The sequence below is a fragment of the Zootoca vivipara genome, chromosome Z2 (assembly GCF_965207765.1).
Source record: "Zootoca vivipara chromosome Z2, rZooViv2.hap1.1, whole genome shotgun sequence".
Classification (NCBI taxonomy): domain Eukaryota; kingdom Metazoa; phylum Chordata; class Lepidosauria; order Squamata; family Lacertidae; genus Zootoca; species Zootoca vivipara.
The window spans coordinates 23,661,662-23,733,750 of NC_142585.1; the positions used below are offsets into that span (position 1 = coordinate 23,661,662).

A 72,089-nucleotide genomic window follows, 5' to 3' on the forward strand; every position below is an offset into this window, starting at 1 on the left:
ATTCTAAATGCTGTAATATATACACGTGTACCATCCCTGCCATGTAAATTTTAATGCTACACCATTGAGTTTTATGATTTTTGATTCTATATGTGAGCTGGTCTGTGACCGTAAATAAAATTGAATTGAATTGAACAAAGTTTGTTTAAAAAGGGGGGGGGAGGATAGATATGTCCCCCACTTTGTAAGTAACATTATTTTTACATTTTCATGTATGTTTCTTCTTTTTCTGTTTGCTTTTATAGGGTTGCTGCGACGTTCACACGCCACTATCGCCAAATATGCGACGTACCTCCCTTCTCTATTACTAGCAGTGTACAATAGGAATTAAGTTATTGTTTAAACAACCCACTATTTCTTCTTTCTCCCAAATAAACTCCCTGTTTTTATATGGGTTTGCTAGTACATAGAGTACAGTTCCAGCTTTCCAAATCACGTGGCTCAGTATCCTAAATAACTCCAGGCAAATGTTACAGGAATTTTATTGTGCCCTCAGTAAGGTTTCCCTTTCACCTCAGGTTCACCTCAGCAGCTGTTTGCCTCAGCACTCTACCTACTTTGTGGCACCCTTTCCCCTTCACTTGCCCCACTGTGCGTGACTTTGAGATGTAAACTAATCACCTACTCCTCAGGCTTAGTTTTACCTCCCCTCTTCAGTCACCACCCTTTTGAGTTTAGATACATTGCTGGAATAAGGAGGAACATCCGATTTAAAACAACATTGAAGAAAGCTTTATTTAACTGGAGGACATGTATAATTCTTTATGGTTTCATTTGTATAACCTCTTAGTTCATCATCTTCTTTACTTATAACGCAGACTAGTTAATACAGATTCAGTAAACCTCTCTAACACTCTACTCTCCACTACCACCCACACGCTCCCGCTCCCAAAACCCTCCTCAAATGAATTAACGGCTACCCATCCCCTTTAAACCAGTGGCTGTCCCGCCCCCATGGAATGGAATGCGTCAATCAACTAAGAGGCTGGGTTTAACACTTAACACCCTGGAGTTCTACCCATGCCAGCCCAATCCGTCACAGTTGCCATATTTTGAAGAGCAAAAAAGAGGACACATTTGCCAACTTTTACTTTTAACTATGGATCGCTATGACAACTCTACCCATGAAAAAGAAGGTGTGTCCTGGAAACAAAGGACATATGGCTACCCCAATAGAATCTATGTCATCTTTGTGTCTGTCTCTTTGTCTATTGAGGGTGGGAGTAATGCAGTGTAAAAGAAGTGTTGTAATGCAGGATAGAACCACTAGCATTATAATCAGGACAAGTAACACAATAATACTCACGAAAATGCTGCCAGGGCTGGACTTTGGTCTTTCAAATTTCAGTGGCACCCTGTGCAAGACCAAAATTTGGTGGCCCCCAGACTGTCATCTTCCATTTTGCTCAATTCACTAAGTTATAAGCTGTAACACCCTGCAGCAACCCTAGATTCGGTGCCCAGTGTGACAGAACCGGTTGCACTGCCCTAAATCCATCTGATTGTGCATTCAGAAGTTGGAATATTCTGTTACCATTTACAATTATAATGCTAGGGTTTCTGTCCCAGTTTTGAATGTTCTTTTTACATTGCATTGTGTTGTGGAATGGTGGCTTTTTGTCCTATGTGCAGCCATGTCTCACTAAATTTCATTCAGGCTAATGGGTGTGGTATGGCACAACAACGACATGGTGGGACAACGTCACTACTCCTTCACCCTTTCTGCACATATGTGCTTCTGCTTCTCTATGATTCCCCCATGAAAAAAGTGGAACTGGAAGAGTCCCAAATTTTGTCACTTTACTCCCCAATTTTCAGGGTTAAGAGGGCTGCAAAAAGCCCCCCCCCCAAGAACAAAGTAACACAGAAATGAGAGCTAAACATGCACTATGATCCTTTAGTTTTCCAGAAGTTGGTGCTTTATCATGTGAAAGCTCGAATGGAATGTGGAAATTAACAGTTAGGAAAACAGCGGGGAAATGAAATAAACTGCTTGTGAATGCAGCCCGAGTGTACTTGATGTCAGTTCTGCAGATATTTTGTGTTCTCCACCACCAGTGAGTTACAATCTGGAGACTCACTACCTCCTGAAGATTTACGCTATAACCATGGGGTTTGGAGGTTCAGGCTAAAAGTTATAATGGTCTTTTTAAAAAATAAAATAAAATAAAGACAGACTTCTTTTTTCCTTTTTAATAAACAACTTCTGGGCAAACAGTATTTTATTATGGAAGATAATAGATTTCTCAGAGGTATTTACTGATAACCTCCAACGCATGATTTACACCTTTATTATAAATATTCTTGCTTAGGTCAATGATGTGATGGAGGTCAACTTGTTCCTCATTTTCAAAAATCATGGGTTTGCTTCTTTGTACCTGACTTCACATGGCTGCCTACATACAAAACAAGTGTTCAGTGCATTATGGGCTGGCATCATAGATCGTTTATGTATTTTGACTGAAAGGTGGGGGAAATGAAAGCCCCCCCCCAATTATCTTATTGTGTATTCTCTACAATTAGGAACTGTTAGAGAGAGTTACTGTGGTAGTCATAGCAAACACAAAATGTGTGTTTCATTACTCATGCCCTGCACAAATCACAAAAACTTTATTTTATGGCATTCCAAGCTCTGGAAAGCAAAATGGGGAATAAAACCATTTAGCAGCTTGAACTGAATGAAGCTCCTTTCAATATTTCTTCAGAGGAATTCGACTTTCCACACTCCTTTCTTTTCTTTTGATAGAGTGCTGTTCTGGTGCAACTACTGGAGAATGCAAGAGGGAGAAAAGTAGAAATGATTCAACCTCTTCAGACATTACAGAGCGTTTCAGACAAAATGGGGAACACAAAATCATTACTTGGACCTTCAGCAGTGAATAAGGTTAACCAATAACACAATTTTCACGGGAGGCTTGCAAGGGAGAACTTTTACTGTGGTGTGTACATTTGTTTTTCAGTGGCTGCAGTCTAAATCCTGGGATGCTTCTCTTTGGGCTGGCTCTCCCTTCCCAGCCAAAGTATACTCTTTCCTGATCCTCTCCCTGGCAGCCATGCTTCTAAGTTATGCTGCCAGCTACATGCTTAAGTTCATTTGCATGGATTAGCTCACTATAAACAGTTTGCTCTGCAGTTAGCAAAAATCAAGGTCCCACAGAAAATCAATGGCACTTGGAAATAACTTAACCTTGGCTGTGTTCTGCCCTTGATTTACAGATGGGGTCTCTTAGTATGTGCTAATATGTACATTAGAGTATGAAGGGTCATTTCTGTGGTTATTAGAATCAACAAGTTAACTGTGGACATATGGAACCAGCTGAGGAACGCCTTTCCAGCCCTCTGAACCAGGGAGCGGAAGCATCCAGCCATGTTAGCAACAGAGCCACCAAAAGGAAGATACTGTACAATGAGGTACTGATCCACAAGGTAACTACTCCTTTCCTCCAATGACCTCAATGTGTCATACATTGTTCTTCTTTTCTTTTATCCTCACAACCAGGGCCGTCTCGTCGTAGACCCCCGGTGGTGCAGGGCACCATGGCGCCGGCCCGCCAGGAGGGCGACGCGAGCTGCGCCCGCCCGCTAGCTGGCCGGTCCGCCGGTCTGCTGTGCAGCTGTGCGCGGCGCCCACCTGCCCACTGCGCTGGGAAACGGGGCGGGAGGGCGGCGGAGAGATCGCGCTGTGCCTGCCCACCCGCCCGCCGCGCAGCAGCGCCGCGCCCGCCCGCCCACCGCGCCGGGAAACGGGACGGAAGGGCGTCGGAGAGATCCGGCGCACCATGGCGACAGGGGCGCTTAAGACGGCGCTGCTCACAACAACCCTGTTAGGTAGGTTAGGCCAAGAAACAGTGTTTGACCCTTATTTCCTATCATGTTTCTGCCTGTGCCCTCTGCTCTTCCAGCTCTAGCATTCTTCCGTTATCCTGCCCAATCTCTCCTTCTTCACCTCTGGATGTAATTTCCTCCTTGAACACGTATGTGGTAGCACCCCTCCTCTTCTCTCTCTCTCTCTCTCTTTCTCCTTCCTTTCTTTGTCTCCATTCAAAAACTATTTTTACTACACAATCTTCAGCTTATCCCTCATAATTTTCAAAGGTCTTGCCGAAACAATCTTAGGAATTAGTGCTGCATTTGATAATTGTGCTATTATGCTAAAATGCAGAAAGCATCGTTTATGTATGTAAGTGCAGGGCGGAGAACTAAAATTTCTGATTAGACAGGTGGTCAAAACTTACTAATTAAATCAAATTGAGGAAAGGAAGATAAAAATAAAACAGTTTTTTTCACAGCTGGATATCATATATTGAACATATGAAAAACCAAAGCATTCTTCAGTAGATCTTGCATGTATATTTAGCAGCGGTGTGCACCAGATTCATTTTGTATCCTGCTTTGGAAAAGAACAGATTCAGTCCAAAGCACTTTAGATGTTTCTGATTCAACATGAAGTCAGAATTGGAATCCCGAGTGAGAAAAACATGAAGTTTTGTGCCTTTCCATTCACTAGTTTGAGGGATTTTTTTAAAAAAGAAAGCTGTAACTTTTTCATGTTAGCATATGTGAATGTGAATGAAATCTGAAGGGACAATAACTCCACCAGAGAATAAACAAAGCCTTCCAAATTACAGACAATGAGCACTCACACTTTACATTGTGGGTGCCCTTTGCGGGATCGCGAGCGATGCTACAGTTCCCAGGGAACTTAATGGCAAACAGGGGCTGGCCTACCTCTCAGTGTTATTATTTGGAGGTTCACGTCCAGCCTCAGTAGTCAAGTTATACTGCTGGGAAGTGGGGCAAGTTCCATTAATATATAGGGGGTGGAGCCAACAGTAGCCAGGCAGTCTGCTCAGGAGATTCATGCACCCTTTGTTTAATGTTCTTTGTTTACAGGTTAACTTTTTTCTTCCTTTTTAGTGGGTGCTGCTAAGGTCTTTTGACTGGCTGCTGTTGAAGGACCGGGAAGAAATTTTTCCTGCATTGGCAGGTTTTGTCTTCCCCATAGCAATTCGTCACAACTTGGGCAGTTTATGGCCTTGGGTGGAATCCTTTAGTCTTTTCTTCCCTATAATGGTGTGTGTGTGTGTGTGTGTGTGTGTGTGTGTGTGTGTGTGTGTGTGAAGTGGTGACTCACCCCCCTGCGGCAGCAATTCCATGGTTCCCTCTTAAAAGGGGTTATATATATGGGTGTCACTGGCCATACACCGAAAGGTTGTCAGTGAACAACCCTGTGTGCGGGGATATGGGCTGGGCCACCTGCGTACACATACGTCACACAGTGTACCCCCATATCCCATTTACCCTGATGTGCCCCAGTTGTTCCCCCAGCTGGGGGCTGGGAGGGGTACACGCCCAAGGCCTAAGCCAAGGTCTTCCTACATTCAGAAGTTTAATAAAGTTGTGGCCTAATTTAATTCCATAACACATTGTCAGAGTCTTTATTCCTTTCCTAAGATCCCTGGGGGCTGGGGCTGTCGTGGCCTGGTTGCGCAAATAGATCCAGTTTGTCCATGTGTGCCCTGGACACCTTTAAAAAGAAATCCTCTAAAAGTAGCCATCTATTTTTCATTATTATTTTGGCAGAATTGCATGGTGTTTGTAGGCATGGCAGACCCTTCTGAGGGCATGAAACCTGTCAAATTTCAGAGTGCTAGTCAAAAATAATTTGTGGTAGTCAAAAATAATTCACTTAATCTCCTTTATTCATTATGGGCAATTTGTATGAAAACGGCATACTTCAGATAAGTACACAGTACAGAGTAAACCTGCCCAATTGCAGACAAATAGCTACAGGGGTTATTTATGCTAGGAGCAGTTTTTTGTTCGTAAAAAACAAATATGACTGACATTGTTTTTATGTTACTTTTGCCTGGGAACTTTTCATTCTAAAAAAAGAAAACTCTGTTTGGACACTTAAATCTGCATCACAGGAAACAGTGGGTGGAAGTGAGGGGAAAGCATACCAACAGCAAAAAGGAGTAGACTACTTGGGATACTGCTTGCCCCAGGTGCTTTCTGTGAATTTTTTTTTGTTCCTCAAAGAAAAAACAGTAACTTCCAAATAGTTGACTTTTGCAGCAATGGGGTGAGGATCAATTACTGCTGTGCCATTAGCAACACGCTAGAAAGACTGCATGCAGAATTACTCCTGTGTAAATTCTGCCATGAAATTCTGCAACCAACAAATGCACAAAGGGGCTTGGATAGTTACATGGGCTCTAAATTCATCCTTGTGTGCGCTTGGTGCCATTTTAGCAACATAAAGAAAACTGTGTATCAGGAATACAGTAAAAGGACTCTTAGCAGTGAGGATTCAGAAATACATGTCTGTTTGACCGCCCTGTCTGTTCGACCCAAGTTTTTCTTTCCTCCCAGCCAGCCATTAGCTTTATGCTATGAATGGAGTCAGTATCCCCCACCCCGTCACTTGGTTACCTTTGCAACAACCAACCGGCTGGATCCCAATGAAATTAATCATTCACCTCACAATGGAATTAATGGTTACTGTAGTTTAGCACACTCTCATACAGTAGTAGGCGGGAGGCTTGCCCAAAGTATGGTAACCATCAGTTCACCCGAGTCTCTCTAAAAATGACCTAATGACACAAGTATCCATCCATCTGGTGGCGGCAAAACTCGAAGAATTGCGGGTTCTAATCCCAGCCTTCTTGTTTCAGAAAGAATTCGTTTTAGAGATGTTAAAGATGCTTCTAAAGGATTTATGTAATGGATACTGCATTTGGGTAACACAGGAGTGGACAGCATTTATTTTTCCTGTTGAGGGCCACATTCCATTAGGGATAATATATTGAGGACTTCATATTTTCTCTCTTTTATGCAAGGAAGTACTAATGTGGTGTAGTGGTTAAGAGCGGTAGACTCGTAATCTGGGGAACCAGGTTCGCGTCTCTGCTCCTCCACGTGCAGCTGCTGGGTGACCTTGGGCTAGTCACACTTCTCTGAAGTCTCTCAGCCCCACCCACCTCACAGGGTGTCTGTTGTGGGGGAGGAGGGGAAAGGAGATTGTTAGCCGCTTTGAGACTCTTTCGGGTAGTGATAAAGCGGGATATCAAATCCAAACTCTTCTCCTTGAATGCACCCTCTAGAAAGTCACTATGATTTTCCAATACATACTTATTAAAAGCAGCCACCACTCACCAATTAAGCCTACCTTAATTATGAGTGAAAAGCAGCATGCTAAAAATTATTCCTTTTATATTCTAGGACTACTCTAAAGTATGGATAATATTTAACCTTAGACAAGTGGATTTTCTCATTAATGTTCCTGTGTGCTTATAAGAAATGTCAATTTTATTTATTTATTTAACCCTTTTTCTTTTTGCACTGCTCTTCAGTGAAGAGGCTCCCAGGACATCTTACAAATCAATAAGAAAATGAGATAGTCACTGATCTCAGATATACAATCGAAAGTACATGATGCAAAAGAGAGAGAAAAGGCTGAAGAACAAGGGGGAGGGCAGGGAATAAACTCAACCACCAGCTGTTATAACCACAAAGTTCTCAATAAAGATGAGCTGGTATGGAAACAATGCTGGAATAAAAGGAATCGAATTGAGCTGGCTCTCAACAGAGCTGATTTCAGTTTGCAAAAAGACAACATCAAGACAATTAATTTTCTAACCTATGTCTTCTGTACCATCCAGTCTAGTTCACAGTATGCACTATAATTTGATGGAAACATCATTGACTTGACATGGCAATCATGAATGCCTTTTAAAAAAGAAAGACTTGCAGTAAAATAAAAGAAAGGGCAGTATAAACCAGGGATGAGGGACCTTTGACCTTTCTGATGGTCTGGATTACAATTGGGGCTGCCTGAGAATTCTGAAGAAAACAAAAATTGGAGCAGAAACTGGCAGTGCTTGCTTATTCATTCCATGTCTGAAATAGAAATCATTTCAGTGAATATGATCAGTATTCACTGTTGCTGTTGTTGCTTTCAGTACACAAATAACATGTAACTGATTACATTCGCCCTCATTTGCATTGTTTTTCCTTAGCACTGAAATGAATGGGATTGCATAATGTAACAACTGCATGATTTTTAAATATAATTTAGCTACTTAATTACGTAAATTACATAAACTACACAATTTCACCACAGCAGAAGTCAAACTGCAGTGGAATAGAAACAGTGCTTCAGGAGACGAATACAGGGCAGAATAGAAAGTGATGCCTTCTTACATTTTGATACCATTCTCATAATCTCTGACCAGTGGCAATTACAGTTGAGGCTGATAGGAGTTGGATTCCAACAACATCTAGAAGGTCTTTGGCAGCAGCTGAGCAGGTGGTGCAGGTGGCATTGGCAGAAGCAGGTATGGTGGCACTGGTGTAACAGCAGGGTAGTGCCTCTACCTGTTTCATCTCAAGCGCCAAAACAGGATGCACCACCCCTAAACTAAGTCATACTCCTAGTAGAACCACTGAAATGAATAGATCCCTGTTAGTTATATCTATTAAGGTCAGTGGGTCTACTCTGAATAGGACATTGGATACAGTCCATTGCCTTAATATGTATATCTAAACACCTACATAGTGTCACCACAGGCTAAGTACATGTTATACCCAGACTCAAGTCAGACTGGTAAACTCAATTTCCAAATGGAACTGTGGCAAGCTGCAACCAAATGGTGTCATGAAAGTCTTTTTTTGTTTTTGTTGTTTAAAAACAACAACAAACCTCTATCAATTTGCAGTAAAAGTGCTATAATGTGACATCAAGGACAATACATAGCATGATTCAGACAGGGATGTATTGAAAAAAAAGAAAGGGATAGAGTTTTATTTGCATGATTTAGAAACATCTGACAGGCACTGTAATTATTTGAGGTACTTATGACAAAGTAGCCTAATTTGTCAGTATTGCAAACATCCCTGCAATTGTGGTAGTCAAAATAATTGTGATTAAGCCACTTCTCCATTAGTGTTTGGAAGAAGATGTAACGAGAAAGACAAGCACTCCAGAGGCTGACATTTGGAGCTCTTGGAAATACTTGTTCAAAAGCCCTCCGGGATAATTTGTATATGGGAAATTCTGATATTGAAAAGTTCTTTTCATACAGACAGTGTCATAATCTTACAGCAAAACCACATAAAACCATTTCCTGAAAACTGACAAAGAGGAAAGCAAGATGATAGCATCTACCTGGGAAGCCATTTTGTGGATTATTGGACTAAAATGTATGTTTCTTGCCTTGTACAAATTAATGAACTGATTGTATATTTTATTATAAACTCACATACTCTAATCCTGGAATGGATTTTGGAATGAATCCTTGAGGAGTAGAATTTAAGGTAAACTGAACCCATATATAGAACACTTCCCAACCTGGTGGCCTGTATATGTCTTAGACTACAATTCACATCATCCTTGATCATTGACAATGCTGGCTGGAACTGATGGGAGCTGTAGGACCAGATTTGGGAAAGCTACCATAGTACCAGTACATAGGCCGTGATGGCTTTAAAAGAGGATTGGGCAAATTCATGGTGGACAGGGCTATAAATGACCCCTAGCCATAATGGTTATGCCACTTCTATGGTTCAAGGTGCTATGCTTATGTATACCAGTTATTATTATTATTTGTTATTTATACCCCGCCCATCTGGCTGGGTTTCCCCGGCCACTCTGGGCAGCTTCCAACAAATAACAAAACACATTAAAATATCACAGATTAAAAACTTCCCTAAACAGGGCTGCCTTTAGGTGTTTTTAAATGTCAGCTAGTTGTTTATGTCCTTGACCTCTGATGGGAGGGCGTTCCACAGGGCGGGCGCCACTACTGAGAAGGCCCTCTGCCTGGTTCCCTGTAGCTTTGCTTCTCGCAGTGAGGGAACCGCCAGAAGGCCCTCGGCACTGGATCTCAGTGTCCAGGCAGAACAATTGGGGTGGAGACGCTCCTTCTGGTATACAGGACCGAGGCCGTTGCTTGAAACTGCAGGAGGGAGAGTGCTCTAGGGTTCAGAAATGGTTTCCTAATCTAGGGATAAACAGATATTCCTGGCTTGTTCTTTCCTCTATGGCACATTTCCCCAACTTGGTGCTACATCAGCCCCAGCCAGCATGGCCAAGAGTCAGGGAAGACTGAAATTATAGTTTACGACATCTACAGGGCACTAGATGGATGAATGCTGTTCTATTTGTGGTTTCCATCTGCCTTGCATTCTACTCTTCATGAATTCGTCTAACAAGGACAATTCCTAAAATTCATTCCAGAATTAAAACAGGTGCAGAGCTTCCCTCTCTTTGTGTGCAACCATTGTGTGTGTGTGCACATGAATAAAACACATATCAAAAAAGGAAATAGCAGTTCTAATGTCATTGTACCCAGTAGCCCCATTCATACTTTGGGGCCAATGTAAGCAGGCTTAAAGTGGGGGGGGGGGGGCAATGCCACAGCCCCACCCTAATGTTTCAGCATGTGCTAGCTCCACTGCAGGCCACTGTTCCCAGTTGCAAGGAGGTGTCTAAGCGCAGTCAGTTGAATGTACGAGCGATCCCCTTTCAGGTCATTGTGCACAAAACATGGAGGGTGGAAATGGAGTTGGTACTTGAGTGTGGGGTTGCAAGGACAGAGCTTATGCACATGTGTGTCCTCTCCCTCTGCCCCCTTGAAGTCCTCACTCATACATTTATCTGAGCATCTGCTTGCTTTACCGGTGCTTGTCCGTTTTTTAAAGAAAAAATAATGGGGTTTGATCTGCTTTCTTTATTATTGTTGTTGTTGTTGCTGCTGCTGCTGTTGCTGCTGCTGTTGTTGTTTGAGTCTTTGCTCATGTGCTGGAAGATTGGCCACCTGTCTGCCATAAAAGTGTCTCATATATTTTGCCTCCTTGACACACAAAAATTTTTCTTCAGTATTTCAGAAAGTGCTATATCCTAAATTACATTATACCATTTTGGTGCATTTTGCTGACATTAATAGTTAATTAATTAAAAGATTACTTAACAACCCTTGTTTGTCTCCACTTAATATACCCAACAACACTATTTTGGGAGTTTTATTGTGGTTTTTATTTTAAAATATTTAGGTAATGGATTTGCAACTTCATTACAAAACCCCAACATCTAATAAATAACAAAAACAACAACAATCCACATTTTAGAGCCACACACAATAATTAGAAAAGAACCTCTTAGGATCCAATATAAGCTAAAACTACTAATATATTGAGATCATATTACCAATAGCAGATCAAAAATACAGAAATGCAGAAGACAGAAGCAGACTCACCAAATATGCAAGCATGTGTTTATAGGCAACAGCAGCACTCTCACTTCACCTTCCATCTTCCCACCTTAAGCTCACATTTCAAGTTGGGGCAAAAAAAAACACTCCCCACCCTGGAGCTTCCCTGTTATCATGAGGGAACCCCACAATCATGCCTATCCACCACCTGCAACATTACACATTTCTCAGTGTTATCAACTTCTAAGCCATCCTGGAAATACCGTATATTCCCGCTTATTCCGGCTTATAAAACGACTGGGCGTATAAGATGACCCCCCAACTTTTCCAGTTAAAATATAGAGTTTGGGATATATTCGTCGTATAAGAAATACGACCCAGCGTATAAGGCAACCCCCGACTTTTGAGAAGATTTTCCTGGGTTAAAAAGTAGTCTTATATGCAGGAATATACAGTAAATGTTTTACACAGAAGAGCAGGTTATAACTTGAATTGATATATATATACAGTATATATTCAATCAATGGAATTTGATATATAAAATATTACGCAAAAAGAATTGTTATAAAATTCTTTTATCATCACATCAAGATTGCTTTCGTCATGATGTTGGATAGTGGAAAAATGCTGTTTGATCTGCAGTACAGCTGAACATTGTTAAGATACACAAATCTGTATTCCAAAGCAGCTCCTCTCTGAAATGCTAAGCCTTTATTCTTGCAGAAACACTTTTCGATCATTGTGAAGTATATGACCAGATCATCTGTCCAACATCCTTTCATTTGCTTAGAAGCTTCTCTGTATCGGTAAATTCTCCATAATTTCCTGGAAATGTTCTATGTGCTTGTCTCCCATTTGGATCTGAAACCACTACCTCCTCCTCCTCCTTTCTGGGTGTCTTTTTGTTTTGGAATGGATGAAGCTGGGTTGTCTTTTTAAACAGTTCCCCATCATGGCTAACAGTGGAAGCTAGGCGAGTGGGATGCTGTCCCAACAACTTCAGTCTGCCTTCATCCCACAAGCTGCTTGTCTTCTTACTTACAACCAAATTGTGGGTAGTAGCACTGCCTGACAGCTTCCTCTTTCTTGATCTCAATATTGCCATTGTAGAACTCTGCAGATATTATGGAGGCAAAACTAGAATTAGCTGCCTATACCTATCATTGCCTCTGGTTCAATTTACTGTCAACCTCTCTGCCTTCCACCCTACTAGTCTTAATGGGCACCAGTCACCAATGATTCCCAGGGGGCAGATGTACATGTGTAGGGCCATCAGTGATCATGCACCAACAGTCTTTGCCAGAAGACAAGTCTTAATAAGCAGGTAAGTGTTGCTATTTATTCTGATTACTCACAATTATTCCAATCAAGCTGAGGATAGTTTGCCTACTGCTGTTGATTTATGTTATCTTGCTTTTCAGCCAAAATGGCTGCCAGAGCATCTTGCAAATATAAGTAATAAGAAAGTCTCTGCTCCAAGTCCTATAACTGTCATGAAAGAAAAATGGATTGAGAGGGAAGAAGAAATGATTGACCTCTAGTACCACTACTCTAATAACCATCTGGAGTGGACACAATCCAAGCAGAGGACAAGCCAAAAGCTGTTGGTTCCTCAGTTGTGATGGTGAAGTAGCCCTGCATTTCATAGCTACCCTTCTCTCTGCTGTAGCCTGATGAAAAATTATTAAATTAGGGCAGGGATCTCTAAGAATTCTGATGAAAACAGAAACAAAAACAGAATTTGTTGAAGTTAACTTATTCAGACCATGTTTGAATGGAAATCCATCCAGCAAGTATAATTAATATTTGCTGCTGTTGTTGCTTTCGTTCCACAAATGATAAGAAATACGACCCGGCGTATTTACTTGTTTACGTTCCCCGCTATGTTTTCTTTCCACTGAAATGAAAGGGGGATGAATGTAATGCCAATTTGCACAATTAATTATGTAAATTGCATAAGTTACATAATTTTGCCACAGCAGACAGAAAGTCGAATAATGTAGTTTCTGGTAGAAGATAACTTGTAGCTGAATGGAAGCAGTACTTGCTGCATGTGACAAATACAAGGTGGAACAGAAAACGATGGCTTCTTACATCCACAAATAAGGGTATCTCCAAATGTGGTGTCTCCAGTTGCTGGTGAAGTACACTTGACTATTGACCATGGGGATAACTGGCATTGGAACCCAACAACATCTAGAGGGCCTGGCTTAGATTTTGCCATAGGCCAGATATGGGGTAGCTATGGCATTTCAGATGTTGGTGGATTCCAGCTCCCATCAGTCTGGGTCAGTATGGCCAATAGTAATGGATGATGGGAGTTGCAGTTCACCAGCATCTAGAGCACTCTGTGCTGGCTGTCCCTGGACCAACATTGTTTTGAACATGGAAGCATTGGGAAAGGGGGCAGAACTCACTAGTGCTTTCTCTCTTTTTACTTTATTTAGTCTGCAGTAGAGTTTTTAACGTTCATTGCTGCCTCTCATTGTGAATGTTGGTGCTTTTGTTGTATCTGTATCTCATAGGAATGGTCTGATCCATGCTCATTGTTCACAACACCATGGGATCCATTTAGAGGAAAAGCAATATTTAAAATAAATAAATAAAGTTATGTCAAGCGCATGATGTCGCTCTCAGTCTACCACTAAAAAAGCGAACAGAGGTGCCCTGGCACTCAGTTCATAACTATGGCCATTTTCATGTCGCTTACAATTGTGTTCAGAAGACTACAAAGAATTTTTTAAGCCAAAGGTTTCTTAATGCGCTTGAAACAAACAAACAACATGCACTTAAAGTTAAAAGGTGTGCTTTTTATTTATTTATAACTTAGCTGGAAATATGAGAGACAGGTGTTCATGGAAAAGATATTGGCTGGTGGTTCATTTTAGAAGGTCACGCCATCGTTTCAGCTCCATCTAAAGCATATATACAAATAGCCTGGTGGAAAGTGCATGCTACATTATCCAATTCCTAATGGAACTGCTGTGCTCACAAATCCTCAAATTCTAAGGAGAGCAGCAGAAGTCAGAAATGCATGTGCCATTTTAGGAACAGATATCTAGGCTCTTCAGCTCTAAATACCAGGCGGAGATACTATGAAGCTGTGTCAAAGGACTATGAGAGAGAGAGCGAGAGAGCGAGCGAGCTGTAATCACTCAGCTTTACACTAAGCTCAGACATCTTGGGTGCCTGCAATTTTTCAATAACTACATTGCCAGCACACTTTCAGAGCAGAATCATATTCAGAAAGAGATAATAACAAAACCCCGATAACAGATATAATGCTAGTTATTGAAATCCATCTGACATGATCCTTTCTGGCTCTGCCAAGAGCCTCTCACTAAACTTCCCATGTATATAGACATCATTAGCTATGTAATTTAACAGACATTGCTGAAACACATTTAAAAAAACACCAAAACAACACTTTGGTGTGTTTGTTTATTTTATTAAATATATTTGAACACCTACAGCAGAAATGGGGAACCTCTGGCCATGGGCAAATGTGGCCCTCCATGCTCCTGCATCTGGACCTCAGGACTTTCCTTAGGACCACCTCCATCAGTGGATTTGCTTTGCACCAGAAGTGTTTTTGCTTGACTGGGGTGTGTCCATGAGCTGGGATGTTTCCATTCAATGGAAACCACTTCTCTTTCCCAGGGCTACTCTTTGAAGCCATCCCACATGGCTCCTTTCCACCTCCAACATTGAAGGGGATCATGCAGAGGTCCCCTCTTTGCTTCCCTCCCCATTTCCTTTGTACCTCCAATATCAGGGAAGGGGGTAGGTAGCATTGGTAAGCAATGCAAACCAGTACACAGCTTCGAGTTGTTATATATTATCCTTGTCATGGGTACTTGGCTATACCCTGGAGAATGTGAGGACGGAGGACGAGGCCAAACTGAGTGTCCCCTTCTCATTTGCACTTCCCTTCCTGTGACCTTTCCGTTGTCACCAGGTGGAAGTCTTTATTTAGGTCCCATCCAGCTTCCTCCACCAAACAGCCTAAGTTCCCTGGGTCACCCTGAGGCAGGGCCATCTTAAGCATATCCCTTGGCATGGTGCAAAGATCCCTCCGGTGCCCCCCCCAGCAACTCCAAAACAAGGGAGGGGGTGGTGGAAAATGTCCTTTGCCTCCCCTGATCCCCAGTGTGGTGGCAGCAATCAAGCAGGAAAACATGCTGGTGGACATGCTCTCCTGCGTCGGGGCGCCCGAGAAGGCAGCCCGGGGAGGCTGCGTGCCGCCTTTCGCCAGGAAGCAGGAGGAGGACAATGACCCCATATTTAGCAGATGTAGAGGCTTGGGAGGGAAGCTGCGTGCAACTTCCATCCTAAGCCTCTGCGGGGATTGCTCTCCTCCTGCAGAGGCTTGGGAAGGAAGCTGCACACCAGCCAGCCATATAGTTGCTGGGTGCAGCTGGCGGGTGTGCAGGGAAAGGGGAGGCTGCCGTCAAAGCCGCACAGCTCCCCCACTTGCTAGGGCACCCCTGAGAGGCCGGCACCCTGGTGCAATGAACCACTAACACCAATGGGAAAGACGGCTCTGCCCTGAGGTACCCTTTTTGTAGTGTGGGCTCTTAAATGTGGGTGGGTAAAATCACAGACAAGGAGACCACAACGGATTGTGAACCAAATTTAAGTTCACTTAATAAATAAATAAAAACTTAAAGAAATGGTTTTAACTTCTGAATGGTTACACATCACAACAAAACAATCCCAAAAGAGAAAAGGGTAATGAAAATAGACCAGGATAAACCCATCCGGCTAATCCTACTGGCTAAAATTCTGCCAAGCCAAATTCATTCAGTGAGAATTTTTGGGAACTTGAAGTCAATTAGAAGCCCTTTCTTTCTCCTCTGTGCTCTTTAGTTCCTTCCAAGATCCTCAGTCCTTTGTCTCCACAAGTAGCCTTCTTCCTCTATATTCCATGGGTCACCATTTTTGTTATGTCCCAATCCACAAACAAACCAAACATCAAACAAGTACCCTTTTGTTACTTTCATGCTGTTAAATTTTGCTTTGCAATGGTCTGATGACTAGATGCAAAGAATCCTGATCTCTCACCTCCAGCACAGAACTAACTAGAGCAACATTTTGTAAGTATGCTCTTTTCTTATAAGGTGCAGGCCACATTATTATTCCTAAGCAAAAAGGCATGTGAATTGGTGGGTTAATAAAGTCAATCTGCCGCCTCCCACGTGGCAAGGCATTCTTGCTGCTGGTGATTTAACAAGCACAGTTCAAAAGTGTAGCATATATTATTCATATTCAAATTCCTAGTTTGCAATCTGAATGTTCTTACACAAAAGTGAAGGGTGATTTAGGAGTCTGTTTGCTATAAAGGATATTCTGTGTTTTCTCTAACAACATTGCGACAAATAATAAGGGGGGGGGGGGAATGATAGCTTCAATTCCTTTAGAACAGGGTTCATTGTGTTACCTGTGAGATTACATTGTCAGGACATAAATAGACCACTGTTGCTTTTGTCTTTGGTGTGTGTATTTTAAATTGAGAAAAGCAAAGACTTTAAGCTCTATTTGATGTGTTATAATCACTATGAATGGGTTGTTACACAACATCCTGAACAGCTGTGATAGCAGAGGCTATGAGAAGATAGACAACCTGCACCATGAATGGGAAGGAAGACAACTTAATCATCAGGACACACCTCTTTCTTGCTAATTTCACAGCTACCACCAAGTCAATATCTTTATTATTCTCTGGTTGCCTCCACTAAACAGCATAGCTGCCAAGTTTTCCCTTTTCTCACGAGGAAGCCTATTCAGCATAATGGAAAATCCCTGAAAAAAAGGGATAACTTGGCAGCTATGCTAAACAGCTCTTCAGACTTCTGAACTTTAACTGGCTCAACCTGTTGGAAGCTGCCCAGAGTGGCTGGGGAAACCCAGCCAGATGGGCAGGGTACAAATAATAAATTATTATTATTATTGTTATTAATGTTATTATTACCTATTCCTAATACTGGGTAATGTGGTATAGCAAGGCAGCAGACAAGTTTAAGAAATGAAAACAGGGACATTCTAGGCCTGGGAGAACCAGTATTCTGCCCTCCAGATATTATAACTATAATTCACATCATCCTTGACCATTCAGCATGCTGACTGAAGCACATAAGAGTTGTAGTTAAAAGATATTTAGAGGGTGCCATATTGCCTAAACCTATTCCAGACTGAGTTGTATTATCACATCAAGAACTGTTTGGCCATCTCCTTTTGCCCCATTTACACGTCTAGACTTGTCCCTGCCCAGGTGACATTATATTATGCTACTATTAAATAACTTGCCTTCACTGTACCCATTCTTGTTCAGACAAGCCTGCCCAGATGATTAGAAGTTGGGGTAATTTAATCTGTTTAAGTATTTTAACTTTTGTATGCTTCAAAGTATGCTTTGTATGCTTTGGCCACCTCATGAGAAGAGAAGAATCCTTGGAAAAGACCCTGATGTTGGGAAAGATTGAGGGCACTAGGAGAAGGGGACGACAGAGGATGAGATGGTTGGACAGTGTTCTCGAAGCTACGAACATGAGTTTGACCAAACTGCGGGAGGCAGTGCAAGACAGGAGTGCCTGGCGTGCTATGGTCCATGGGGTCACGAAGAGTCGGACACGACTAAACGACTAAACAACAACAACATGCTTCAAAGTATAGTTGTGGGTTATTTTATTTTAAAGTTTTAACTTTTGTCAACCACTTTGAGGTTTTACAATCAATTGGTGTGTAAATTTTATGAATCATAAATTGTAGAGTAGGAAGGGACCCTGAGGGTCTTCTAGTCCAACTCTCTGCAATGCAGGAATATGTAGATGGCCCATATAGGGATTGAACCCAAGACCTTGGGGATCCTTCATTTTTCTACAAGTGATCATGGATGTGCAGATAAACGTCCACAAACTACATTGGACCTTTGGTCCAGGCATAACTGACTCTTTGCAGAATTTACAGATGAAATTTCATCACTGGGATGTGTTTTCTGGTATCTGTCATTTGAAGTCATAAATCTCATACAATTCCAGGTTTTGCATATTGGATAACATTGTAGAAGCACATTTTTGTTCTTGTATGCATATTGCTGTGGGGAAAGGAGGAGGGAAGGTTTCCAGACTAGCAGTAAAACATGGATTTTCCCAGGGAAAGCACTGAATATGGAGCTTTAAAGTCCAGACTGGTACTCAGAAACATGACACAAAATAAAAGTCTTGATGAACTCATACTTTCTGAACCCAGCTGGGGGTAAGGGCCAAAGCACATTGGTAAAGAACTTGCTTTGAACTAAAAAAAAAAAAAAGCTCTATCCATGGTGTCCCTTGTTATCAATCTGGGGCCTGCCAAATGGATCAAAATAGATGACACTATCTGGGTCGTCAGAATAAGACTGATAGGGCTGGGAAAGACGCTTACCTGAAACCCTGGAGAGATGCTGTCCATTAATGTGGACAGTTCTGAGCTAGGTAGACTTCAGTAGAAGACAGCTTCCTGTGCCAGCACCCCTTGTTATGTTGTAACTGTTAAAGGAGCCTCAGTATGCAGAGTCATTTTGTAAAATTATAGCGGCCAACAGGTATTATAATTAAAAAGAGAGCGCGAGAGATACAAGATTGAAGTCAACCCACCTCCTGGGCTAAAGATTGAGGAAAATTTCCATAGCATATTTGCAGGCCACGTACTAATGAATGCTTACAATTTGATGCCTTCCTCTGCTGTTTTTATAACATGTTGTGGATTTATACTGCAATCACATTAACAAAAGGAGCCCATCACCATATTTGCTTATTACACTCCATTACAGTACCTGTGCTCCCTTGTTAAGGTAATCATTAACCTTTTCTGAGCTCAATAAGAAATCTGAACTAATGGAGGTGATAAACTGCATTCTGAAAATGAGAACAGTTGTCATGTATAGAAAGTTTAATACACTTACTAAATTGGCCTATTTTTTTAAAAAATGGAACAAGGTGCACCCCTTTTTAATCAGTGCTAGCTGTAGAAAACATAGATGTTTTCTGCTCATAAAGAACAATGAATATTTCTGAAGTTAAATGCCACAGAACATATTAAATCTTTCTAATGAAAGGTTTCTCATTTATTATTTTTATGTCTCATTGTTTCCCCCCACCACCACATGAATTCAAACTTGATTATTGCTGAGTTCTAAGTATGTATACTTAGAATTAACAACTACTGCAATAGATAATGTATATCCATCTAATAATATAAAAAGGTAAAGGGACCCCTGACCATTAGGTCCAGTTGCGGATGACTCTGGGGTTGCAGCGCTCATCTTGCTTTACTGGCAGAGGGAGCTGGTGTACAGCTTCCAGGTCATGTGGCCAGCATGACAAACCCGCTTCTGGCGAACCAGAGCAGCGCACGGAAACGCCGTTCACCTTCCCGCTGGAGTGGTACCTATTTATCTACTTGCACTTTGATGTGCTTTCGAACTGCTAGGTTGGCAGGAGCAGGGACCGAGCAACGGGAGCTCACCCCGTTGCAGGGATTTGAACCACCGACCTTCTGATCTGTAAGCCCTAGGCTCTGTAGTTTAGACCACTGCACCACCCACATCCCATCTAATAATATGGACATTGTCAAAGGAAAAGGGAAGAGAGGAAGGAGATAGATCTTGCAATCAGAGTATGAAATTTTGCCAACCATATATGACATCAAGTGTTGCGCCATGTAGAAACATGGCTGCTTCCATAGTAGAGAATTCACATACAGAGTCGGTCTCTGCAACTGATGGGCAGTGAGTTCAAGCCTACTTGATTTGGCTGTGTGAACCACCTCCCCAAGAGGTAGTAATGTATGCAGCTGATCACTGCAGAAACCAGCCTTGAACTCTCTGCCTACCTGCTGATGGGCAGAGCATTTAAGCCTGATGATCAGGAACTACAAAGAACTGTGCAGGGCTTCTTGCAAGCCTCGAGTGGTCTTGAAAGTGAAGTCACAATCTTCCGCGCACTTCCATGGACCACCTTTAAGAGGTAGGTAGTTTGTCTGATGTCAGATGATTGACATGTGGGTGGTCTCACCCATCTGTCTAAGTTGACCTATGAAGAGAGACAAGTATCTGGCCCACTGGGATAAAAATAGCACCCACCCTTAATGTAGGAGGTACCAGATTCAATCTCCAGGTAGGACTTGGAAAGCCTTCTATCTAAAACCCTGGAGAGCAACTGCCGGCCTTTATAGGCCAGGTATGAGGGACCTTGGACAAATGCAGCCATCCAGGCCTCTTTCCAACTATTACTTTCTCCATAGCCACCAGGATGCATCCTCCATGAACTCTGATAGTGCCCTTTGCTTACTTGTAATGGAGGGTATAGAAGGGTGTGTAAATGCATGTAGAAACTGGCCAACTGTACTAAGGTAATATTTGCATTTGTTGCTCCACCCACATTTGCTCAGTTCAGCAAGATTATAATTCAGACCTCTTTGTGACCCAGGAGAGGATTTGCATAGGAATCTTGTTAAATGAAAGGCTTTCTAATTTCCCAGATCTCCTGTTTGAACCTCCCATTCACCTGTCAAAATTGGTCTGCTAGGGGATATTTAAAAAACCTCCCCCCCCCTGCCGAAAAGCTTCCCCACCTCTACTCTAGACTCATCTCTATGACACATTTTCATGCATATTCTCACCATTTAGTGTGCATCCCACTATTAATAAAACCTTGATGGATATGTGAGAGGCCTACAAGATAGCAACTGGTTAACCATTGCTAATTATTCAACAGATAATCTCACATACATAATTACAGGTTTTTGGTCCACTGATTCTATGTAAAATATTGGCCAATAAAAGCCCCAGTTAATCTGACCTTGCTGTAAAAGGTATTATGAAGTGTCTAAAGCTATTAGCGAGGACCAGGATATGAAAGACAAGAACTACTTCTACGTTAAAATACTCCGATTATTTGATGACAGTGCATATGAAAGCAAGGTCAATTACTGGTTCCTGTTGGCAAATTCATTTTGAAACTCAGCTCCGGTTGAAAGATGCAGCAGAATGAGGAAGCAAGGACCTGAGGTGGTACAATGGACAGTTCCACCTTAAAGTGCAGGTGGGGATTATTATTTTTCTACTATCTTCCGTGGTCAAAGTTACTGTAGTTTTAACAACATGCACCAGCTTGTAATACAACAGGTAGGTTCTTGTTTAAGGCATTTCAGCCTATTCCACTATTGTAGGGGGTACAGAAGCTCCTTCCCCCCCCCACTCCGAAGACCACATTCCCTTCTGAACAAACTTTCCAGGGCCACATGTCAGAGGTTGGCAGGGCCAGAGGTAAAAGTGGGCAAAGCAACAGTAGGCTAGCTTCTACACACACTCACACAGCCCTCTCTGTCCTCCATCCAGGCAAATAAGAGGACACATTCAAGATAAGCAACAACACTCAAGGAGGATGCAAATTGCAGCCAGTGAAGGACATGGCTTGGGGCAGGGTGCATGACTGAGGTGTGGACTGAGGAGTGGGTCTGGTCTGGGGAGAGTTCTGAGGGCCAGATGGAAAGGTATAGAGGGCCACATTCAGGCCTACATATCCTCATTCCTACCCTATTGTCTCCTACACACACACACCCTCCCTCTCTACTCCTTTGCTCTTCAGTTTCCTGGCTACTTTCCCCTTCATGCATGCAAATTTCTCAAAACAAGCCCTGGCTTGCCACAGACTCTGTTTCCACAATTGACCTTCCTGGGTGTCTGTCCCAGCACTATATCTGGCTCTGATCCTAAACTCACTCTTTTGCTCTCATTGGTCATTAGGCAGCTTTTGTATGTATGCTGAAACTTCCTCTCCATAGGAAGGCATTATGAGCATTAGTATAGTCACAGAGAGTGGAGTTTAATTCCGCTGTTCCATCCTCCATCATTCTTAGAGGGGATAATGGCCATGGACACTTTTTATGTCTGAAAAGGAGCTCCATTAAAACTTAAAAGCTTGCATTTCCTTGCCAATGGCTGGTCCAACAAAGATATTGCCTTCTGTAGGATACTGAGCCCTCTCAAAACATCCTTCCCTGATTTCTGTCCAACCCATGGAAGGATATCAATTCCTCCCCCCTCCTCCACCATATGTCTCACTGTGAGCAATAACCCACTGTGTCCAAATTGGCAGTATCATCAGAAAGACGAGACCTTCTTCTCTCTTTCCAGTGTTTCCTATCTGTGGCCAAAAGCTCTGCCTTACCGAAATTGTCAATTCCATCTGCCAGTAGCCTCTCCGACTTGCATTGCCATCTGTCAGCTATTGACCTATTATTCCTCCTGGTTTTGATACCATTCTGCCTTGTATCCATGGCATTTCAAAACATTCCCTGCTGCCTAATTCTCCTCCCAAAAATAAAGGCTGACTGACAATGCCATGTTATACTCAAAAACTAAATCACAACAGTGCACTGTTGCCTCTTTTGTATATGCAAAGCTCCCCCATGTATTCCAAGAGTCTCATGCAGCTGGTTTAATGAAACATCCAAATTGCGGGCTTTCTTATGTATTCTATTTCAGAACTCCAAAGACCCACAGAGAAGAATACGTGAATCACATTCACCCATGGCTCTTTTCCCTCCTTGGTTTATGAAGTAGGTGAAGGTGCTCTTGGGACAATTAGAGTGGCTAAGCCACAGGCAAACTCAGCCCTCCAGATGTTTTGGGACTACAACTCCCATCATCCCTGACCACTGGTCCTGTTAGCTTTGGGTGATGGGAGTTCTAATCCCAAAACATCTGGAGGGCCAAGTTTGCCTATGCCTGGGCTAAGCCATTCAGGAGAGTTAGGTGATATTCAAAGTCAGATGTACTGATGCTGGTTTTGGTTGCATTAAAGCAGGGATCACCAATACAACACCCATAGGCACCAGTGTGACCACCAGTATGCTGCCCCTGAAGTTCTCTGTTTGCCTCATCAGTCAAGAAGCAAATAAAGGACAAATGCATACGGGGGATGTGCAAGAATATCAGTTTGTGCTCGGAACAATTAGTCATACCTTGGGTTACATTCGCTGCGGGTTGCGTATTTTCGGCTTAAGAATGTGGCAGACCCGGAAGTGTTTATTTCAGGGATTTGACGCGTGAGCATGCGCAGAAGCGCTCTATTGACACTTTGCGCATGTGCTAAAGCACCGCTCGGGTTAAGTACTTTTCGGGGTGCGAACGGCATCCTGGAATGGATTCTGTACTCAACCCGAGGTACCACTGTAATGATGGAGGCAGCATATTAAGAGGGGTCTTTTTCTTAATCGGAATGTGTTAAAGTAGAAGAAAAATATTAACCCTTTCCCCCAGCACCATTTTCCCTCCCTGAATTGCAATGGTGCAAACAGCAGCTCTTGAGGGAGTGTCTGGGAAATGGCAATCACACACTGTGTTCCCAACCTGCATCAAAGACCTATGCCATTGCTTTGTCTGGAAAAGAAAGAGAGGAAATGTTTGCTTCTGTTTTAACATACACCAGCAGACGTCACAGAAGTGATGGTAACAATACAAAGAAGGCCTAGTCCAGGGGTCAGCAACCTTTTTCAGTCGTGGGCCAGTCCACCGTCCCTCAGACCTTGTGGGGGCCCGGACTATATATTTTTTGGTGTGTGTGTGTGTGTAAATGAACGAATTCCTATGCCCCACAAATAACCCAGAGACCCATTTTAAATAAAAGCACACATTCTACTCATGTAAAAACACCAGGCAGGCCCCACAAATAACCCAGAGATGTATTTTAAATAAAAGGACACATTCTACTCATGTAAAAACACGCTGATTCCCAGACTGTGGGCCAGATTTAGAAGACAATTGGGCGGCATCCGGCCCACGGGCCTTAGGTTGCCTACCCCTGGCCTAGCCATAGGAGCTTTGTGGAGATCACAAGAAATATAAGGGTAACTCATTCAGTAATAGCCAAATGAATATTAAAAAACTGTGTAGGTACCACTGAATTAGGAAGTGAAAGGGCACTTGTGCTACTCCCAAATCCAAAAAAGCAGATAGATTTTTGAAGCTGTCTTGTAATGGTCTTGATAAGAAGCTCACAGGGCACAGCAGGACAATATACTTCTAAGTAAATAACCTGCTGCAATGAAGTCTAACTTGAGTGAAATCTTTTATGCTTCCAGGGCCCCATCACCCTTTCTGGGCTTCACTCTGTCCTTGAAGGCCTATTCACTCTGGAATTGAAGGCCTTAAAGGCATTTGAACTGGAGTCTATCACTCCTGCTTTCCCCCAGACAATCCCCTCTAGGTGGGCTGGAAGATGCTTTGCCCAGTTGACACAGAGGGATAGGTCCCTGGCATGGTGGTTAGGGTGGGGTCAGTTCCTTGGGGAGGATGGGAGGCACTGGCTCCAAGGATATGAACTACATGGATCTCAATTTAGGGACACCTGGATCAAAATCCTCTGACCCAAAGGGCTCAAGCTGTGCCTTGGGTCTGAACCTTACACTGGGGCCTGGGTATGCAAACTCAGAGCCCAGGCTAATGATTAGGGAAATGGCAGCTCATACAAGTAGCTATCTTAGCACGGACTCCCAACCCATCTTTCCTTCAATATTAGCATTTATAGTATTAGAGCATCACACTGCCTTTACCCTACCTTGTTCTGATGTACTTTCTTTTGCACATAATCTAAGTAACCATCAGAGCATTTCCACCTTTTAAAAGCGCCTTTCCTTTGAGGCCTATTTCTGCGCTCTAGCTGAAACAATTACTCCTCCTGTTGCCGAGATGAGTGTTCAAACGACTTTATTGTTGCCATTGATGAAGCATCCTCCAGATTTCATTAAAAATTAAATAAAGACCCAAGGGGACACAGGGAAATGGATTTTCCATTTTTCTCCCTTTTGCTCTTGAGAGTGATTTGTGAAGTACAAGTGCGTTCATAAACTGAGCTACTACACCCCAGAGAAAACAAACTAGGAATTATTCAGTTGTTAGTGGTTCAGGTTATGAAGTGGCCTCCACCAAAGCTGCATTGGGTGTTGAAACCATTTTTATCTGTCTAAGAATATTTCAGTCCCTAAGAAAGTGGGTGGTCAGGAGTACTCCAGTCATCATTTCAAGAACAAACTTCTGCAGACCAATTGAATTTATATATTCATTTTGAATTCCTATAGTGCAGTCATGTATGTCTGCTTAGAGAGCCAACTGAATTCAGTGGAACTTACACCCAGGTAAATGAGTTTAAATTTATACCCACTTATTTGTTACTGAGCCCAATTGATCTCAAAGGGAGTTATATCTGGATAGACATGTATAAACATTGCACAGAGCAGATATTGTGCTGTTACACTTGAATTTGTATCTCCTATATAGTTCTTTGTGCATAAAAGATGGTGCTTTCTCTCTCATTTTTATTTTTGTAAAAGTCATATTCCTTTTTCGGAAACCAAATATCTACCTTACCCAATAAAGATTCAGATGCACAGAAGTGGTGTAAGAAAATCTGTTGCATCCCCTACACCAAAAATGTTTTTTTTCTTAAGACCCCAGGAAAACATTTTCCAGCTTGAGGGACAAATTACTTCAATGGCAACCTTCTGTGGACCACATGTGGGTGCAGCCAGAGGCAAAGGTGCATGGAGCAACATGCATATGCAATAGGCAAAAGCCATAGGTTGCTGTTGTGGTGGGTTTTTTTTTTAACGTATTTCCCATATTACACACACATCTCTCCATCCTCATCAATTATAAATAATTCTTATTTAAGGACACATTCCAGTCAGGCAAAAACACCCAAGGACAATGTGAAGCATGGCCTGGACTTGAGAGGTGTAGCTTGGTAAAAGTCCCAAGGGCCAGACAGAGCAGCCTGAAGGATTACATTTGGCCCCCAGGGGCCCCCACTCCTGCCCTGTAATCCGCAAGACACTGATTTCCCTTCCTAGCTTGTTCTCAAATCCAAAACCTTTTAAAGTGTGGACCAGAAGTGGAATTTTACAGAAGGAAGTCCTCATGTGCAAAGTACGAGGAAGCTTTCTTCCAACATAATAAAATGTTAAAAGGGCTCAGCTGTTTGAGGCTCCATGTTTGCCATCAGCAGATATGCTAAGAATATGGATACAAGGTCCTCCAGAAAACAGCTAACTGCTGTGAAGAATAGTTATAGCATAATGAACAGCAAGAAAAAGGCTAGGAAGCCTACCATTTAGATCATTCCATTGATCCAGGTATTGACCATTTTATGAGAGAGTTCTGCATTTTAATACCCCCTACTGCAATCCAAGTGAAATCACATTACCAGTTTCTTTCTCCATTCGCATTACAAGCTATCCATCAACAGCTGCCATTTCTCACTCTCCTCCTACAGCATTATGGAGATCATTATGGACACACGGCATTCACAGTGTGTTTATGGACATATATATTCCTTTAACCTTAATAAATATAAAAAAGATAAGGAAACGGTGAGCCATCAGTGGCATATATCCCACTCCTAGTATGCTAGTAAGTTCTTTCCAGTTAATTTTTTAATGCACTGTTCCGTGTACTACACTTAAGACGTATGCTTAAGATGCTTAAAATGGTTGTTGTTAAAAAAAAAGCTGCAATTAAAGCTACCAAATATCAGATGTGGTGCCAATTTTCACTTCCCCTACCCCCCCACATACCCTAGTACCTTTAATAGAAGAGTGAAGGGCAAATACCTGTACCAGCCTGACCCCGGGGTCAGGGAGGCAATGCTGGATAGATACTGCTAGTGACTGTTAGTTACAGAGGCAAGCAATAATAAGAGATATTTTAATCAATCATTTTTTTGCCACTTTCCCCTTTATAAATCTCCAAGAGATTCCCAAAATACATAAAGCCATTAAAAAGAACAACTAGCAACCATTTAAAAATCCAAGTAGACACACAACAGCCAGAACCACCACTCCACCACAAAGAATTCAGTATCAACAGCCTGGAAACAGTGGGGAAGATGGACAGGATTTTAGTGGTCTGCAAAAGCAGCCCATTGTCAGTGGTTGCTGATCATTTCACAAAATGGGTGCCACAACAGATGAGGCCCTCCTTCAAACTCAGAAAACTGGACTTTTATGTTGTGGTAACTGTCAGGAGAGTCCACCATAGATTATAGCGGAAATTAGACCCGTCAGTTGTGAACTTAATGTAAGATGAGCTCTGCTGGATCAAACAAAGTGTCTATCTAGTCCAGCAATTTGTTTTTGTAGTGACCAACCAGATGCTCATCCTGGGAAGCCCACTATCAGAACATGAGTGCAAGAGCACTCATCCACCTGTGATCTCCAGACTTGCACGCAGTTCAATGAACTGGTATTCAATGAACTTGGGTGTGCTACCACAATAATTGATGATAGAGCAAAAGGGGGTGCCCCCCTTTCCATGTGTACCCCACCCTATCCCCAAAACTGCTCTGGAGGACTTGGGGAAACCCATATGCTTTACAGTGAAAGGCAGAAGAGAACATTCTGTTGCACAAGGATAAATTTTTGCACTGATGGCCTTAGCACTACTTTCAATGCTACCTACTACCTCTGATGCTGTGGGTAATATAGTCATTCTCAATAAATAATGACTGAGGGGGGTGCAGTGAAATCCCAAGGTCATGGTCAGTAACTGACACTACAGGGATGGTTAGATGTGATTCCTGCATTGCAGGGGGTTGGACTAGAGCAGGGGTGGGTAATTCCCAAGAATCTACTCACAGAGTTAAAAACTGACAGTGATCTAACTGCAGAGGGAAATGTTGAACTTTTTTTAGGGAAGCCAAAGTTGTTGAGCTTCTTTGGGGGGAGCCAGTGACCTACCACAGACGTCCAGTGATCTACCAGTAGATCACAATCTACCTGTTGGACCTGCTTGGATTAGAGGATACTTTGGGTGTCTTCCAACTCTACAAGGATTATTAGTCCCAGTAAACAGAAGCCTCCCATGGCCTGTCGTCACCACATAATCTAAAATGGCCCAGATAGGCAGCAATTCATGCATGTTTCTTTGCAATGCACTGATTATTAGCATTGATTGATAGATGCATCTGTGGATGGGATTGTGGTCTTGTTGTGAGCTGCTTGCAAGAAAGAAAAAGGTCAGCTTTTGTCCTCTCTTCATGTTGTAGTTTAAAGTTATTGGGAAATATTAGGTGTATTTGTCCCAAGCGCTCACTGTTTTGTTCTTTTCTTCCTTTCAGGATTGTGATGCACTTTAATAGACCATTTGGGTCTTCGAATTATTTTGTTCATTAGCTTCTCTGAGGAACACATGATGTATGAACAAAGGCCGCCACAATTCTGACATTAGCATTTCTTGCTAAATGCCTAGTGCACTAACACCCCCTTGATAGGCATGTAAGCAGCACCTACTCACTGGGGTAATGGGGAAAGTTTGTGATTATGTATACCAAAGTGATGGAAAGAACAACTGCTCTAATGGAGGGAGAAAGCTTGATTAACAGCAAGTGCCATGGAGAGAACTGATTGTTTTATGGGGCGAATGAATCACACAGAAGGAAGATAGCAATTCAATATGTCTCTGCCCATTGGCAAAAGATGTAGGGAAGGAGAGAAAGAGAGGAAATAAAATGAAGCTCTTCTGCAGCTACTAACTCAGAGATCTCAAAATATTAAGGTCCCATTGTAAATTATTGAGACCGGCCAAGGAAAATATTGAAAATCCTTGCTGGCTGAACAGATTACGGAGGCCAAAAAGATTAGGTGCGATTATTGTGCACTGTAATTTGTGCAGATCTTATACATTTTTATTTTATTTATTTATTATTTATTATTTATTATTAAATTTTATACTTCCCATCATTTGAAGGTGACCGGGTGGTTCACCACATAAAAATACAATATGAGATCTCAAACATACAACAAAAAAGCAGGTAAATATCTCCCCACAAACACATTTAAAAGGCCATAAATTGTTTAATTACCCAAAGTCCTGGGACAAGAGGAATGGTGAGCCTCCCTGAAGAGAGCATTCTACAAGTAGGGAGCCACCACAGCAAAGGTCAATTCTCAGGTTGCCACCCACTCATGGAGGGGACATATGAAAAAGAGCCTCAGATGATGATGATTCGTTTCATTTCTCTCAAAGTGGTTTAAACAGGGAACGGAACCCCAAGTAAAATGCTTGTCCCTTGTAGATAAATCAATCAATTTGGTAAAGTCTTCAGGGCTTTTCAGACTGAGGGCCAATTTTCCTCCACATACCTCTGTTAAGTGGGGATATATGTGAAAGTGGGCAGAGTTATAGATGTGAATGTCACCTTTGTACAGAAAAGTACTTTCCAACCATGCAATAGCTAAAAGTTTCCACACATGCATACCTCTCCTTTTCCCTTCCAAGCAAGCAAGAAGCACTTTCACAGTTTAATGATACATTTAAGTCAGGCAAAAACGCTCAAGGATAGTATATTATTATTATTATTATTAAACATTTCTATACCACTTTATATTTTTAAGAAAAAAAGTCTCAGTTTTACAACCTCTTAAATCATCAAAGAAAACAACTCAGAATAAAAGATTACTGAATAAAGTCAGGTATACATTCAAAGCAACATGATTAAGAGGAAACTAAAATATTATCTTTAAAATTTCAAAATAAAACATTTATTATTATTATTATTATTATTATTATTATTATTATTAATACCCCACCCATCCGGCTGGGTTTCCCCAGCCACTCTGGGTGGCTTATAGCATATACCGGTATAAAAATTGTAACACATTGATCAGACATTAAAAATTAATAAAGGAAGGTGAATATAAAATGTACATTTAAAACAATATAATTTGCAGGAGACTGAAAGCATAGGACATATCTGCAGTTGTTGCTGCTAATCCAGCCAGTTGTGGTTCATGGCAGGCAACGGCTGTGGAAACTCATGCTCCATGACCTAGGTCTGTAGTAAGAGATAGCCCAAATGGTCTCTGGCCATTTCAATAGGTTCAGCTTCTGTAACTGTTGTCAACCAGGGCCCTGCTCTCCCAGGCCAGGTGGGAAGAAAAGGCCTAACACGATGACTTCAGGCTCTGGGTCAGTTCATATGGAGAGAACTAGTCCTTGAGGTATTGCAGTCCTGAACCGTTAAAAATGTTATAGGTAAAAATCAGCACTTTGAATTAGGCCCTGAAACTGGTTGGCAGCCCATTGCAGTCAGGCCAGGATCAGTGTAATATGATCAAACCATCCGGTCCCAGTGAACGACCTGGCTATTGAATTCTGCACTAGCTGAAGTTTCTGAACTGTATTCAGAGGCAGCCCCATGTATAACCCCACAATCTACATACCTGCTCCTTCAAAGAACAAACCACTTCCCATCCATCCGATCTAGGGAGCCACCTCAGTTTTACCTGGATTGAGCTTCATTTTGTTGGCTCTCATCAAGTCCATTACTGAGGCAAGGAATGGAATAATAGATCTATTCCAAATTCATTTTAAATATACTAATGCTCACCCTAATATTTCAGATTAAAAAACAAAAGAGCATTTTTTCAAAGAGCCACACACAATTATAATTGCCTTGTCTAATATTTTTGAAAGTTACCATTCATTACCACTTTTTTAAAAAAAAGTTAGTTCCATTGTTTTTCAATACCAGTTAAGTAATTTGTTTTTGTAATTACTGTATATTCCTGCGTATAAGACTACTTTTTAACCCAGGAAAATAGTAAAATGAATTTATTTTCTCTTTGTCCATCTCTTTCTCTGCCTTTTCTAGTTTCCTTTTCTTTCTCCCTTCCTTAGAACCCTTCTGCAGTTAAACATTCCATTGACATCATACATTAAAGTAGGGGTTGAAACAGTCTGTAACTGAAGTGTTTAAAACAGAGTAGAATTATAAAGTCACAGTGTCATGTGCAATCCCATTGTGTTCAGCATAAATTGAGAGCATAGCTGCCAAGTCTCCCGTATTCCCCGGGAAATCCCTGTTTTTCCAGCTGTTCCTAGCTGAAACAACGGATTTTTTTTTGTTTTTTCCCGGTTTATTCTGGAGCGGCGGCCATTTTGGAACTGGGCGGAGCATGCTCAGAAGCGACTTTTGATGCTGTTCTGCCCAGTTCCAAAATGGCTGCAGTGCGACTTCTGGTGCGGTGGCCATTTTGGAACTGGACAAAGCAGCATCAAAAGTCACTTCTGAGCATGCTCCTCTCAGTTCCAAAATGGCGGCAGCGCTACTTCCGGTCTGCTACCTCTGCCCGGTCCCTTATTTCTCTGACAGCAACTTGGCAGGTATGATTGAGAGGGGACATTTCATGAAACTTTTTCTTCTTAAACTACTGGGTCAACCCCCCCCCCCCTTTTACTTTAATCACGGTTTCTTGCTTGCTCTAACTCAAGTTAAACTTATGTTTTAGTTCCTCCAGTATTGAGTCTAACCTGATAGGCCATTCATCAGAGAATTTCACTGAGGATCAACAGCATTCCTTATAAGAATGTAACCCGTTTATGAATTCATGAACTGCACTCATGATTTCTCTTGTGTTTACTGTATTCTTCCAGGTATGCCTGCTGTTAATAACGTCAAGATAACATTGTAGACTGGGATCTGCCACATTAACACATAACCTCTAAAACATTTTGTCATTTTAAATGAATACCCAGTTGTTAGGAAACAAATGTACTTCAGCAAACAACAGGGCCATAGAATAGACATAATTATGGAACAGCCTAGTCCTTTGAATGACTGAAATCTGCACCTCTAATTTTATGCCCATTATTCCCATATAATACGGAAATTCTCTCTCTCTCTCTCTCTCTCTCTCTCTCTCTCTCACACACACACACACACACACACACACACACCATTTTAATATATAAAAAGGAGGAATAGGAGAAACCAAAATAAAATCAAAGTATTAAAAAGTTTGCTTCATTCACTCCTTTCAGAAATATTCAGTCACATAGGTTAGGTAGATAATGCTTGGCCTGTGATGCTCTATGCAATTGTGACCTCAAATCTCTGCTTACCCCTCTGCTGATAAATATCATTTCTAGGATATCTGCACCATTGCTTCCATCAGGATTTCATTCAAAGCCCATTAACTGGCTCACTGAGAGTGATTGTGGTGAGTGTGTTGGACTTACTAAATCACACTGAGAGTGGACCCACTCTTAAATGGGTGAGATTTGGATTTAAAACCCTGCTCAGCTACAAAGCTTACTTGGGCTAGTAACTAGTTACTTATCTGGGCTAGTACATATCGACCCAACCAATCCATTTCATAGAATCATAGAATAATAGAGTTGGAAGAGACCACAAGGGCCATCCAGTCCAACCCCCTGCCAAGCAGGAAACACCATCAAAGCATTCCTGACAGATGGCTGTCAAGCCTCTGCTTAAAGACCTCCAAAGAAGGAGACTCCACCACACTCCTTGGCAAGGGCGTACCCACCACGGGGCAAGTTAGGGCAGCTGCCCTACTCTAGAAGCAGGGCTGGTGGGCAGAGGCGGAGCACAGCCCGGCGGAGCGCGAGTTCGCAATTCCCGCCGCGCCGCGCCGCACCCTCCCTCCAGCTCCCCGGCGATCCCTCAGGCAAGGCCAAGTGCGGCGGGGAACCAGGGAGCGAGGCGCGGTGGGCGGGAACGCCAAACTCGCGCTCCGCTGGGCTGGGCTCCGCCTCCGCCCACCAGCCCTGCTTCTAGGGAGGGGCACAGCCCGGCGGAGCGCGAGTTCGCCGTTCCCGCCCGCCGCGCTGCGCCCTCCCTCCAGCTCCCCGTCGCGCCCTCTGGCAAGGCCAAGCGCGGCGGGGAACCAGAGAGCGCGGCGCGGTGGGCGGGAACGCTGAACTCGCGCTCCGCTGGGCTGGGTTCCGCCTCCGCCCACCAGCCCTGCTTCTAGGGAGGGGCACAGCCCGGCGGAGCGCGAGTTTGCCGTTCCCGCCCACTTTGTGGCCCCTCCCCTTCCATGCCTTGGCCCCTCCCCTTGCCCCCCCTAGTTTTGATCCTGGGTACGCCCATGCTCCTTGGCAGCAAATTCCACTGCCGAACAGCTCTAACTGTCAGGAAGTTCTTCCTAATGTTTAGGTGGAATTTTCTTTCTTGTAGTTTGAATCAGTTGCTCCGTGTCCGCTTCTCTGGAGCAGCAGAAAACATTTGCTCTCTGGGAGAGGGCTTCTGCAAATACCACTTCATCAGAAGGTCTGATCCGTAAGATATAGGAATTGGGCTTTAAGTGTGGTAGCACCTACACTTTGCAACTATCTCCTGGTACATATCAGACAGCTGCCATTCTGTTGTGTTACTGGTACCTACTGAAGACTTTCCTTTTTCAACAAGGATTTTAAGCAAGGATTTTTATCCCAGTCTATCTGTATTGGAGATAAAATTGTTTTTTTTAACTGCCTTTATAGATGATGTGTTTAATTGTTTTTAAACCATTGTCATAACTGCTTTTATATAATAAGTTGTGTAATTATTTTTACTGCTGGTTTTAAAAATTGTGAAATCGCTTCAGGATATTAGATGGGAAGCAATTCATACGTGGAAACAAACAAACATTGCAGTTTGACTTAGCTCACAGGGTTGTTGTGTGTAAAAGCATATACATATGCCACCTTGAGCTCTTGTTAGGAAAGTTGGGAAAATGAAATAAATGAATAAATTGGTAGGAAACTTACCTGATGAGTGTCAGGGAAGTCTTCAGAATGAACACTGGGCCCAGGACACCTGAAAGATCATGTCTCCTGCCTGGGTGCTAAGATCTCCAGGTGAACACCTTCTCTCAGTCTCATCAGCACCAGAAACCTGGTTGGTGGTGAAGTGAGAGAGAGCCTTTTCTGTGGCTGCTCCCATGTTGTCCAATTACCTCCCAGGAGAGGTTAGATTGTCTCCTTCTTTGTTGTCTTACTGTTGGCAGGCGTAGACCTTCCTCTTTAGATAGGCCTTGGGAAACTAGGGTAGAGACAATGCTGATCGTAAGGCTGCTGTCAAGGCAAACTCCAGAGCTTCAAGGCTCTGTCTCAATGTATTTTAAATACCGCATTTAACTAGCTTAATTTCATCACTTTGCATTTTATAATGATGTTTTTTAAATCTTGTAAGCCGCCTTTAACACCAGCTGTTTTAATTTGTTATTTGTACTCTGCCCATCTGGCTGGGTTTCCTCAGCCACTCTGGGTGGCTTCCAACAAAGATTAAAAATACGTTAAAATGTCACACATTAAAAACTTCCCTAAACAGGGCTGCCTTCAGATGTCTTCTAAATGTCAGGTAGTTGTTTTTCTCTTTGACATCTGATGGGAGGGTGTTCCACAGGGCGGGTGTCACTACCGAGAAGGCCCTCTGCGTGGTTCTTTGTAGCTTTACTTCTCACAGTAAGGGAACCGCCAGAAGGCCCTCAGCACTGGACCTCAGTGTCCGGGCAGAGCAATGGGGGTGGAGACGCTCCTTCAGGTATACAGGACCAAGGCCGTTTAGGGCCTTAAAGGTCAGCAACAACACTTTGAATTGTGCTCAGAAACGTACTGGGAGCCAATGTAGGTATTTCAGGACCGTGTTATGTGGTCTCGGCAGCTGCTCCCAGTCACCAGTCTAGCTGCAGCATTCTGGATTAGTTGTAGTTTCCGGGTCAGTTTCAAAGGTAACACCACATAGAGCGCATTGCAGTAGTCCAAGCAGGAGATAACTAGAGCATGCACCACTCTGGCGAGACAGTCCATGGGCAAGTAGGGTCTCAGCATGCGTACCAGATGGAGCTGATAGACAGCTGCCCTGGATACAGAATTGACCTGTGCCTCTATGGACAGGTGTGAGTCCAAAATGACTCCCAGGCTGTGCACTGTGTCCTTCAGGGGCACAGTTACTCAATCAGGACCAGGGAGTCCTCCACACCTGCCCGCCTCCTGTCCCCCCAAAACAGTACTTCTGTCTTGTCATGATTCAACCTCAATCCATTAGCCTCCATCCATCCTCCAACTGCCTCCAAGCACTCACACAGGACCTTCACTCCCTTTGCTGGTTCCAATTTAAAAGAAAGGTAGAGCTGGGTATCATCTGCATATTGATGGACACCCAGCCCAAACCCCCTGATGATCTCTCCCAGCAGCTTCATGTAGATGTTAAGCATGGGGGGGGGGGCATGGTTCTCCCTGAGGCAACCCATCAGTGAGGGCCCAGGGGTCTGAACACTCATTCCCCACCACCACTTTCTGGACACAGGCAGGAGGAACACATTATCAACCCCCTTCTCTATATAGTACCTTAGATAAAAAAATCTTCCTCACTAAGCGCAGGTTGCTTGAGATTTTCTAGGCTTTGAGCCAGCTCCTATAATCTATATATGTTGCACACACACACACACACACACACACACAGAATTTCTTACACAGCTTTCCTGCTAGAATCAGAATACATGATCGTGGCTCCTAAAACATTAACCACAGTGTCACACTATACAAAATCAATCCAAGTGTTTTATTTGTTGCTTGACCTTTTTCTTTTATTCAATAACATAGTATTGATAAAGGTATCACATACTGAATGTGCATTTTTCTCCAAAATCTTCACATCTGGAGAGCCATTCTAATCCTCCAAGCATTAACAATAAGAGGATATTGACCCTGGATTTATTGAGATTTGTTGCTTCAGAAGAACCTGGTTACAGCAGGTCAATACTGGAGTATGATAGCTACCAAAATCTACAGCAAGAACAAAATAAAAATGGAACTTACATATTCTTATTGCTCTTTGTTTCTATACTGAATACATTTTGATATTTAGTCTATTCATTTTGTATGAATTCTATTTTTATATATTGAAATTCTTCTTCTCTGGCGATCATTCATAGCCAAGTAAGATTGTCTTCCATAAACACAGTTTTAACAATGAGTCTGTAAGTGACTGTGGAGGCCAATTCTGGACCCACACATCCTTCCACGCTAGGGACATTGGTTCCCGGGCGGGAGTTGATCACGGTGTGGGTTTGCCAAGCATGCCTTCCTCTTAGCACATTTCTCCCTTGTGTTTTGAGTTTGAGTGTCTTCAAAGTCCATGGCACCTTTGGTAAAGGCTGTTCTCCAACTGAAAATTGAAATTATTCACCCTCTCTTTGGGAAAAGAAATAGCTGGGACCATTTCAATACATTTCTCCATGTGGAAGGAAAAATTATTGCCGTTGAAGCTCGCCATTACCAGAGGCAAAGAGCTGAGAATCCAAGTGACCATACCAGACTTAGTAAAGAGTGAGCTATAGATGTATTAGATTTCTTACCATACTCATTGGCTAATGAAGTATATGAAAATGAACTAGGCTTGCCAGACTTCCAGGTCTGACCTGAATTCTCCCAAGTTTGCACGGTCTCCTCCAGGTAACAGGTAGAAGGTTTGAACCTCCAGACGGGTGAGAGTGCTAAACCTACCCCAGAGGAGCATGTGTTTGCATTCCTGACATTTTTGCAAAGTGATTTTTGGTTGTGAGCATGTCACTTTTCCTCTTTGAAAGCTTGGTGAGTGGACTATCGAAACTGCTGGGGCAACTTCATTGCTTCTGTCCAGTTCCGAATCATTCCTGAACTCTTGAATTGTGATTCCTAAACCCCATGTCTGCTGCCAAGCCTGTGCTTTTATTTGCCATAATAAAGATTTCTTTATTATTACATGTAAGAGCTTCTGTCTTTGTGCATTGGGACTCAGCAGAGTAGGAAGTTTCCCATGTTCTTAAATAAAATTATGGCCCTAGTAGCCTCATCTGATGCCTCATCTCATTGTTCCAGAGCATAGAAACAAATTAAAAATTTGTAGTAGGTGAGGAGAGGAAACGAGTTAGGCTGCTCTGGAAAAAGTCCAGTACCTTCTCTCCTGCTGCAGCCCACCCCATTTATGCAACAGAAGATCAATCTTGCAGACTACAAAGCCTGCAAAGGGCCTGTAATGGACCAGCGAGGTCAGCTTTTGTTTGAACTTCTATCTGTTGGGTACGTTCATCTGGATGTGATGTCCTCAACTTCCTGTGGGTTATTCTAAGCCGGAATAAAGGCTTTGTAGACCCCTGCCTATGCCGTGCCAACCTCTTCTCACATATAAAATAGAACAGGATTCACCCCCTTTCCTGTGATTGTTTAAAATAGCAATAGCACTTTTAGCTAGAGGAATAAAAAAGAAGCCTACAAAGGAAAACAAATTGCAAATGGGAAATAAAAGGAGATCATATACTGATTCCAGCATATTATTAATATATGACCTGCTCTGAACTCGTTTTGTGTTATTAAAAAATAATGAACTACACTGTTAAGTGGATGATATACAAGTCTCAGATGAAAAATGGTAAATCAGTATTTTCATTTCTTTTTCATCCCCCCTCCCACATTTTAAGGTGGGGGGCTATATAAGGCTGATTTCACATTCCACTTGCTTTGCTGCTTGACCTTTTATCTAGTTTCAAAAGCAAGCTCTCTTAATGTAGAAAGTATTCTATGTACTAATATAGAGGGTGCTCTGTGTGGGCACCCTCTGATAAGCAGTTGGGAGATTCAGCTAGTGCAATAATTCTGGAGCCTGCTTTGCTGATATAATTACCCAAGTCTTTGTTTCTTGTGTACCATCTACATGGAGGAAGAGCCATAGCTCAATGGCAGCATCCTTGCTTTGCATGAAGACTGTCCCAGGTTCAACCCCCAGCACCTTCAGAACTGTGCTGTGAAAGATTCCCTGCCTGAAATCTCAGAGAGCCACTGCCAGTGAAATGTTGATGATGTTGAGCTAGATGGAACACAAGAAGAACCTGCTGGATCTGCCCAGTGACCCACCTAGTCCAGCATCCTGTTCTTACTGTGGCTAACCAGATGCCTGTGGAAAACTTGCAAGCAGGACCCGAGCACAACAGCACTCTCCCCTCCTGTGGTTTCCAGCTACTGGTATTTGAAAGCATGAAGTGCTCACTCCTTCCCAGTGGCATGGTGTTGACTCTGCAGCCATCCTCTGTCCTGTGCTATGGTCTTAGGCTCCGGTTGGGAGAGGCTATAGCCTCTCATGTTAGCAACAGGATTCAAATTTGCCCACCTGAGATTTTAGACCAATTGTGGGCAGGCTTGGGGGTGCAGCCATGAGGGGTAGACCTGGGTCAGACTCCTGCAGTCTTCACTCAGGTCCACTCCCTGAGGATTTAAAGTCAAGCTGGCCCCAGCCCGGGACCACAGCCAGCTTCAAATCTTTCTCCCATAATGCATAATATATACCGTATTGGCCTGAATATAAGATGCACCAGCACATAACCCACACCTTTAAAATTGAGGGGGAGGGAAGAAAAAGAAAATAACTGGGCTGCTTCCTGGGGGGGGGGAGCCGCACCACTTTGCCGGCGGTCTTCCTCCTTCCTTAGGCGGCTCAGGAGAGGCGGGTGGGCATCACACCGTGTAAGGTCAAGAATATAAGCTGCACTTATATTGTGCATGGGCGGAATTTGGAAGAAACAGTGCTGCTTATATTTGGGCCAATATGGTACTCTTCTGCTCTGTAACTGTGTTGTTCCTAGATCAACCTTGCTATGGTTCTTATGGTCATTGTATTTGGGGCCAGAAATGGATTTCCCCCATTGGATGAATTGGGCCTGTCTGAGGGTTTTGCCTACCTCATAGTAATTGTCACAACTTTGGGTGGATAGGGCACTGAGTCAGTTTCTAGTTGTTGGCGGTCATTGTCCAAGCCTAAATCAGGCTTGAACCCCAGCATCCCTACAGCAGGTGGGCTGGAGGAGTTGTTGGCTACCCAGTGCCAAGCCAAAACTCACTTACAACTGTGATCAATAAAGTTGTAGTCTGATTTTTAATCCAATAATGTTTCATGTGTCCTTGTTTACTGATATGGCCAATGGGGCAAGGCTCACAGTGCTTGGGCACAGCATGGCTAATAGTCATCAATAGCCCTCTTCTCCCTGAAATATAATATGGAGAAAAGTTGAGATAATTCCAAATGTTGTTCTCTTGTATTGGATGAATCTAAGTTTATTACAAAAAAAAAGATGTGAGCTCATACTGGCTCAAACAATTTGAGAACAAAAAAAAACATATTTTAATGAAAAGTGACAAGGTTAATGATGCTTGCTCTCATTTCTTAGGGATGTCTAATTAAACATCATTACATTTTACAAGGCTAACTTACTGATGGTGTAATAAAGAAACAGAAATACTAAATTGCATATCAAAGCAGCTGGAAACATTCAGCATTAAGATATTGAGGCAGAGTTTCTGTTTAGTGCCAAAGTAAAAAATGAAAACAGAACAAATAAAAATGGGAAAGAAAAAAAAGGTGGGGGAATCTCACCAGACTTGTTAGCCAAGGGACAGCTAGATGGGGGGGGGGGGCAGAGCACTTAAAAGACCTAGTTTGCTTGTAGTGCATGCTGTCTCCCTCCTTACCCTGCTGTGCTTCAGATAGAAATCTAAATAAATGTCCAGTAATTAAATTAAGAGCTTAATCAGGCTGCTTGTTGTGCTCTGGGAGACTTCAAAGTGAATGTGGTACTCAGGACTTAGGTAGCATTGTGTAACATTTTCTGCACAAACTGACCACACTTTGATATAATATTGTGGGAGGGGGAAAGAATATCTGGTACACTATTGGGGAGGGAGGAATCCCATCAGCCCTATATGACACCAAGTGGCAGGAAGTGCTCCTGCAAGCTCATGGGCTCAAATTGATCACCATAAAACAGCAAGCAAGCACTGAAAAATAAGAGAGGCAGAGGAAGGGAGTGAGAGAGGCAAGCAGAGAAGTATCAATACAACAAATGCTTGGGTGTTTTGTTGGTTTTAAGACACGTTTCAAGCAGTTGCTGAAATACATTAGATTTGAGGTGAGGCACAACTCCCTTGGAAGGGGTACTTTTAGAAGTAACTGGAGAATAAATTGTCACCAGTTCAATTGTTTTTCTCATTTCCTCAAAGTAATATAGCTAGCTTTGCTCAGGGTAAGCATGTTGTCAGACCTTTAGCTACCACACAACATGCTTGGATAGGTTCTGGAACCCAGGTGCATCCAACCCTCTCTTCCCTTCGCAGAAGCCCACCTGAAGGAAAGCATGATAACAACCTTACAATTTTATTATACAATAAGAAAGCATTGCTGCACATTGCTTCATCTGCCATCTGATGCAATCGCTTCACCATCCTTCAGGGTGGACTGGCCCTGCTGGGAGATGGTGACTGACTATGAGCCCCACCTCCCAACACCACTTTGAGAAAAACCATTGCATTCCCTATCAACTGAAACTTCTGGGCCATCTTCAGAGACATTCACTTATGGAACATATCAAGCCTAGAAATTACAGAAGCATGGATCTGCATAGCAAGATATGCTGAAAACTCACCTATTTTTCCTTACTTTTGACGCTTATGGTATTTTGTTTCATGGTACCCTCCTCTTTTTCTGAATTTATACTGTTGCCCACAAAAGATCAAAGAGATCTCAATAATTGTAGCGTTGGAGGGGACCACAAGGGTCATCTAGTCCAACCCCCTCCAATACAGGAATCACTTTGCCCAATGTGGGGCTCGAACCCATGACCTTGAGAGTAAGAATCTCATGCTCTACCAACTGAGCTAGAATCCTGGGAACTGTAATTTGTTAAGGGTGCTGGGAATTGTACCTTTGTTCTGGCTGGAATGGATTATCTATCTATCTATATATAAATGTAAAAATCTTGAAAGTGTCGGCCACACTTTTCTCCATAACCGCTTGACCGATTGTCCTGAAATTTTGACACAACGATCCAGGCCACTTCCTGAGGGTTGTTGGGGACAAAAAACCCTCAAATTTCGCATCTGGGCAGGTAGAAACCTGGTTTTCCACCAAGTCAAACAGCGCCCTCAAGTGGCGATATACCCTCCTCTGCCCCTTCCCTTCCTGTGAAATCTAAGCCACACCCACAAACCAAATGACATCATCAACCAAGCAACTGAAACCACCAAGGCGGCCATTATCAGACCCCCTAGGCCCCTGCCAGGCTGCTAGGCCCCCACCAGGCCAGGGGGGGAGAGGGCGAGCGCCCGGATCGCAGGTCGCAGCATGGCCTTTGTTTTATGTAGGCCCCTGCCAGGCCCCCACTAGGCCGGGGGGGGATAACCCACAGCAATGCACTTGGGGTCACAACAAGGGGTTTTTACTTTACAATTTAGCACCACTAACCCCCCCCCAAATCCCCCACCAAATAACCACAAGACAAAAATAAATACCATCCTTCAAAACGTCATGAGATACAACAGTCACCGGTGTGTGTGTGTGTGGCAAACAGAATAGATCATGGATTGGGACATGTGGGGGCAGTCACAGGGATTAGCCACAAAAACGTGCCACACCCACAAACCCCGCCTCTGCCACAAGATCCTGTAAAACAGGGGGACTCTGAGGCTCAGGGGGATCTGAAGGGGGTCTATTACCCTCCATTTGACAGACTAATGCACAGCAACCCACAAACCCCGCCTCCACCACGAGATCTGCCACTCACATCCATCCATCCGGCAGAGGTGTTGAAGACCAAACCAACTGAAAACAGGTAGGTAGCCGTGTTGGTCTGACGTAGTCAAAACAAAATAAAAAAATTCCTTCCAGCAGCTCCTTAGTTGGTCTTTAAGGTGCTGCTGGAAGGAATATTTTTATTTTGTTTCAACTGAAAACAGGCCTTTTCCAGCAACAAGGCCCAACATTGCCAAGTGGAGGTAGAGGCCTGCCTGGGGGGAATGGGGGCCGAATAGGGAGCAGGGATACGTAATGGGTCAGAACAGGGGGGGGGAGACACAGGGATGAAACCTGCCCTCTCCACAGTATCTCGCCTCGACTCAGGGGGATCTGAAGGGGGGCTATTACCCTCCATTTCACATATACTATGACTGAATGCAACCCTGTGCGTCTTTTTAAAAAACAACAAGCATGCACTTTCTCTCCCCAGTTTAAGTCCTCAGATATTTGCAGTGCCCACCCCCCCTTTTGATTTACAACCCCCTACCTTCCACTTGCCACTTCCTGGTTTTTTTACGGAACTGAACAATTCGGGTGCTTCAGAACGCTCCTTCTGTTGCCAGGCCCTTGCACGGCCAGACAGAGGCCCGGGCCAGGTAGATAATGTGGCCCTGTTTTAAACCCCTTTGTTACTTTTTTTCATTTTACTGATTGTGAATATGCTGACCGATGTCCCCTTTGGATTCAGAGGCCCATGCCAAGTGGCCCAAATGACCCCCCTCCTTCTGTCTGGCCCTTCTGTTACTACGGGGCTGTGGGGCTTCGCTATTTGACCCCCCCATCCTGATTTTTAAAGTAGTTCTCTGGGTGCCAGGGCGCATCATCACCCCCGATCCTTAATCTAAATATATAGAAATGTTCACGATGCGTGCACAGGGGCCAATGTATGGAGATACAGGGGGGAGGGGACAACAGAGGGCTCAGACAAAAGTAAATACTGGGAAATGGAACCCAGAAACTGACAGTTCCTTCTCCAAGGGTGGGGGCCAATGTAGGAAGATACCGGGGGTAGGAGCCAACACTCTGCAGGGACAACAGAGGGCTCAGACAAAAGTGCATGCTGGGAAATAGAACCTAGAAGCTGACAGTTTCTTTTCGAAGGGTGAGGGCCAAGGTATGGAGATACAGAGGGGAGGCGCCAACACTCCCCAGGGACAACAGAGGGAAGGGTATCCTACCGAAACACAGGGATGAACCGGGGTGGAGGGAGGAGGGGCAGGATACATCATGGATCGGGACAGGGTGGGGTGGGGATCACAGGAAAGAACCACAGCAACGCGTGGCCGGCTCAGCTAGTATAATTATATAATCTATTGTAAAGTAAAATCTTCTTCTTCTGCTGCTGCTGCTGTTGTTGTTGTTGTTACTGCTACTATATGACCTATCTTAAGTGGAGGGAATTCTCTTGTCAGTCGCAGATGAGAATTTTGGGTTATTCTCAGAGTAGAGGGACTGAAATTAATGGACCTAAGTTAGTTATCTCCATTGATTTAAATATGGTCTCTGAGTAGGACTAATACAGTCCCCTGTTTTATACAAGAAATCTGATTTGCTTCCCTGGGAGCAGAACTGGGTCCATGAGCCACTGTTAGAATGATGAACTTTACTTGATTCTGGCATAGCAACAAACCACTTGATACTTTCAAAAGACTAAAATACACAATTCCCAATTCTGCTCCCGAAGGTTGAGAGGAGAGAGAGGGGCAGTTCTATTGTATGAGCAGAACTCATTTCACTTGGATACATGGTACTTTGCATTCATGGCACTTGAAGATCAAACAAAAAAGCAACTAAAAGTATTTTAGCAGCAAAATTCTCCAAGCTAAGAGAAATTACTCTGCTGACAGCAAAGGTGTTCCAGAATGAACCTGGCTCAAATTAATCGCAATATCAGAGTATTGTATTAATCTTTTCAAAGTAGTTAATTTTTTCCAAAATATGATTGGATAGTCAATTTGCTGATCAGCTGCAGCACATTGCTCCCCACAGAGGCTTTGATGAAGTGAGAAAAGATTTAAACAAAGAACTGCTTCTTATAATTAAATAGAAAGACTCCAATAACTTTGTTCTTTGGGATGAAGATGGGGATAATTTTCACTCATACAGAGCCCTGTAAGCAGGTCCCATGTTCAAAATTCTAATTAAAGCTTAAATTAATGTCACTTGATAGGATTTCAAAGCAGAACTCGCTTTTTTGACATTTAAGAACTTTCAAAACTATATTTCATCTAATTGCATTTCAGGGTTTCGATTTTAATTGATCCATATCTATGGTTTTAAATGGCTAAATATATTTCTGTATCTTCGTCGTTTTGTTGAAATAATAACCTCCCCACCTTCAAAAGATATATGTTACTATAATCTTCCATCTTCAAGCCACCATTATTACTACAAGCCTCTGTAATTACTACTGCTTCAAGCCAGGAATGCTATAGAAATTCTTACACTGCTTAGGGGACCTTTAAAGAAAGTTTCCTACGATGTAGGCAAGGAGTGCACGATGGACTGATGCAGAAGTCACCACCGCCTGCTCCTGTAGGACTACCCTCCCCGCCACAGGGCTGCCACCAAGTGCCTTGTGGGAAGGAGAGGAGAGGAGAAAGATGATGGGCAGGCAAAGAAGATATCAGGAGTCTGTTCTTGTCGCTGCTGGATTCCCTCAGCAGTTTACCTGGTGGGAAGGATCCTGGTGACTTGCTGTGTCTCTCTCTGTGTGTGTGTGTTGCTGTTACATATTGTTACTGTTGTTGCTTAACAACCACCACCCTGTGTTGATATTACTTGTAAGCCACATTGGAAAGATATGTATCATGAGAAAGTGAGAAATAAATAAATAAATTTTAGTCAGAGAATTTTGCTACTAGGTGTCTAGAGCAAATGGTGGGGTACCTCTGGCCTGCAGGTCTAAATAGGCTCTGCAAGGATACTAATTTGGCTTGTTCAGATGGTTTACACAACACGTGCCTCCTTTCACATCTGCAATGGAACAATCAGGCTCCCAATTGTTCCCCAGAAAGCTGGGCTTCTAAAGGGCACCTTTCAAATTTGATGAAAACTGTATGGCCAATCCCAGTAGTATCTGCAGTAATCATTGATGTGGGGCCAAATGGATACCCTTTGGCATGAAGTTCCAGGGAATAGACACTACCCCTGAGAATCCCCTTTTCTAAAATCCTCATCAATCTTTCTGTGCTAGGGCCCCATCATTAATGAGTATCTGTGGTCAGAAAGATACATGGGGTGGGGTGGGGAGATAAATACTCTCTCAAGTTCTTTCTCTGTGTGTGTCTCTATACTGGATAAAGTCAATGAAAGTTGTCATGAATGAGCCAGCCCCCACGGGAAGTTTGCAGCCAGCTCTCAGTGAAGGAAGCAGCCAGGGAGAGAGGGGGTTAAATGCAAGACAGGAGGATTATAGCTGAGAGTCAACTTCCCTGCCCTTAGGAATGCCAACTGATAGCAGAGTTGAGGAGAGTCAGCTGACTGCTTGCCAGTGTGCCAGGGAAGGACAAAATGCAGGGGCTAGAAACAAAAGCAGCTCAGAGAGTGGGAAGGGTCACAGAAGTACATTCTCAGAGAATGAGGAAGGGATGGGAGCTGACCCCCTAAGTCCACGGTCTAGGCGTATGGGGGGGGGGAGAGTATTCAAGACAGAATACGTCACAAGAGGAATTTCGGCTATTCCTGATGTTGCCGGAAACACCCTCCTTAGAAGGGACATCTTTGATTTATGGACAAATGGCTGTGATCGCAGCTCCGATTAACTCTGTTTTTGCAGTGATTCCTCTTTTTAATTAACTACGCTCGTTTGTTATCAAGACTCCCTGACAGAAGTGCTACATCAGCCCTTCCTTATGAGCAGTGCTCCCCCCCCAAAAAAAACAATGTTTAGGGGTACTCTCATTTTCCTACTCATATTGAAATACTGCCCCTCAATGAGGCCAAACTTAGATTCACAAAATGTTTAGGGGTATGCATATCCCTGCGTCCCCCCAGGAAAAAGCACTTCTTATGAGTATCATGTGACACGTTCTGCAGGTTGGGGTTGTATGCAGGGCATGGGAAGCATTTCAGGATCTACTGCTGTGGATGTGGGCTTGAGACAGTATTGCTCTTTTGTAGCTTCACCCCACTACTCTAGTCATGTCCCTCATCCCTGAAACTAGGAGGACATAACCTGGTCCCTCCAGTGCTTTCTCAGAAGCATCGGGTCCAGCCTCAGACTTGGGCCAAGTACCTTGCTATCCCAACTACAGTGATCATTTGGACCGGGGTAGCAAATGTGATGCTCTCCATATGTTGTTGGACTATCTTTGACCCTTGGAGGCACTGGCAATGGGATTTGTAGTCCAACATCTGGAGGGCAGCACAGTGGCCACCCATGAGTTAGACACACCTTAAAAATCAAGCACACCCATCCACAGTTTCCCAGAAGCTTAGACACACCTCACCTGGCATTCTGTTTTAGAACTAATTGAAGGCAAGAATCATCTTTACTTAATGCTTCCTCCCCTCCCCTCCGCCCCCCCCCCGAAAATAAAATAAAATAAAATACAGTGATGAAAACTAGTCACTACTGCAAACAACATAAGCATCAACAACTCCACAGAAGATGACAGATAATTAGCAGTAGCAACACATTAGCTGCTCTTAATAAGAAATATGCCACTTCCGTGCTGGTAAACCTTACTTATGAATGATTCAAATCTATGAGAGTCACCAAGTGATTCATCTTTTCTTATCAACAAGATTAATTCTTTGCTTTATTTTTTTTAAAAAAAAAACTTTCTATGCTCTGACTAACCTTCTTCAACAATACTTTTCCTTAACCTTCAACTGAGCTTCTTTAGATTTTCAACAGAAAGAGCTTATGTATGTTTTCTTTTAAGAACAATTTTCTCTTCAACCTAACATTTGCCTACTCCCTAATTTCACCTCATATGAAACTGTAGGCTTAAAAAAAATGTTGGAAAGTTTAGCTTGTTTTGTCAGTCACAAAATTAATCTATGCCCAAGTTAGGCTCATGAATCTTCAATTCTACTATTACCACCACCCTCTCAATTTTCCACATCCCAAATGCAACTTTATGTGCAATTTCCTACATGTCCAGTGCAGTTCACTACACAAGAACAGCAGCAAACAAACAAACAAAACAAAATGAACCATATGAATGCATCATTACAAGAAACAGTAAAATACAAATTCATTTCAAAGTGCAATATACCCATCTCAATACAGAATTCATTTTGATTATATTGACATTATAGCATTTGAATTCATTATAGAGGATGCAATATCAATTCTTAAATCACACACCAATATTATTTATCAATTGTTAAAACATATAAATATGAAAACACCTCTCAGTTCAGTCAGGTATTACTCAATAATATAACCAGCAGTCATCTGTTTATTTATAGCCCACTTTTCTACTGGGATACCTCAAGATGGTTTACAACAGAAGCTATAAAAAACACAGCAGGTGTGGTGTAGGTATGTGTGAAGATATGTTGCAAATATATAGTATAACATTAAGGCTTAAAACCTCAATAAAAAACAGCAAGAAAAAGCTAGATCAGACTACTAAAATAGCAGATATAAACTCACAGAAAGAGAGAAGGAGGGAGGGAGGAGGGGGTGATATAATTATGGCAGGGGGGAGATACATGGACCTGTGGTTGTCAGGAGTGGATGCCAGAAGCAGGTCAGCAATAACGTACCGGTACACAGCTTCAGTGAAGCTAACTCTTTATTCAAAGAAACAAGACAGCTCGGGATGCCAGGCCAGGAGAGCACAGCAACATTACCTGCCCTATCAGGCAGTTGTGGGGACTGAAGGTCCCCACCTTCCCACAGCTGCCTAAGTCTCCCCTTCAGCTTCCGACACTTCCTCCCCCCAGCGTGCTACCTCTTCTCACTCTCATCATCTTCCTACTCATCATTGTCCCACCACCAATCCCCTGGCTCTGAGCCTTCTTCCCTTTGGGATTCCCCAGCTGGTGCCCCTACCACTCCTCTGAATCCAGCCAGTGGTTCTCCAGAGCTTGTTGCCTGGCCAATGGTCAGAGATGATGGGAATTTCAGTCCAACAACATCTGGAGTGCCATAGGTTTCCCAACCCTGGCTTAGTATGATTCAAACGAGCTTTAGTTGAGATTTCTGCATTGCAGGGAGTTCCACAGGGGTCCCTTCTAACTCTAAAATTCTAGGATTCTATGATCTCCAGTCAAATATCTAATATGTTAACCACTTTTTTTCTGTTAGCAGCTGTTTGTTTGACCATGTCACATGGCTGAAAGGAGTCCTCAGTTTTTTATTTAACAATTTGGTTCAATAAAGCAATGTTTATCCTTATTTCTGGGGGAAGAATAACTCATAAATTAAGGGTATCTCGGGGTGCAGCTAAACCTATGGATTTTCCCTCCATTTGACAACTAATTGTTATTATTTATAACAAGTAAATCACAGGGATGGCAAATCTTGATGAAATATGGCATTGTTTGGTATTCATAACATTTTTATCAGGGCCAGCCCACGAATGAGGCAGGGTGAGGCAACCGCCTCAGGTGGCAGGATCCACAGGGGCAGCAGATCCTGATGTGAATATTTATTTCCATCCTTGTTGTTGATGTAGATTTTCACTTGCCCCTTCTTCCCTGGCAGTGAGGGGGCACCATTTTGGCATTTGCTTCAGAAGCCAAAATGTTTTGGGCTGGCCATTTTGTATTCTCTTTGTCCCAGGTTAGTTTTGTTGTAACATATGATTTATTGTGCTGTCTCTCAGGAATGTACTTCATTTAAGTGGTAACAGCTGTGAGCTCAAGTTTGTTTGTTTTTTGGTACTGTTTTTCATTTTTTTCTCCTTTTGTTATTTTATTTAAAGTTATATTTCTTGCTAGACTGTTATTTCAACTTCATAATGAAGCTTTGTTTTTGTTTTTAAATTTTTCTTGTGACCTCTCCCCCTCCAAATACTTTATGAAAACTTATATTCCTGTACATACATACATACACCACAGCTAATAACAGTAGACATCTGTAAATAATTTTCTTATTAAGGGATCCACAATAACTAGTCTTTGGTTTCCTGAAGAATTTGTAAAGGAAACAATGGTCCACCATTCTGCCACAAATATATCTTTGTTTTGCTTTTCCTGCCAGTCTTAATTTGTGAGTCAGTTTTTTTCTATAAGGGCAATACACCATGCTCTCTTGTACCAGACATTCAGGTTCACACCTTACAATATGTGACTATAGCCACATGTGCAGCCACTAAGAGAAGTCCAATTACTAGTTTATCCACCAAGTCCCAATTCTCATTTAAATACAAATTCAGTAACACAAACCCTGATAGTTGCATTCTGAACCGATCGAAGCCTTCATGTGGTCTTCAATTATTCCCCTTTTACTAAGACCTTTAGGTGATTCTACACCTTGTCCCTTCAAGACATGTTTTTATCATGGGTCTGGCCAGCATAATCACCCCCAAAGAACTTCAGGTGTTTTGTCCTTTGCTTCCAGCAATGTGCAATGTTGTCCCATCACTGAGGAAGCCCAGACCATGTAAAGAGGCAGCTGCTATGAAATAAAACTGTGGCTATAGTTCATAAGATTTAGAGGCCGCAGCTGAATTATGCAACCAACAATGGCAAATTGAAGAGCCAGCAAACAATGCATACTCCCCCCCACCACTCCAAAGAGCTTCTTCAAAACTCTTTTCAAACCTTAATTTGTGTAGGAACATGCTCAAGGACTGAAAGCATCTGTGCCAAAGAACAAATGATTCACTTAGCACTACAGATTACCCTCACCCAGAATCAGCCTTGGCTTTTTTTGTACCCTCTCTGACTTCCAGAGTATTTGATTCTACATAAAAGTAAACAAAACCCAGCAGATGCTTGGATCACTGTGGCAAACTCCAGTTTGTAAAAATTAGGATGCACCACATGAATACATTTAGCACCCAAGAACTAAAGTCTGAATGTCACTGATCTTGAATTATTATTATTATTATTATTATTATTATTATTATTATTATTATTATTATTATTATTCTGAAGCTACTCCCAGCTCTTTTGACAGATATGTTATGCTGCATTTCACTACTTTCTGTCCTTACCTTGATCTTCTTTTGTTTCAGATAAATGATGATGCTTTCAGGAAAGATTAAGCACTGGCAGGCAATAAAGCAATGGTCCAAACACAGCTTTAATTGGAACTTCAGATCCTGCAGGAAAAACCAGAAATTAAACCATTAATAATATTATTTTTACCGGCTGACACAATACTTCCACAGATCTGGAATTTTAAGCAAGGTTTTGTTTCTGTTTTGTTTTTTGCTTCTTGATCTCAAATGCTGGTTACCACTTTGTGCTCAACATTATCAAATCACACTGAAATCCTCACCAATAAGTCATGTCCATTGCTCTGGAATGGCTCAGTTGGGTGGGACTAAAGCTGCCTCCCCACCCTCTAACATCTGCTGCCTGAAGCAGCCATACCACCCTGCCCAACGATAGGACTGTCTTTGTCCTGCATACCAAAATGGTGTTTACTGCTGTTAGCATGGTAAGAATAACTCATGCACATCAGTGCCAAATGCTACCACCGTTAGCTACCATCTTTGTCCCTCTCAATTACATATTGCTTCTCCCACCCAACCTCACCCAGCCCCAAGTGGTGATGACTGCAAAGCTGAAGCTCTAAATGCACCAAGGCGTTCTGTTTTGTAATAAAACGTGGGATACCCAGTGAATTAGGCATCTTCTTTTGATTTTGGGGTGTGTTGCTTCCATGGAGTCACTTTGGATGCACCTGCAGAAATATAGGCAGGCATTTTTGAATGGCACATAGGAGCTATTCAGGGAGTGTTGGGGAAGGGCCTTAACTGTGATAGCTCATATGCTTAGCACGCAGAAAAACCAAGGTTCAATCCTGAGCATCTCCAAGCAGGGCTGGAGAGTGGAATAGGGAAATATTCCTGCCTAAACCCCAGGAATGCTGCTGCCAGTCGGTGTCAATGTTACTGAACCGGGGGGGATAAATGATATGACTTTCTTACATTGGCATACAGAACCTTTTCTGAACAAGACAACACTACATTAAAACATACAAAAGTTAAATTACTAAAACAGATTAAAATCCCTTCAACTTTCCAAGCATATTTATTTCTTTATTAATAAATAATAATTTTAGAAATAATAAATCAAGATACACCAGGATGAGTGAATTGAAAAATAGGAAGACCTTGGACTGTCAGGGATCAGCTGGGACTATGGTGGCATAATTCCTTCAATTTGGATCAGCTGGGGCTATGCTGCTTTGGCCAGCAGAACTTAAACTGGTGGAGATTATTGTATTTATTACAATTATATCCCATCTTTCCAAGGAGCTCAAGGTTGTGGCAGGAGTGGACCCTCAAGCTTAAACTGTTGTGGGGACCCCTTCACAAACAGCAGCAAGGTCTGGGTAACCACTGTTATCTTCCTCAGCAGGGTTGTTCCATGACAGACACCACAACTGTTTGGGTTTTCCAGTATCCTCTTAAGTAAGGGCCATGGCAGGTGAAGGGAGGGCCACAAGAATGACCCAGGAGACTGGTATTGGGTTGAAATAGGCCACAACTTTATTGATTACAGGAAAGAGTAGCTTTGGCAAAGGCATCGGGCATGCATCCGGCATCAGGCACCCTGCATGCTACCTGATAGGAACCTGGTGGGGTCGAACTTGTGCTAGGGAGTCGCCCCCAACATGGATTGGAACCCACAACCCCACACAGACCACCATTGGGAGAGGTGTATAGGCCCATGATCAGCCAAAAGGGCGGCCGACACCTGGCTACCCCATTAAATAGGCTAGGGTGAGCTGCACACATCCCCAAGCTCCAGCTACTGACTCACAAACTTTGGGATTGTTGAAATATATACTGTATATACAACAACAACAACAGCAACAACAAAATAATCAATTTGAGATCTGTGAATCAAATTTGGTCTAGTAAACCCAAAATTTTAAAGCAATGTGGTCAAAAGTCGCTTTTGGGGCCACACTGTGACTAGGAGCCCCAAAGCTTAAGTTTCATTAGTTTCATAGTAGATCCACCCCTGGGTGGCACACATACTTCTCCCCCCCCCCTTCTACTTCTTGATTCCTGCATTGCAGGGGTTGGGTGACCCTTGGGGTTCCTTCCAACTCTACAATTCTGTGACTCTAACCCTGTGAGGATGATTAGGCTCAAAGTGAGTGATATGGTCACCAAGGTCACCCAGTGAGCTTCATGGCTGAGTGGGGATTTGAACCTTGGTCTCTGAGGTCCTAGTCAAGCACTGCAACCACTACACAACACCTCCTCTCAAACATAATCCTCAAAACTGCTGAGGGTGGGATGGGGCAAGGAAAGACACTTATTCCAAATCTGTTTCAGCTCAACAAAGCCCGGCGAGAACAACACCAGCGAAAAGGATGGTGTAAGTCAAATGCTATTTTAAAGGTTTGTTTCCACTCTGCCAGCTCAGCTAGCAATACCCCCCCCCCACTTCTGAGCACAGCTTGGAACTGATGCTGGCTTCATAGCTGCCAAGTTTTCCCTTTTCTCACGAGGAAGCCTATTCAGCATAAGGGAAAATCCCTGTAAAAAGGGGATAACTTGGCAGCTATGGCTGGCTTTCTGTACATATGATTGCTCTGTTAATATCAGACAGTAAATTTGCAGTCAACCTGAGCTTCTTCCCTGGGCATATTGTGGCCTGTTTATTTATCCCATCCTATCTCCCTGCTGGGCTAAACCAAGAGCTCTCAGGACTGTCTTATAAAAATATAGGTTAGCACACCCCCCCACCCCTCCCTTCCCCTGACCCAAGGAAGAATTTAATCAGTCTCCTGAGGGGGAGATTTCATTGTCTGAGTCATTGCTGTTCCTGCTGTCAGCATGCTTAATTGAGTTCTTTCATAGTTGCTACACGTGTCCACTGGCACTAATTATATAGTGATCAATTCCTCTCACTAACAGTATTTGATCCATAGCCACTCCTTGACGAACTGAGAGTGAGTATTGGACTACACTGTTGTGTCAGTCACCTTGATTGAAATGTAAAGATTGTTTTGAAAGGAATAACAAAAACAATTGCATCACCTGTTGCACATTGATTGGAATGGGGGAAATGTTAAATGACCATTTGTCTGGGTGTTTCAGAGAATGGGTTTGCCACTCTCCATGGCTCTGGACAACAATGAAGTAGGCTTGTAATGTGACTGTTGAAGGGAGGACAAACTATCCTTTTCAAGAAAAATCTACAGGTGACTACCAAAAAGGGGAGGGGAGGAGGCAAGGCAAGACAAGGCAAGGCAGAGCTCCTGGAGATCTGCAAAATATGAATTGTTACAGTGGAATCTACAGCTGTTACATTGCATGTAATGACTTTTCTTGATTGATTGATTGATTGATTGATTTGTTTGCACATAGGAGCTATTCAGGGAGTGTTGGGGAAGGGCCTTAACTCTGTGATATATCATATGCTTAGCATGCAGAAAATCCAAGGTGCCAAGGAAGGTTTCTTAAGGAGTGGTTTTACTCCTTCAAACAAGCAGGGACCACCCCCTCTCATAAAGAGGCATTGCCAGCTGTTACCTCCCTGATGCAAGTACTGTAGTCACCCTGACCAATCTCAGCACCTTGTCCACATCCTCAAGCCTTACCAACTGAAACTCATCCAACACAACAGGACTATACTGTGCTCTGGAAACCCCATAGGATTCATCTGTTATAACAGCAGAGTCAAGGTCTTGGTGGATGCAGGCGATTTTATCCTCAAAATGCTTTGCAAACAAGTCACAACGAGCTACCATTGGTTCCACCACCTCCTTTGGGCCAGCCTGTAAAAGGCCCTGTACAATCCAGGAAAGCTCTACCAGACAACAAAATGAGGGTGCAATGGAGGCAGAAAAGTATGCCTTCTTTGCTGCCTTCACTGCCGCTAGGTGGGCTCGATAATGAGCCGTTACTAGTGTTCGGTTGGATTCATTCGGATCTTTCCTCCCACATGCGTTCAAGCTGTCTCCCAGGTTGTTTCCTCGCCCTAAGCTCTGGAGTATATCAGGGGTATAAACAAATGGGCTCCATGAAGTAGGAGAAGGGAACTCCGGGGCGATCGTGTCACTGTTTGCCCTCAAAATTGCTTTCTGCAGAAATGGTCAGCTCATGTCCTGATTGCAGATTCACTGCAGGCATCTGGCTGGCCACTGTGGGATCAGGATGCCGGACTTCATGGGCCATTGGCCTGATCCAGCAGGGCTCTTCTTATATTATTTAAGATTCTTTTGAGCTGCCAGGAGCTAAAAATGGACATGCAACACATAATCTGAACCACTAAGCTATGGCCTACTTCAGGCAGGATCTACCCACTCATGCACCATCCTGGGTCCTGCAGCTTACTGCAAGAAGAATCAGCTAGAATAAGTGGTGTCTCAACAGACAACTACAGCTCTGTTGCTTTTTCCAGCAGCTGAAGATTGACACTACACTCAGTATATGACCATCACCATCTAGATCAGGCACCCCCAAACTGCGGCCCTCCAGATGTTTTGGCCTACAACTCCCATGATCCCTAGCTAACAGCTAATTGAAGTACAAAACATCTGGAGGGCCGAAGTTTGGGATTGCCTGATCTAGATCATCCACTTTTCACAGCAAGTATAAGTAATGCACCTGTTGGGCAACACTACACACAATCAGAAAGTGAGAAAGTGTTCCAGGACCAGCTCAGGTCTGAAAGATCTAGAGATAACAAATTCAACAATGGAAGGTCTTGAACAATCCCAGCTTAATCGATGCCTCTTTTTCAACCTTCTTCCCCACTCTATTTTAATGTAGATCAGGAGTGAGGAAACTTTTTTCAGCCTGAAGACCACATTCCCTTCTGTGCAGCCTTCCAATGGCCACATGGTAGAGGCGAGCAGGACCAGAGGCAAAATGTGGCTGGGAGGGGGGGCAAATTTCCTCTTTGTGCAGTATACTAGTGTCTCTCACACTTCTCCTTATCTTCAATCCACACAAACAAGAGGCATGGTCAGAGTTCAAATACAAAAAGCATCTCTGAAGGGTCACGAGTAGAGGTGTCAGAGAATTGCATCAGAAACAGAAATGGGGAGTGGAAATATCTGCCATTTGCATTTTCATCCAAGGTGAGGAATGGAAATCACACACAGCATTTTTTTTTTTTGCCCGCAAATGCTATGTGAATAATTATATTACTTTCTATAAAGTTTTTGACATTTCCCTTCCATTGGAATGCAATTACATTAATTACATACATTTTGCAAGTAGTGAGATGAATGATATAGGTTTTGTCAGATGACCAACTGTATAGCTGAACAGAAACAGCACTGATTGTGATCAACAGTGGATGGAACAGAAATGGCTGCCTCCTTATGTCCCTAGTCAAAGGGCACTGCTAAATAATGTTTGATGAGGGTTGCTGGGGGAGAATGGATTTACCCAAAATCAGCATTGGACCATTGCACCCTAACAGAAGGATTGTTTCCTAGCCCATCCTTCACCTGAAGACCACTGCTCCATGACATTTTTTGTTACTCACAGCAGGCTATGGTAGGAAGGAGGAGACAGGAAACATTCCTTCTGTTAAACTTTCATGGGTTATCTTAGAATCAAGCCCTGGTGAATAAAATACATTTTTTGAACTAAATAAACCACCTACTTTGTAAAAACAAGCACCATGCATTTAAATAATCTGCTTCACTTCTTCTTGTGGTGGTGGTGGGTAAGACATCTGTCCCTTCATTGTTAATTAGCTGAAGATGCCTGAATCTTATAATAAATCAACATATAGACATTCCATCTGTCCTATACAATTTTGTTCAAAAATCTGTAAGAGAGAGAGAGAGAGAGATCTACTATTTAAAAATGGTGTGCATCTCACAGTTTCTCCTTGCAACACATGAACAGTCCTCCTCAGCTTGAAGCGAGACCATCACACTCATCAATATTATGATCCATATATTTTAGTGTATTTGCAATGCAAACTCCTTTCATAAAAAAAACAAATCCTGGCTGTGATCATATTTGTTCTACCACAGACTTTGACTTATAAGCTTTTAGTTTAATTCTAGAAAGCCAAATATTGGAATAATAAACTCCTTTTGATGATCATGAATAAATATAATCTACAGAAATAGAATTAATGCTCTATCAAGGAGAGACTATCACCTTCTCCAGGCATTATAATTCCTTGTACTAGTGTCATCATGTGGGGGAGAATGGAGATGAATCCAAAAGTTCCACCCTACTCCATTGCAGCCTACAAGTTGGGGGTCTTTAGGTTGCTAACTCTAAATGGGGCTCAATGATTGCCAGTTGGAAGCTGAGATCAAACTTCTTTTGCAAACTAACCAATTTACCTAGAACAGGAATGGATAACCTGTGACCCTGAAGATGTTGTTGAATTACAATTCCCATTAGCGACAGCTAGCATAGTCAATTGTCAGGAATGATGGGTGTTATGGTCCAACAACAGCTTGAAGATAGATAGATAGATAGATAGACAGATGATAGATAGACAGACAGATGATAGATAGATAGATACTTTATTGTCATTGTATCATAGTACAACGAGATTGAATGTCATCCCATAAAAACAAAAACAAAACACAATTACAGCTACACATACACATACACATACATCGCAACTCCCCAAGATCATATTATTTAGTTACAGCATTTAAGATGGCTATAACTCTTGGCTAAAAACTGCTTCTTAATCTATTTGTTCTTGATTTAATTGTTCTGTATTTCTTGCCCGAAGGCAATGGTCCAAAAAGACTGTATCCAGGATGAGATGAATCCTGCAAAATATTATTTGCTTTATTAAGGCAATGGGAACTGTATAGTTCTTCCAGAGATGGGAGGGGATGACTGGTAATCTTTTGGGCTGTGGTTATGACCTTCTGGAGCACTTTCCCATCCATGACTGTGCAGCTGGAAAACCACGCACAGATACAGTATGTAAGAATGCTCTCTATGGAGCCTCGGTCGAAGGACACCAACAGTCTCTCATTCAGCTTGTTCTTTTTTAAAAGTCTGAGGAAATAAAGTCTCTGCTGGGCCCTCTTTACCAGAGCAATAGTATTGGCGCACCAGGTCATACCCTGCTCTATGGTAACTCCCAAGAACTTGAATACAGCCAACCTCTCCACCCGGTCCCCTCCAATATACAGGGGCTGAATGTCTGCCTTTTTCTTCCTGTAGTCCACCACCAGTTCCATGGTCTTGGCAATATTAAGGACCAGATTATTCTCTCCACACCAAACACAGGTCCCCCATTCCTGGTCTTCTGTTGTTGTTGTTGTTGTTTAGTTGTTTAGTCGTGTCCGACTCTTCGTGACCCTATGGACATTCCATAATCTCTGAGTGCTGACCTTGCTTTCTGGAGATGACAGCAGCTTTAGTACAACATGTGGAGTGTGACATATTCCCCACCCCTCACTTTGGTGATGAGGAAAGGCAATGTAACCTGTTAAGTAAGACTTGTGACATTGGTGGAGGGGATGGCCTTCCCATTATATCCCAGAGCTCCATAGATTCTGGGTATAGTGCTCCAATTAAGGAAGTTTTTGGATTAAAGGGGTCCAGGAGACAGAGATTTTAGAAAACTGTAAAAAGAAATTGTCAGAAATCTTAAAACCCATTAATAAATAAATGCAGAAGAAAGAACATTTAAATAGATCTTGTTAATTGTGTTTATCTCAGTGTGATGCCATGTCAAAGAGCCTGCAGCTAATGTAGTTTGTTAAAATCCCGATTTGCACAGCAGGAAGTGAACATTAGAAAGGAAACTCTTGTCATTACTGGCAGAAGCTGAAGAGGCTACTAACACTTGATTAAATCATTAATATATCTTTTAAAATTTGAAACACTGAATTAGAGATCTATTTGCATAGAACATCATTTTATAAAACTGCTTTCATCTTGCATTTGCTCCTCTGGTATAGCTCCATAAGCCTATGCAGCCTATGCAGAAGGAGCTCAATATGGCCCTTTTGAGGTTTATGACTTGTATTGTTGATTACTTCTTATTTAGTTGGGGAAACTCATGACTGACTGCAGCTTAGAGCTCCAATATTTTTTTTAAAGCAAAAAAGCCCCCCCCCCCAAAGCAGAGGTTTCTATTTTGTCTGTCAATTTTTAGTATTATTAGGCTGCATTCCTACCCACCCACCATGTTGATAGCTGAGTGGTGGTGGTAGTGGTGGTAGGGTACAGTACAGCCACCTCTCCATTGGACTGGTAAAGAGGAGTGGCACTGGTGGAGATGGCTCCACTCTAGGCATGCTAACAGTGGTTGTCCTCCCACTGATGGTAGCCTGCAGAAAGTCCTAAAATAGGGAATTTGGGGTGGGTGCAAGTCACCATACTTGTGTCTCTCAGGGGTACCAGCCAGGAGCTGACAGAGCACTTTCCACCTGTAACAGTCCATAGGGTGTCCCATGCCTCTTAGGACCCTTCTTAGGAAGGCTCTGTTATTAAATCATGTGGCAGAAAATGAAGACATTTGTTTAAAAGGTTTTTCTCAGTTGCTTGTAGCTATTTCTAGAAAGAGGAGGAGAATGGGAATTAAGAAATCATGCAGAAACATTCAATGCATAGGAGGTGTGTAAGAAGGGAGCTGCCAGTTTACCTGCTCACATATATAGGAACAACCAAGTTGCCACAGAGAACCTGCTTGTTGGTTGTTCCAGAGTTCAGAACATCAGCACTGGACATACATTTCTCTACGTGTCAGAGTTTCTTTCTTTCTATTTTCAAAATTAGCAAGCCTGCTCGTAATTTCTGCAAAGCAGACTGGGTTGTACCCAGTTCTGAATCATCCACCATGGGGTTTAGTCCTGTCCAGTCATTCACCTCCACAGAATCCACAGGACTCAATTTTGAGTAGACATGGTTAAGATCACACCAGAATGTAGCACAGCTCTTTGGATTCCAGCCAAGTTACAGCAGGGATGGCATTACTGTTTGTATGCAAAACTATGCATCTAATATAATTTTATCTTTTTAGCTGGCAGTACAAAATGCTTGACATTGATCTAAGATTTTCTAGGCCTGAAATAATTCAGCAAAATTGTCTGCTTACTGGAAAAGCAGCTCAGAGCTGTTTCCAGGAAGCAATCTCTTTAACCTCCTTAGCAATAACAAAGCTCAAGGCTCATCACTGAAAATGTATTAGTTTGTACATTAGCCCTCTTCACAAGAATATGCCACTCTTGGGGGCATGGAGAGCTGGTCCTCATGAATGTTTGCACATTACATCAGAAGACTTCTTTCCCTCAGGTTTATCTTTCTGTTTTCAGGAAGCTTGGTATGCAGTGATGGTACGCCATCAGTCTGAGTATTTTTCCAGCATTCAAATCCCAGCAGTGAGGGGTTTAACAACACAGCCCCTTCTAACCTGAACTTGTGGCAATCAGTGCTGTTTCTGTTCTGCTGTGGTTCAGTTTCTACAACATATGTACTTTGTCTCACTGTCTTGCTTTTTAATGTAAGTTACATGACTATATACATAACTTCCATTCATTTCATTGTAAAGGAAACATCAAAACAAATGTTTAAAAAGTATTTAATTTCATTGCAGACTTCAGAATATCAGTGATGTGAATGAATACCAGTTATATTCACTTGACTGATTTCCATTCCTGACTGCAGACAAACATGCAAACAGCAGCTATTTTCACTTCCCTTTCCATTTTTGGCAGAATCATCTGACATCCCTAACAGCATCATCTCCAATCATGCAGGAATGCTCTCTAGTTCTCTTCATTCATTCAACTTCCCACTAATTGTATTAGGGGAATGATTAGCTCATTTGCCCTGCCTAGTCCTATAGACCTCCACAGCTGGATTTGCCACCTTCCATGTGTTTGGAAGGGAACTTCTGCTGTAGTTGTACAGATTCCCCATGCAACTCAGAACCATGATCTTCCAGAACACTGCCTGCTGCAGAATTTCCATTTATAATGTGTGGGAAGCAATGCAGCTGGTGACAGGAATGTGGCAGAAGAGGTAGGGTCCATTTGGTTCATACCTGCTCTCCATCTCATTGCATGGAGCTTGAAAGAGGGCTAATTTCTAGAGCAGGTTTAGACAACATGATGTCTACTGGATGTTGCTGGGATAAAGCCATCACACTTGACATTTCAGTATGCTGGCTGGGGCTGATAAGAGTTGTATTCCAATGATATATGGAAGAGATCACATTAGGCACCCTTCTCTAGAGGTTTGGAATGGAGACAGCAGATGTGATCCCATTCTCAGCCCATCTGTTAATGACATACATATTCCTAAGTTCTTGTAAAGGGTTCTTGGACCTTCTGGGGGGTGTTTCTTCAAGGCAAGGACATGGCCTTTTGAGCTGCAGTGCCCAAGATCTGGAAAAGTATCCCCTCCACTGCTTGAGTTAAGACAGGAAGCAAGAGACAATCTTATCTCTATGGGCTTTGATTGTTTACCATTCTTAAGTTGTTCAATGCCCCTGCTGCTTTTTTCATACTGTATTTTAAAGGTTGTCACTGGTTTTATTGCTATTTTATTTTTTATATTGTATATGCTTTTTACTAAATAACAGGTTAGTGTTATTATTAAAACTACTCTGACAGACAAGAAAAAAGCCACTCACAATTACAATATTAACTAGTCCAAAAAGTAATATTTGGTGTTTTTACAGACCTCTCCCCCCCCAGTAGCATTACAACATGCCGTCCCATTGCTTCAGAAAGTTTCCCAAATGGAAGACGTATATCTATTTGTTGTTTGCTTAGGCATCATTAGGGGAAATGCAAGTTGTGTGTGTGTGTGTCCTGAGCATACCCAGCCCAAGGAGGACACATGGCTGGTAGTTTAATTCTTTATTGACAAAGCACACACAGTAGCTCCTAAGGCACACAGTACACACATACACACTTCTGGCAACTAAATACCTTGCCTCCACTTTGCAGGCTTGTGCTTGGAGCTGGACTGTTGGAGCAACAGCATCACCCTGCCTCCACCCAAACTTAAGTACCCCCATCTGACAGCATGCATGCAAGCAATCTGCAACTTCTCCTACATGAAAGTTGCTCTGTGTCTGTTGCTTCAAGCTTCTCCTGGTGCTAGGTGACAGCAGAGGAGGGTATTCTTCTGACCTCCACCCCAGACACCATCTCTTCCTCTGCTCCTGATGTGTCCTTTCCTTCTTCCAACCCTGGCTCCTGCCCCATGTCCTACACCCCCTTCCCCATCTCCTTCTGCTCAGACTCTTCCCCTCAATCCAGATCTGCCTCCTGCCTAGTGGGAGGCACAAAACTCCATAAATTGCTGCCCCATTCCTTCAGGTCCCGTGGCTTCTGCCACCCACTCCTCAGCACCCTTCCAGTCCTTCGGATTATAACCTAGAACCAAGTATTCAAAAAATTTATTAAATATATTTTAGTAAGGAAAGCAAGCTCGGACAAGTAAGAAGAAGAAAAAGGGAGAGATTTCTACGCATATTAAACATGTCAGTCAAGAGAGAAAGTGCTAAAAGTAGAATTTAGATATTTTAACAAATGGCCTAATAAGGCTCTGCTTCAATAGTCTCTGAAATGCAATCTATCTCAGTTCAATAACTACAGATCATGACCAGTTAACAGTCTATATTACCAGACTTAGTTTTAAAAGGTCATGCATTAATTAGCAGGCGGCAGTTCAGTAGCTGCTCTTGATATATCCCACGAGCTTTAGATCGTTGCTTGCATTTGTGCCTGGATTAATTACGCACCTTTAAATACTGATTTTCAGTATTATCACCTGAATGACCAAGTGTCCCCAAGAGATACATTTCAACCATTTCTTTTCTTTTCCTTTTTTTTTAAAAAAGGGTTGATGTTTTTGCAGTGGTGCCTTACACTTTCCTTTAACCTCCCCCCCCCCACTTACATTGTAAGCCCTGAGCACATGTTACTCACTTGTAAGGCCTTTGAGAGAATAGAGTCCCATATTTATGCCCACATCCAATGTTGCGTCTCCTTTTTTAAAAAAGAACAACAGCCTTATATTGCTTCTCCACATCTGTAGGGGACCATGGTATCAGAACACCTGCTTTTTGACGGGGGTGGGGGCCTGATCCTATGGAACCCCTACAAGTGAGGAGGAGCTCATATGTTGATTTTGGTCTATGCAGACAACTATGCACAACAGACAATTGTTTAAAAAAGGGAGACCCTGTGATAGGCATGGGGCTAAAAGCACGGTCCCACTCTGCTCTGTACATGCCCTTGTGTGTTTTGCAAGAAAATGTTAAGTATGTGGAGGACTGTGGTGGAGGCAAAGGTAGAATCCCCTGCACTGATTCTACCTTTGCCCCCACAACTCATATTTATCATAACAAGCATGTGCTAATGACATAAACAATGTTTTACCTAGTTTGGCCTCAGATTTGCTGGCCACACAGATGACTTTCTTACCTCCAAAACTTGATTTTTTGTCATGATTGCTCACACAGCAAATTAACCTTATGTTGGTTAACTCTTTTCTCCTGACATATTGGTTTTACCTTTGCATCCTGCTGACAAACTCAATAACGAATTATGAACTTAACAAAATAGGCTGAAATAGATTGTCATATCTTGTAGCAGTGACCAGCTGCCTGAAAACATTGTTCAGATGTTTGTGGTCCTGGCTCCCGGTTATTTTCCTTGGCTTCTATCATTTAAATTTTATATCATAATGTGATGATGCATGAAAACTTAAACAGTAAGACCACCTAATTGCATCACACATAAAACATGAACCCCTTTCCAGTCTTCCAGACCATTAGCAAACTGAAAATAGATATACATTAGACTGTACCGGTAGCCAAAGTTTTATATCTGAAGCTGTGCTAGCCCAGCCACATCCTACTGGCACATGTTGAATTTTAATAGACTTTATTATGGACCTTCAAATTAAAAGCTGTCAGGAGAGATAAAAGGTTGGGGATTTGGATATAAAAGTACTTTGATTAGACGTAAAGGTCAGCCCGAGTGGCAAAAAGTCAACGCATCCAAATTAAGTGTAACCCTTTGTAAGGAAATATGCTAATCTCTCGTGTAAAGTACTTGCATGGTTAATAGTTAGACTATTTTCTGTGATGAAATTTTAACAAGAAGATAATCCACATGTAATTTGCCTGTCAAGAATGTCTCATTTCTTGGGCTTCAGTTTATCTAACATGGTCCAAAAGTTCTACCAAATCCATTCTCAAACAGATTTGGCTCCTGTCCTGAAAACAAATCTACTTTTTAAAAACGACAACACCACCACAACTACAGGATCCTAGGTATTTGTAAAGGTTAAGTATAAATTACCCTTTTATTAAATTGCTGATGAAATTGCTGAGAGTTACAATATCACTTAGTATTTCTGGGAGTGATATTAAGATTCTGCAGTACTGCTGAAGAAGAAGAAAACTTATTAAAGACTTAAAAGGGTGGCAGGATGAAAAGGGGTTTACATTTGTAGAATATCCTGTAAAATTATGGAAAGTGACAGATTCTGTTTTTTGATCTCTGAGTCAGGGCTGCATGCTTAAACCATTGTGGCACTTCAGCTGAATCCGGCATAGCCGAGAACTAATACAAAATTAATAGAGTATAATAAAGGTCTATTGGATTCCAGACTAACTTTGCAGCTTTGAAGTGAAAGAACAGAAGGCGTAATTTCAATCTTTGTTTAGTGCCTTGGACAGCCAGCTCGCTGGCATTAAAGTATGGTCAGGATTAAAAATCTGATGGATAGTAGCACAGCCCCTTCTTGACAGCTTTTCTGTTCAAATACAAATTACTGTCAGAGCTCCAGAATGTTTGAAGGCACATTCAGAGATGAAATATCATGACTGAAACAAGCGCTGTGTGAAGCTATTATGTTTTGAAAGGAGAAATAATTACATACTGTACATCTCCTAGGCACAGATCTGAATTAATAATGCATAATAATAAGTACAATGAAAAGTATACTAATGAAATGCTAGTGAACGTAACAATTTTGAAAACCATGGGATTATCAGCCTGCCATGGAAAATGTCAGTGCATGTATTTTTTTATTTTAGATTTTGTTATTTTCCCCACCTTCTAAATAGATAAAGCAAATAAATGCTGCATTGACCTTATGATATATTATGAGGTATTTAAGCTTCTGCAGCATTTCATCGGGTATTTGTTTGTGTGGTGGTTGCTGCTGTTTTTTTTAATATGGGATATATTTCTGAAATTTCTATTCATATGTTTGTCCTGTAGACAGTGTACCCCCCCACCCCAAAAAAGTATGTGTCTGTTAATCTAAAAATTGCATTGCTTGCTACAAACACAGTGCATGGGTTGTAGAAATGACCTGAAGTTGGAATGTTTTGATTATTGGTACAAGGGGAAAAATATAGGCCACATTTTATAGATCTGGCTTCAAAATGCCTCTCACGAAAGGGGCTGAGAAGTGTAATGGAATTACAAAAATTGAAGAGCTAATATACAGAGCACTGTATTCCCCATTGTGGTTGGTCTTTAATGGAAGAGAGGGCCATTTCCTTTTTCCATTAAATTATGTTTTCAATCTTCTTGTATAAAAATCCAGCTGGTAAGCTCTGAATCAGAGCTCACACATTGTTCCCTTCGAAACGGCTTCAGTTTGATTAGGAAGAATTTCCCAACACTTCCTTCTTGTACAAAAGCATCTGTATATAGAATAATGGTTTCAGCTGAACTTCAAAACACAGATGTCTCATCCTTTTGGGACTTACACACTTTTAACATAAATAAATACAATAAAATGCTAAAATAGTAATCTGAGAGGCACTCCCATCAAACTGCTAAATCTATTATTTTTACTATTCAGATTAAAACTATAATAAAAATTTAAACTCAAAATCATGAGGCTGAATACTTTGCAAAGATCTTTGGAGAAGCTGCATGGCAAAATTATAATTTTGTCACAGATTTCCCTTTTTGCCACATGTATTCAGGATTCCTACCATAGAGAATTTGGTAAGATTTTCGTGGTACATGGAGTTGTATCCAGTGTGAGTCATACTGAGAGTAGACCCATTGAAAATAATGGATATGACCTACTTTGATCCATTAATTTCAATGGATATGTTCTGAGTAGGACTTAATTAGATACAACCCATTTTACCGATTTCAGTTAAGGACACAATTCTAGGCCCACTAACTTGGGACCAAACTAAAATGAATTCATGAGTTTTAAGTTAATAACAATGTAACCTGAAACAAGTCTACTCAAAGCTGATGGTTTGATAGTCAATGTAAAGCTGCTAAGAAAGTTATGGCTAAAACAATTAGGAATTCTCATAAGAATCCAATTGAGGAATCTATGGAAAATTTTATCAAATGTAGTTTGGAATACAAGAATAGGTTCAAAAACAAGAAACTGGGAACTGTTGTCCTGGGATTTATATAAAATGAGATCAGCACAGGTGGCCTAAACTCCTGTCTCTGATAGGGTTAAATATTTATCAAATATATTTGTGCGTGTAGATCCTTTAACAACCCCCCAAATAAATTCAGACAATATTCAATTTTTTGGTTTGGTTTTTGGCAGAATTTAGGCCACAACTTTATTGATTACAATCAAGTGAATGGTTGCATAGGCTCTGGTTCGACTAGTTCCTTGCACCCTTGCAGGCAGTGCCGACCCAGAGCACACCATAGGTCACCCTTGGGTGAACACCTGGCATAGTGGAAGGCAGGGTCAAGCCAGTCCACCAGCCAGATGCCCCCCTGGACTCTGACTCCGGGCACAACCCCTCTCAGGGTTGACCAACCAAGAGTCCCAGGATTCCTTTAACAGAATACCCATCACATAGGGATGGCCAGACCGCTCTGCCACCCCTATCACCTGAACTAGAGCCTATCCGCAACCTTACAAGTTGTGACAATTTGCCACCTGGCAGGCGAAACCCAAATGGCACTAACCAGCCAAGTGGCAAAAATTCCTGCCGTGCCCCTGTCCCAATGACAGGCAACAGACAACGGCATAGCAAGGTCATGTGTGCAAGCCCTAAATATAGGGAGAGGTGGGCGGGTGTTCCGATGCACTGGCCCAAAAAAGGAAGCTCAGGGACATGTGCATGGGCTTATATAGAGGTCCCTCGATACAATTTCGCTGGCGTCCCATTGATCTAATTGCACCCAGCATCAAAGGACCTTCAATAGGGTGTTGTGGCCATCCAAATGTTCCCACCCACAACACAGGGTCTGGTTGACAGGTCATACCGCAACACATGCCCTTTTGTCAGGGAGGACCTGATTTGGTGGTCAGTCTGGGCAAACACATGTACCAGCAGTGTGTAAGGATTTTTTTGAACCTACCTGAATGGCAATCCAATCTCCCATAATGAGAGGCCCTTGTTGTTCAACTTTTAGCTTTTAAAAAACTAAAAACCCTACTGACCACTTGTTATATTATGCCTTATTTATATGCCACATATGGGTCAAAAGCCCCCCCCCCCAATAAAAAACAGTGAACAGTTTCTTTTTTATAAAAGAAATGAAATAAAACTACAATATATATAAAATCACTCAAAACAGTATAAAAACAAAAATGAAATCGCAAAGTACCCATTAATCACACTGGATATAGTCATTAGGAATTGTCATTAACCCTGCAATGTGGAAACAGAAAAACCATCAGTCAAGTCACCTTATATCTCAGCTAGAGTGTACATACTCTCGCCCAATATGTTCTCACCCTATGTCACAAACTATTGCAGCCAGTCAGCAAGCCAGCAGACAACACTTAATGTTGTGTTGTCTACAAAGGTTGCATCACTCTCCATTAGGTATGGAGAGAAATTTGATCCAATTAACATTTAAAAGTGGACCTACCTAATTCACACTTTCAATTCAAACCAAAACACAGCAGTTCTTCAGCTAAGTAGTGTGTTCAAAAATGCATATACAAAGTTAAAATATGCCTATAAATGCATATATTGGTGAAAATAACATGCAGGAATGCATTATATGAGTGTTTCCCATACTTGGGTCTCCAGTTGTTTTGGGACTACATCTCCTATCATCCCTAGCTAGCAGGACCAGTGGTCAGGGATGATGGGATGATGGTCCAAAAACTTGTAGAGACAAGTTTGGGAAATACTACATCATATTAAGAAAATACGTTTCCAAAAACCAGTATGGCAAAATTGTAAGCCGTACAACCCCCTGCAATGCAGGAATCACAGCTAACCATCCCTGCAGTGTTAGCGCACAATATTAGGTGAAATTTGCATGAAAATGCAAAATAAATTCTATTGTAACTTTTAAAACAAACAAATAAACAAACAAAACGGAGGATATGAGAATCCAAGACAAATTGACATATCAATCTGTCCCTACCTCCCATGGGTATGCACACTGTTTTGGACAAGAAGTGAGAGACTGTGCATATCTTCAAAGCAGCACAGTGAAAGAGTCACATGATGCATCATAAAGAGAGCATCTGAGCTGTGTAGAACTAGATGGATAAGCCTGGCACATGGCTATTGCAGACATACCCCTCCCTCCCACTTTAGAAAGCTGCAGCTGCAGACCCCAATGAGCAACAGCAGCAAACATTTGTCTTTCTTTTATATACTCCTGTTGTTCATCTCCCTCACACTTCCCTTCTCATATTCGTTATATTTGGAGGTTGCTTTGTTAAATAAGCATAATTTCTTCCAGTGCTTCAGCTGTTTGCAAACTGCATCAGAAGCTTCCAGAAAACTGTTCCTCCTAGGCAGACGTTCATAATGTTTCGGTGTTATTTTCTGGCACTGCAGTATAATGTGTGCCGGGTAGAGGTGCTCCATGTCAGAGTCAATAAAACCTGATTTATTAATAAAATATAAATATTAAAAAAGAGAAAACCTGCTTTCTTTTGGAAGCAGCTACCAGACCATCTTCACAGTCTCTATGCTATATAGAGATGCTTCATGCACTACAGGTTTTCTGAACCCCCCCCCCCAAATTTGCATAGGAGTTCTACTTGTCCCCTATCCACTCATCACACACATCTTCACTGACCTGGCCAGCTAAATTCATGGGGCAAGGTGAGAGGCACAGGGTGGGGGGAGGGAGTGGACACTCACTTAGGCTCTGAATATTACATGCATGCATGTTGCCCTGCCTTACTTGTATTTAAGGCAAGGGTAGCCAGTCTGTACCCTTGCAGACTTCTCTGCCTTCCACTTGGATCTTTCTTAGGGCCACCCCCCCCCTTCCACAACCCAAGGCTGTGCCACTCATCAGTCCTGCTCCATAGCCTCTCATGTGCTTTTGCTCACTGGGATGTGCCCTTGAATAATACTTCTTGCTTGCCTGGATGCAGAAATATAGATTTGGGTGGTGGCGTCATCCCACTCCTTGCTCCACTTACCACCCACTTCTGCTCCTTCTACTCTTCTCCCTCTGCTCCCTCTTCCTCCCTCCACGTAACTCAGCAATAAGGAACCTTTTGTGCCCCATGGCATCAGTGGGGTATAGAAAAGCATGACACTTATACAGTATAGAGGTCTTATATTTGTAGCAGATTTTCTGGCTGTAACACTTGCAAGGCAAAGGATGAGCCCAGAAGTCTATTCTGGCATAGGATTTTAAAACCACAAGGTGATGTGGGAAGCATACAAATACCTCCTAAGTTTCTGAATTACTCTTTGTACTGCCTCTATAAGGCCCCCCCTGAACTGAGGGGGCAGGTAAAAATTGGGTTTATTTGAACCCTGTAGAGATCTGTCTGTACTCAAGTGCTGTGCCTCTATCATACTGAATGAGTCATTTAAGGGTTTTCTCACAGGTTCCCATGACCAGCAATAGGCTGAAATCCTGTGAACAGCTTGTGTTCTTTTAGATTAGGGAAAGGACATGCCAAGCCTAAATCTAATATGGTTTAGGAGAGAACTTCACAGTTCTGGATACAACATGACATAAAGAAAACAACAACAACACCCTGAACCAGTTATAATTGCCAACTCCTTAGGGAGATATTATCATTTCAGTTAATTACATCAAAATGTCAATGAATACAAAGGAAATTGAACTTTTCCTGTTAGATTTTCCAGGGTCTGAAGGGGATTCTTTAAGTAAAAAAAAGAAAAAAGAAAAGAAAAAAGAAAGCAATCACCTGTGTAAAGTATAATGTGCAAGATAGAAGATTAATTATACAAACCGCTTAGTGTCATGTAATACACACTCACTCACTCTTTCTTCTTCTTCTTCTTCTTCTTCTTCTTCTTCTTCTTCTTCTTCTTCTTCTTCTTCTTCTATCACTCGTATCCAAGTTTGTCTTCCATAAACACGGTTTTAACAATGGGTCCGTAAGTGACTGTGGAGGCCAATTCTGGATCCGCACATCCTTCCACAGTGGGGACATTGGTTTCCGGGCGGGAGTTGATCACGGTGTGGATTTGCTAAGCGTGCCTTCCTCTTAGCACGTTTCTCCCTTGCGTCCTGAGGTCGAGTGTCTTCAAAGTCCATGACACCTGGACCGCTCTCAGGCCAGGGTTTCCCAGTTGTCAATGTTTATACCACATTTTTAAATATTTGCCTTGAGACAGTCTTTAAAACTCTTTTGTTGACCACCAGCATTACACTTTCCATTTTTAAGTTCGGAATAGTTGCTTTGGAAGATGATCATCAGGAATCCACACAACATGACCAGTCCAACGAAGTTGATGTTGAAGAATCATTGCTTCAGCAATGGTGATCTTTGCTTCTTCCAGTATACTGATATTAGTTCGCCTGTCTTCCCAAGTGATGTGTAAAAATTTTTGGAGACACCATTGATGGAATCTTTTGAGGAGTTGGAGATGGCGTTTATAAGTGGTCCATGTTTCACAAGCATATAGTAAGGTTGGTAGTACAATAGCTTTGTAAATAAGCATTTTGGTTTCCCTGTGAATGTCCCGGTCCTCAAACACTCTGCACTTCAATCGGTAGAAAGCCGCACTCACAGAGCTCAGGCGATGCTGGATTTCGGCATCAATGTTGGCCCTTGTGGAAAGGTAACTGCCTAGGTAGGAGAAGTGATGCTACAGTTTGTCGATCGGAAACACCCCACCGGAGTAGAAATCATATATCGAACAGATGGAAAGCTCTTCAATCTGAGCAGGCTGAAAGCAAAAAGTAAGGTTACCATAACTTCTGTCATAGAGCTTCAGTACACTGATGACAATGTAGTGTGCGCACGCTCAGAGGATGACCTCCAAACCATCCTAAATATCTTTGCTGAAGCTTATGAAAAGCTTGGCCTATCACTCAACATCCAAAAAACCAAAGTGCTGCACCAACAAGTACAAAACAACCCCTCTGCACTGCCACAAATCCAACTCAGTGGTGTAACGTTGGAAAATACACACACACAAAAAAAAACCCCTACAAACACACACACACTATATATATATGTGTGTGTGTGTGTGTGTGTGTGTGTGTGTGTGTGTGTGCAATTGCTTATGAACAATTTTAAAATATCCTCTTTTCCTCTTTGTACACCAACTTGGACTGAATTGAGAAAATCTGCTGTGATCACAATATATTACCAGAGAATGTAATACAGTGAGCCCGCAACTTATGTGCGGGTTACTGTCTGGGGATCACACCTGAAGCTCAAATTGCATATAGCCAAAACACAGTGGGTACAAAGGCAGGTAGGATTGCCAAAGCCCCTTTCCCACCCTCTTTCTAATTTGTTTTTCTTTTTTTGCCACCTGCTTAAAGCTGAATGCACACAAGTTAAATGTGTGTAAGTTTCAGGCTTAATGTATTACCATTATTCTACTCTGTTTCCTTTCATTCTTATAAATGTAAACTCTCACGTTAGATTAAGATTCAGCTGTGTCCAATGCTACATTAATGGAGTAGTCCTATACTCGGATATAAAATATGGGAGCATAGGAAACTGCCTTTAACCCAATCAAAGCTTTTATCAGTCTGGCTCATTATTGTATACCCTGACTGGCAGTAGCTCTCTAGAGTTTCAGGTGGGGGACATTCCTAGCCCCAACCTAAAGATCCCAGGGAATGAAGCTGACACATTCTCCATGCAAAGCAGATGGTCTACTGAGTAACATTTCTCTGCTCTGTTTTAAAGGTTACAAGATATGATTGAAGCCCTTCTACATCAAAGATACACAGAATATGCTTTGGACATGACAGTTATACGCTGGTGAACACTCCATGGAGACAGCTGTTCCGCTATTGAAGATACACATGTGGAGTTGCTATAACATTGTATAGCTGTTAATAGCAGGGGCAGGACAGTGGAGGACCACACTTACGTTGCATCCAGAGGTGGAAAACATGTGGCCCTAATCAGATGTTCCTGGATTAGAACTCCTTTAATCCCTGACCATTGGCCAAGCACAGAATTTGATGGGACACAGGTTCCCCATCTGCAAAATCACAGCCACATCCCCAACAATGATGGAACTCTACATGGGCCCTGGAACTGAAGCAAATAACTTCCCTCCCATTGACCTCAGTGGGAAAGCCAAAAAGCTGCCCTCTATGATGCTGACCACCCCACTAAAACAAAATGGGGGCTGTCGAAAGTCACCATCATATCATAGCACACAACTAATGGTACGTAACACACAGGAACACTGTTACACAGATCATTAAGGACACAACATGGAGCAACCTCTCTTTTCCCTTAGACTGCACACACTTCAGGCCAGTCAGAGCTCAGAAACGGGAAGCCTGGTGGGGGGATGAAAAGGTGCTTTGCACAAAAGAGAGCACATTGCTAACGCTTCTCTGCCACAGGCATTCCAGACACAAAACAGCCAACAAGAACTCTCACTCTACTCCAACAGCAAAGGGAGCTGGAACTGAGCACCCCACCAGCAAGAGAAAGGGGCAAAGGCTTTTAACTCTGTTTATGCCCAGGGAGGGAGGAACTGTATTTGCTGAACCCATCCTAAATCTCCACAAGTTCATCTGAAGCTGTGAATAGAGACTATGTATATAGTCCACACCAGTCTTCCTCATCCTGTTGCCTTCTGGATGTTTTAGAGTAGACAATAACTCCCATAAACCCTGACCTTTTGCCACACCGGTTGGGGGTGATGGGAGTTGTAGTCCAACAGACAGAGGGTTCTGGGTTCTGGAAAGCTGATCTATGCACACTTTATCCAACATTCTTCTTTATGTCTCTGTTCACTGATGCTGTCTCTTGGTGGATGGTCTTTAGATTGAATGAAAACAGTACATTCTCACACAAATCCTGTTATTCTGCGCAAATTAGTCTTGACACCAGACTCTCCCTCCCACCCCGACCTCTTGTAGCCAAACTGCGTTAAAAGTAACCTGGCTGGTTTTGATAACCACCTGCACCTAAAGCTGCACGTGTAATCCTTTTTAATCAGCCACATGCAATATTGGATAGTTCGTTCTGGCTCCCATTTGAGGATGGTC

General features: G+C 42.5%; 1 long non-coding RNA gene across 1 annotated transcript; it reads right to left on the minus strand.

The window, feature by feature from the left end:
- Positions 1 to 709: 709 nt before the first annotated feature.
- Positions 710 to 49,865, minus strand: LOC148686585 (uncharacterized). The gene is made up of 3 exons (XR_015948789.1): positions 49,756 to 49,865; positions 33,805 to 34,078; positions 710 to 2,767 (listed from the first exon to the last, which is right to left on the minus strand). It is a non-coding gene; the product is annotated as an uncharacterized LOC148686585 (long non-coding RNA).
- Between the last annotated feature and the right edge of the window lie 22,224 nt (positions 49,866 to 72,089).